The sequence below is a fragment of the Colossoma macropomum genome, unplaced genomic scaffold (genome assembly GCF_904425465.1).
Source record: "Colossoma macropomum unplaced genomic scaffold, Colossoma_macropomum, whole genome shotgun sequence".
Lineage (NCBI taxonomy): Eukaryota > Metazoa > Chordata > Actinopteri > Characiformes > Serrasalmidae > Colossoma > Colossoma macropomum.
The window spans coordinates 37,384,265-37,456,353 of NW_023494787.1; the positions used below are offsets into that span (position 1 = coordinate 37,384,265).

General features: G+C 37.3%; 2 protein-coding genes and 1 long non-coding RNA gene across 6 annotated transcripts; all 3 read left to right on the top strand.

The window, feature by feature from the left end:
• Window positions 1-4,579: 4,579 nt before the first annotated feature.
• Window positions 4,580-26,110, top strand: LOC118805987. Of its 2 annotated transcripts, none has more exons than XM_036567217.1 (18): window positions 4,580-4,696; window positions 4,818-4,880; window positions 5,095-5,242; window positions 5,343-5,447; window positions 8,522-8,614; window positions 8,918-8,974; window positions 9,084-9,167; window positions 10,658-10,750; window positions 10,973-11,068; window positions 13,487-13,579; window positions 15,202-15,288; window positions 18,603-18,701; window positions 20,822-20,971; window positions 22,505-22,603; window positions 22,684-22,776; window positions 24,308-24,394; window positions 24,685-24,774; window positions 25,910-26,110. In XM_036567217.1, exons 2-18 carry the CDS (start codon window positions 4,832-4,834, stop codon window positions 25,989-25,991), a joined length of 1,605 nt encoding a protein of 534 aa, XP_036423110.1. In that variant the 5' UTR covers window positions 4,580-4,696; window positions 4,818-4,831; the 3' UTR covers window positions 25,992-26,110. The 2 variants fall into 2 exon arrangements, with proteins under 2 accessions (XP_036423110.1, XP_036423109.1); XM_036567216.1 differs by having other exon boundaries at window positions 4,656-4,709.
• A 12,881-nt stretch (window positions 26,111-38,991) lies between these two features.
• LOC118805988 lies at window positions 38,992-62,556 on the top strand. 3 transcript variants are annotated; one of them, XM_036567220.1, is made up of 19 exons: window positions 38,992-39,110; window positions 39,217-39,279; window positions 39,497-39,644; window positions 39,745-39,849; window positions 40,746-40,838; window positions 41,246-41,302; window positions 41,412-41,495; window positions 42,451-42,543; window positions 42,795-42,890; window positions 44,843-44,935; window positions 46,705-46,791; window positions 48,104-48,202; window positions 50,280-50,429; window positions 51,415-51,513; window positions 51,592-51,684; window positions 52,466-52,552; window positions 53,071-53,160; window positions 56,089-56,179; window positions 61,331-62,556. In XM_036567220.1, the coding sequence occupies exons 1-18, from the start codon at window positions 39,101-39,103 to the stop codon at window positions 56,141-56,143; spliced, it is 1,602 nt and encodes a 533-aa protein (XP_036423113.1). In that variant the 5' UTR covers window positions 38,992-39,100; the 3' UTR covers window positions 56,144-56,179; window positions 61,331-62,556. The 3 variants fall into 3 exon arrangements, with proteins under 3 accessions (XP_036423113.1, XP_036423112.1, XP_036423111.1); XM_036567219.1 differs by lacking the exon at window positions 61,331-62,556 and having other exon boundaries at window positions 56,089-59,290; XM_036567218.1 differs by lacking the exons at window positions 56,089-56,179; window positions 61,331-62,556 and adding an exon at window positions 55,516-55,728 and having other exon boundaries at window positions 38,993-39,110.
• A 2,231-nt stretch (window positions 62,557-64,787) lies between these two features.
• On the top strand, window positions 64,788-68,705 carry LOC118805106. The gene is made up of 3 exons (XR_005007032.1): window positions 64,788-65,645; window positions 67,727-67,841; window positions 68,405-68,705. It is a non-coding gene; the product is annotated as an uncharacterized LOC118805106 (long non-coding RNA).
• The last annotated feature ends 3,384 nt before the right edge of the window (window positions 68,706-72,089 follow it).

The window sequence follows — 72,089 nt, forward strand, 5'->3', positions numbered from 1 at the left end:
GCAACCTTACAGGTAACTCATTCTCATCTGGCACTAACAGTTACTGTTTTCCGGCTACGTAATTCACAGTCCAAACCGTGGACCTGTCATTCTAGCTCGTTTACAAATACAAAGAAATTAGGAGTTACCTGTTAGTAGCTAACGTTAACTAGTTAGCCAGCTTCTGAAAACTATTATATGCCTAGATGGCTGTCGAGGCTAGCTAACAAATTAACGTTATAAATTAACAAATTTCTTACAGTAACACTAACAAATAAATACATCAGTAAGTAGAAAATATGTTTTTTTACACAATATTTTACAGATTTGAGATGAACATTTATACATCATTTGTGGTCCTGCCATCACCACAGTCGCTGTCGCATCGCCGTCTGCCATTTTTTCAGCATTTTCAAGATGTGAGAAACTCCTCCCTTTCCGTTTCCTGTTGGATTGTGGGACAACAGTGTGCATCATTATCATACTCAAAAATCGACAAGTTCTGAGTGTGCACTGTGGATTTTTGAGTATAGTCAACTTTGACACTTTGTAATTATACTATATATTACATACTCAAACACTGGTTAGTATTAGTATTAAGTGCACAATTGGGACACACCCACATTCTCTGTTTGGGTCCTGAACATGACAGACAGATTGAGGGAGAGCAGCAGGGTTTCCTTCTGTCTCATACAGATCGCCTTGTCTTAATAGTCTAACCTGTAATCTTGCTCTCCCATAGATTTGCACTGTATTGATTCTCAGAAATATGGAACAAAGCCTGCATGTCCCATATCAGTTCACGTCTTTTAGTTTCCAATTATGGGACAATAGTTTGGCTCTTCTAGTTAGCCCTAGAGGACACTGTTATGTTGCAAATTGAAAGGTGGTACTGCTTTGTTCATTAATAAACAACCTATTAATATTTGTCAATGCCCAAAACAACAATTATTTATTTTTAGACAGGTCGCCACAGGACCCATAAATGTGCTACATTAATAATTTAAAAGACTATGACAAACATTGCTCATAATATCAGATATGCCAATACAATGTAGCATTTTGTTTTTCAATGCTGCACTCATAGACAATGTGTTCAGCCATACTGGGGCGGTTCACGCTGAGTGACTATATGTTTCAGAAGACCTGTCACTCCAAATCAGTTGACCAATAGAAAGTGCAGGTGAACGCCCTCTTCTAAGACCCGCCCCCCAAAAGTCAGAGTGATTCCAGAAGCAAATAGAAAGAAATGGAAGCAAAATCTGGCAAAATGAGTAATAAATGTATGCAGCACCCCTCTGGTTCAACTCTGCTATAGGCGCGGGTCATTGTACCAAAGTATGATGACACGTCACAGTACATTAATCAGTCAACCAACATTACCGCCGCCTAATGACACCCTACTCTGCCATGCTCATGAATATGAGAATTATATGAGACAACACAAGAAGCCTACTAGTAGTTTACTAGTCTACAGTTTTGCTAACTGTTGCTAAATGAACTCGAAGGCACACATCTGTACATATAGCTAACAGTGTTTGTAGTTTAATATTATTCAGAGTTAGTGGTTAGTGATGTTGGGTAGAAAGACTGGGTTACAGTCTGAAAAGCATGTGTCCAAAATCTGACTGGATGGTGTTCACACTGGCATTAAAGTGTTGCACAGAGGTGAACCATTTCACAAGCTTTCTGTATGAACTCCATTGATCTGGGCAGATACAAGGACAGATAGATGGCATTATTGATTGGAGCATTTCGTTTTGCTAATTTAAAGGTTTCAATTTGACTTTCATTTCTGTCAGAATAGAATCAGAATATGTCCTGAGAAAATTTGATACCAGAACTGACAAACAAGGATTACTTAAAACAGCCAAGTAAATTAACTGACTTGCCATCAAGACAAAAACAAACAGGTTGTTGTTTGTAATCACATTTTCATGATATTTCATGATACAGGCATTGGTTGAATTCATTTAGAGTGAGGACTGCATTAATTCAGAGAATTCAGAATGGGCACTGGTTGGATTAATTAAGAGCGGCTATTGGGTGGATTCATTCCGAGTGGACATTAGTTGGATTTATTTAGAGCATGCACTGGTTGGATTAATTGAGCATGGGCATTGGTTACATTCATTCAGACCAGGCATTAAATGCAAAGAAACTTTCAATCCGTACCACATTTGTGTGTTTTTTTAGTAATTTGTACAGCAAGGAGATAAAGACTAACTGAAGAGGTTTTTGGGGTTTTGTAATTGACCCAGTCTCGCTTTCATTTATACTCTTGACTCGTTCTTGCTTTTGTTTGGTCTTGGCCCCCTTTAGACTCAATCTCAACTAGTCGTGGTCTTAGACTTGTCTTGGACTTGACAAAGGTCGTCTTGACTATAGCCCTATTTGACAGCCCAGATGTGACAACTTCACAGATTTGTTAAACAATTCGATGGATGATCTGAATATTACAGCACAACATTTTTTACTCCCTGTTTGAGTGAAGCTCTGATGTCTCTGATGGCTCCTTATTGATGTGAGGTGTGATATTTAGTTTGTGTACAGCATACGTGCAACAAATCAACTTCATACTCCACCTACAGTCTAATTAGATAACTGTTTCGGACAGTAAATCTAAAAACACAAAGAAACACAATGTGAACAAATCAGAGCACGACAACATTATTGTCCATAGTTTGTGGTGTATCATGTGGTGTATATTAGACTAGATTTCCCGAATCACAGCCTTATGCTGCCATTTAATTTCAAAACTGCGACAAAACTGTATTTATGGGTAAACCATACATTTAGATTGAAACTTGTGTTGAATAAAGTAGCAAGCTATCAGACACACAGTAAACACAGTACCTGTTCAGCTAGGATTAGCTGGCCAGGCAGTTGCTCCTTCAAGCTAAAGTTGAGTTGTGAAAAGCAGAGATTTCGGCTCAGAGGTTTCGTGTTTGACAACTGATAATGATGCTGTTTTCTTTAAATAATGTTAAAACAAGTGAAGATGACCATTTGGATAAAGTATGTTCATCGTTTCTGCTGGTGAGTTCTCGTTTTTCTTTCTCCTCTAAACTCGCTGCCTCTGGAGTTTTTTGTGGCTGATAGCTGTTCTGTTTGGATTGGTAAATCATTTCAATTTAACCATGCTTTCTTCTAATTGGTTCATGAGATGATTCACTCATAATATATTTTTACTCTGTAACATTATCAAAACATTAAAGTATTGAAGTAAAAGCATTTCATTCAAATTCAACTCAAGTAAAAGTACTACAACTTAATTCTACTCCAATAAGTACCATTACATGGTAAAATGTGCCTAAGTACAGTAACGGGAGTAAATGTAATTTGTTAATTTCCACCTCAGCTCTTAGCTTGAAATATATTTTACTGTAACACTCCAATGCAAAATTCACACAGCCAACACACTTGCACAGGGGGCAGTAGTATCCAAACCAAAATGTATAGAAAACAAAGAGGAAAGTCTAGCTTCACTGTTTTTGTCTTGTTTTTCAAAAGATGGGTCATAAAAATGCATTTCATGATGGTTATCAGTCAGTGCTTTGTTTGTAGTTTGGCCTTTGTTCACCTGATATTTATACCCCAGTGAAACAGGAAGTCATGCCTGACCATGTGAGTGTTCTTAATTGCTCAGGTGAACTTTAAAACATAAAATCTGAAAGGAAATATATTACGATTAGATTTTACTCATAAGAATTTCTAGGAATGTCAACAATTGTGTGACACATATTGAGAAAAAAAATATACTTCATGATCAGTTTTAGGTTTCAATCATTGTACTTCATATGAAGGTTAGATTTTTGTTAATATGGTGAAATAAAGGTCAAAAGTATAAGCTGTAAAGAATTTTTTACAGCCTGTTTTGCTCATGTTTACCAGGGGTAAATATTTGTACAGGGCAGTGATTTTTTGGAACAGATCAAGGCTTCATCTGAGTAAATAGACTCTCTCAGTGAGACTCTGAGACAAATTTTGTCACTAAATGGAACAAACACTATGTTTCAATCAGGTTTTGCACAAATTGCAAACAATAAAATGAGAATGCATTTAAAAAATGTTTGGGATACTTGCTGCCAGCAGCTTCTTTCTATCAGACTGACTTTTTGTGCTATAAATGTTGTGCATAATGGCATTAATTATTTTTTTACAAAAACTTGTCTAAGTTTTGGTTTATCAATAAAAAAATGGTGGTTGACATGTTTCAATTTCTAATGCCATGTATGTCACAACTTACTTGGCTGTATATAAAATATATAAAATATTACCAACAAGTTCCATAGCCTAGTTTTACGTGCCAAACTTTTATAAGCATTAAAATGGTTTTTTATATAAAATACTTTGGTTGGAAATTTAGCTAGAGAGAAATAATATCACCTAATTTGTTCTGGTGTAAGATGTGAGACCTTGTCATAAAACAGCAAAACAAACAAAAACCTAAAAGCAGCCTGCAATTTATTTAAACTGTACTTTTGAACCCAAATGTCATCAAAAATGATCATTATTCGGTTCTATTAAACTGTCATGGTTTGTTGTGTTATTGACAGAACTGTATTTGCTCTTCTGCAGTTCTGCAGCCTTTACTTTTGTCCTCTGTTTGAAGTCCTCTAGTCATGAAAACTGCTGACGGTTTCAGAAAATCTTCTGTAAATTCTTATCAGTGACCTGTTTACATGTCCATACCTGACTATAAGAGCAGACCTCGGTTATGCTGACTAGTATGTGATTGAGATAGGACAGCTGAATCTTAATTAATCTGAAACTGCACTGTGTTAAAAACCAGTTTGTTATACATGTTTTTTTCTGCTCTTGAATCTTTGTTCCAGCAAGATATTTCAGTATGGACAAGCTTTTGGTCATACTGACCCTAACAGGACTGTTGACTTCTGGTAAGCTAATTTAAATGAATCTAAATTTGCTGTTAGCAGTTTTGACCTAAGAGTGTTTCTTCTATGTTCCAGCTGGTATAAACATAAAGAAATAATCTTTTGTTTAAGTGTTTTGATACATACACGAATGTTACAAAGGGATGCTTTAGTTTTAGAATAGTAGGTTGTGTTGCAACTGAGAGAAATGTTTATATTTGAATTTCTCTTTCTCAAGGACCAGAGAGTTTTAAGATATCAGAGAAAGAGTATGAGAACATTGATCGAATGTTGGAATTTGGCGTCCAAATATTTCTGAACTGTTTGCGCAAAGTCAAAGAGGCCACTGAGAAACTAGTGAAGGAAGACATGCTGAGAACAAACAGGTAGAATCAGCAAGACTGAACCAATGTCTGACTGCTTTATGCGGACTATGAGTAAAATCAACACCTGTAAAATGACACCTTTCATTTATTTCTTCTACAGAATTGCAATCCAGGACAACTGGAATTCCTTCAGAGAGACAGCCAACAGAATCAGTGTAGAGGAAAGAGGTAAAGGAGTGCAGGATGATTTAATTGTAGCAGCACGGTGAGTCCAACCTGTTTATAATTAGGTTAATTAAAGTTATAGTTTCATAACACCACTGATATGCCTATTTGGAAGTTATGTTACTTGTTTATGTTGATTATGTGTATTTTTTTAACTGGAACAAGCTTTGAGATGATTTTATAGGGAGTAGAATGGCAGCTAAGGCTGGTACATATAATCTTATAAACGTAATAGTCTAAGAACCAGAATCACTTTATTTCATCATGTAAGTTACACATGCAATGAATTTGTCTTAGTGAGTGCACACATGTATGACATGTAACATACTGAACAGACCAGACATGCACACAGACTGTTAATGAGTATTTAACTAAAGAAAAAAAAAACAATACAAAACAATAAATAGAATAAGAATATAGAATAATGAATAACAAAGTGTTAAAGAGATGTGAATATGCACATAACAGATCTGAGTAGAAATATACTATAAAAACTATTATATACAGAACATTACAAAATAATTTGAACATTTGTAAAAATTTAATATCTGTACAGTTGTTTAAATAAGCATTACATCACAGTGGGGTTACTGTAATACAGTAAGGCAGGTTTTCTGGTTTAGTTTCAATTGAAAGTGTAAGGTTTCATGTGGTTAAGGAGTGCTACAGCTCTGGGGAAAAAGCTGATAGCATGTCTGGTTGTGCTGGTTTTGATGGCCCTTAATTGTCAGAGGAAAGTGGCTAGAAGAAGTGATGTCCAGGATGAGAGGGGTCAGCTGTTATTTTGCCAGCACGCTTCATCACTCTGCTGTTGTGGATGTCCTGAAGCATTGGCAGACTACATCCAATGATCCTCTCTGCTGTCCTGATTATGTGCTGGAGTTTAGCTTGTTCTTGTAAGGTGGAGGAACCAAACCAGATGGTTATAAATGATTGGGGATGATCAGCGTATAGAACTGGATCATCAGGCTCTGCATCAGGTTGAATTTCTGTCTCAGGAAGAACATTCTCTGCTGAGCTCTCTTGGCAATGGAGACCATGTTCCCTGGATATGGTGGTGCCCAGGAGCTTGAGTGACCCCACAGTAGAAACAACAGAGCCGTTGATGTTAGGCGGTTGGGAGGGTGGGTTGCACCTGAAGTCCACCACCATCTCTACAGTCTTTTGCATGTTCAGCAGCAGGTGGTTGCTGCTACACCAGGAGACCAGCTGCTCAACTTCCTTTTTGTAGACAGACCCATCACCGTAGGCTGTGAGGCCCATCATGGTAGTGTTGTATGCAAACTTCAGGATCTTCATAGCTGGTTCCATAGAGACACAGTCATTGGTATAGAGATTGAAGAGAAGTGGGAAGAGCACACAGCCCTGTAGTGCCCAAGTATTGAGAGTCTGAGGGTGTGACGTGTTTTCCTAGCCTCACCTGCTGTTTGTCAGGAAGTCCATAATCCACCGGCAGATGGGATCTGGCACAGACAGCTGAGATAGTTTGACCTGCAGCAGCTCTGGCACTGTGCTGTTGAATGCCGAGCTGAAGTCCACAAACAGAACTCTAGCACAGCTTCTAGGACTTTCGAGATGCTGTAGCATGAAGTGGAGGGCCAAGTTGACCATATCACCCTACTTTTGTTGCTAAGCCTCCTGTTTGCTTAGATTTGTCAACCTTTGGGGAAACCTGTGATACACGTGCTGTGTTAAGCTTTATTAAGCATTGTGAAAACCTTTTATTTTTAAGGCTCTTATCCGATGCCAAATTCATAGCCATGTTTTTAACAGTCCTAAAACAATCTGCAAAGAGCTGGTGGATGGCCAAGAAGACAAATATTTGGACTGAATTTAAGCACTCCTTTTTGTCTGCCTTTTTGCCCACTGATTACTTGTCAGAAGTGGAGAAACAGCTGCGTGTTAGTGTCCAGGCCCCTGATCAAAGCATAAGAGACTTTGCTCATGACTATAAGGCATTGTACTTAAAATGAAAGCCTGATATGATAGACGTTGAATTGGTCAGATGCATCATGAAGAGTTGCAATCCAGCCTTAGTCAGAAGTTTAAGAGGGACTACTTGGCCAGAGTGAATAGCCAGGCTTAAAGTCACAAAATTAAAAAGAAACCGAATAGCAAAAGCTCTAATGATGCCAATCTAGAATACAGGGGAAGTCACCATGTGGCCTTAGCTAAAGCAGAATCTTTTTTTGTCAGACGATGACTGTTTAAAGCATGTTGGAACAACTCCAAGTGTCAGGGAGATGATAATATTTCAACAAATACCATAGCAAGCTGAAAAGCACAGGCTTTGAGGACTCTACTGCTGATTCCGTCTGGTCCCGCTGCCTTCCCGGTATTCACTCTCCTGAAAGCTTTCGTCACGTCTCCCACCATGATGATTATCGGGCACTGTCCTCTAGCAGCATCCATGATTCTGCAGCTTACACTGCCGGCTGCAGCCTCAAAACACATCCATGTTGCCGCTGCTGAGCCCTGTATTATAGGCAGTGGTGAGCGTCACGAATGATTTTCAGAGCGTCACGAATGATTTTATCGATCCACAGTTTCTGGTTGGGAAACATCCTTACAGTGATTTTTGGGACCGTATTATCTAACCCATCCATGCAGTGAAACACCACATGCACACACACTAGGGGGCGGTGAGCACACTTGACTGGAGTGATGGGCAGCCCTATCCATGGGGCCCAGAGAGCAGGTGGCAGTTAAGTGCCTTGCTCAAGGGCACTTCAGTCACATACTGTCAGCTTAAAATGATCATTTTAATATGGCTTTTGGCAGACACTTTTATCCAGAGCGACTTACAATTTGATCATTTTACAAAGGTATGTGAAGGTAACGTTAGGAGTCTTGCTCAAGGACTCTTATTGGTATAGTGTAGTGCTTGCCTAGATGGGAGATTGAACCCCAGTCTACAGCACAGAAGGCAAAGCTGGTTCCCACGACACTATACCAACCATCTTAACACTAAGATGCTTTTGGGAAACTGGGCCCTGATCTACAAGCTCACAGAACTGAATGATTGATTGTGCAAAAGGAAATTAGTTTAAAATTGAACTGTTCAGATCAAACAGAAATGTTTATGTGATTAGTTTTTCATTCTGTATTTCACAGCACTGTTCGAAGACTGGTCCTGCACTACAAGGATGATGTCAAAAAAATATTCCATACAGTAATAATGGAGCAGAATGTTCAGATGTATCTACCGTAAGCTCTGAATTCAATCTTCTTATTATATATCTGCTATTATGAATGCAGACCTCACTGTTTTAGTCTTACGTAATAATTAACTTGTATGGTGGTTTCACATATCAGATTAAATATTGAGGTGCAACATTAGGTAGTTTCATGTGCATGCATTAAACCTGGTCCTGAATTACACTATAATGTCAGAAAATGATTCCCCAGTGCCTTATTCCCTAGTAAGGATTTAGATTTACAGAAATATAGTGTATTTCACAAAATGGATACTAACCTCATGCTAACCATTCTGCTACTGAACTTGTGCAGAGTTGTAAACACGTTCAAAGGGACCATTGAAAGAGCCAAAGCCAACGAGATCTGGGGGTACGCATGATTTTCTTATTATAGTTCACAGTAAAAGGCCAAATGTTTTTATAGTAGGTTGTGGGTGTTTTTCCAGCAACATCACATTGATTTGTTTTGTATTTTATAGCAATTTGGTTTCAAACTACCTTCCTGATGCTCCATCGATTGAAAGTGAACCACTGGAGTTTCTCTGTTACCTGCTGTCCACTAGGTATGAACGCATGTTCTGTCTTTACTGTTTTTACTCTCCTTGAACACTATAAGCATGCTAGTACTGTACTGTTATTTGTGGTATGCACCAATGGGAGGAATATGTATACCTACAGATATACCTAGATATACAATATAGTACATTACAAAAGTCTTAGGTAGCTAAACAAATTGTTTAGTATCATTAACTAAGCAAATTGTTTTGCATGTAAATCCATATATAACATTATAATAAATACAAAAAAAACCATAAATACAATGAAAATATTTGCTTTTAATAAACTACATAAACAGAAGTAGATACCTCTGAAGAACGACTCAATGCTTCCAGCCATTGCATGTGTCTATTAAACTCCATCACCAGCACACCTCAATTAATAAAGAAGTACCAAACCAGGCACTGGAGGATATTTACAAGTAATATTTAACTGCCACGAGGAGACGAGCACAATAAAATATAAAGTTAGAGATTATAGCTAATCTTTGAGCTTTCATGTACAATTTTTGTCAGTCATGTTTTAGCTCTTCTTCAGTGGTCATTTTCTGACCACAGGACCATGTTTGTCTAGGGGTTTGGTTGACAGACTATTCTCAACCCAGCAGTGACATTGAGGTTTAAAAGAACTTCAGCAACACTGCTGTGCCCAAAATACACCAGCACAGCATATAGTGTCATGCCTCTGTCATTAGTATTACTGTGCTGTGAATAGTCCACCCCCAAATATCAAGTCATCAGTGGTCCTTTAGTGTTTCCTTTCTATTGTTGCTCAGGATAGATGGGAGGTAGTAAATTGTACAGCAACAGATGAGCTACAGTCAGTAATTGTAAACTGTACGTAGCAATATAGATACTGGATGAAAAAATGTTTGTGAAGTTCAAAGCATAACATCTTACAAAGTCATTCATTAGTATTTGAAGCACTTCGTAGCTTTTCTTGCCTGTTTGCCGCCGTTTACCAAATTTATTTCACCTCACAAACTAAAACTGAGCAGTTAGCACTCTTTCCTTGCATTGAGAAACATTCCCTTCCTGTCAAATTGGGCAGTTCTTGGCCACATGAAGGCAGAAGTCTTGCCAGTGTAAAGCTATGAACAGATTTAATAACAAGCATTACTATTTACCAACAAGCATTTCAGCCAAATACAGGGCTAAGAAGTGCACTTAACTTTCTATTTGTTTCGACAGAAGCTAATTAGACTATATTTAAATTAAATTAAATAAATATCAGATTCATAATCTTCACAAATTTCACATTACAGCCACACACACACACAAAAAATAGCAGTAAATTGTGAGAAATGCCACTGCATAATCAGGCATTTTAGTCCACAACAGTCATAAAATTTGGCCACAAAAGCCTGGTGTTTCATGTTTAGCAAGTTACAAATAAATCTATTTTATCTATTTAGTTTTTTTGTGTTCCTCATTTACTGTCATAAACAGAAATGAATTCAAAGCTGTCATTCTCTCCTTTTCTTTGCATTTAACAGCACCGTGGAAACATATATTGTGAATGTTCTGAAGTTTGGTGTGGAAGTCATTTCACAAATTAAAAAAATAGATTTTGATGAAATTTCTGAAAGGTAAGAATCTAGCATGAATAATATAGAATAATATTAATATAATTTAATAACAAACTTAAATAAAACAAGGCAATAAAATAGAAAGGTTTAAGTAATAGGCTTTAACTGCCAGGCTCAGATCTGTTCTGATGTTAGAAAATGTAAATGCATTTTTAATATCTGACAGTTTTATTTTATGACATCTATTTTCTTTGTAAGCATTGCTTTCTCTGTGTCTTCAAGGATGAGAACCATCTTGCAGGCAGTCAATGACAAGTATAATGAAATTGAGAGAATTGAGCGCGAGAAAGAAAAAGATGAATTTCTTGTGCTAGCAAGGTAAGCACCTTTATCAGAAGTATCTGTCATTGTAACATGTATCCTTTCTCTGCGAATGAATAGAAGAAATCAATTTTGGGTCTCATTCACCAACCATCCTTAAGCTTATGCTTATGCAGTTTTCAGAGAGATTCTGACATTCACTAGTATTTTCTGATTTGCCATAGGTTCTTAGGTAAGAACAGAATCTATGCACACTCAAGGGCACAAAGGTGTAAATAATTTTAAGATTTCAGAACACTTTGTGGATCTGACAGGATTTTCTTAGAACCTCAAGAACAGATTCCAGAAAAAACTTGTGTGAAAAAAATGTTGGTGACTGAAGCCCAAAGACTTTCTTTGTTTACACCAATTTAAATTAGCCATCTTCAGTTAAGTACAGTCAGGAAAGTGTTTCCAGTGTGTACTACCAGCTAAAAAAATCAAGAAATAAAGAAACAAACTAACATTATTAAAATTATAAAATTATTTCACCCTGACTTCCTGCCAAAAATAATGAGAAAAGAAAAAATAAACAAAATCAGAGCATCTCTATATGTGGAAAAAATTACAGAAACACACTATCATATACTGTTAATTAATAGTCTTTAGCCAATAACATCTAGCCAACAGTAGAAGTGACTGATGGTAGGCAGATAGTAAACAGGTGCAAATCAGAGTAGACACTTGGGCTTTCAGTTGGGTTTAGAAATCAAATTAGAATTTCACCCGTTTGTTTGTCAAATATTCCAATATATTGAAATGTTACTACATCATTTTCAAGCTGCAAACAACATAAATAGGACACAAGACTGCATGACTACATTTTATGTTCTAAGTCCACAAGAACAATTAGCATGAGTAGGCAGCATTTCTGAAAGTTCACAGTGTTATAAACAATAATTATAACTAAAATGTAAAAAAAAGAAGTCCAAAAGCATTTTCTTACCTCTGACCACCAGTAATGAAAACATGCTGGTGGTGATTCTGAAGCAGCGGGAAGGTCAGTAAATGGACAAAGCTGAAGCTTCTAACAGGTGCCAGAATGTTACTGCTGTACTATTTTAGGTGGAATAGAAAATCTGAATAAGAAGCTGGCAAATACAGGAAACCAATGAGGCCTAGTAGTAAAGGTAGCTTTCCTTCCATGCTGGTGTTCTGACAGACCGAACTTCTCCCTGAGGATGTGCAGTTTACACTGTAAGTGATCTGTCAGAATGAGCATTAGTTACTGGAATATTCTAAGCTGTATCAGTTTCTGTTCATCAGAAATATTAACAGCTACTCCAAATGAATATTGATCATTCAGCAGCTCAACCTGTCTCAGCATTAACTAGCTAACTACTGGTTACACTAACTACTGGTTACACACAACTGGTTTATTAGCTAGTTAATTAAAATACAACTTATTTTGTAAACACAGTTTTTGTATGAACAAAAAATGACATCTGTTCATCCTGGAAACCTGTTTATGTGTAGCTTGTTTAATGAACTAGCATGAATAAGTGGGTGGGCCAATTTTGTAAATACAATTTCCAAACGCGCTAAGGTCCCAGAGTGTCAGGCAATTGACTATTCTTGACAGCAGTTCAGTCATCACCCTACCTATTCCAACACTTCTGCCCTATGGTGATACAAAACAATAGCAATCAACCAGAAAGCTGGATTCACATAAACCCAACCAAACCGCAGTACCATTTAGTACAAAGCATACCTCTGCTCACCACAGGCATGTCTGCCTAATGAAAATAACATAACTGAGTTAAAATCAAACAGCTGAGATGTACAAAAATGACGAAAGCAGGCATGAAAAATGATCATGGTCAATTAATGTTTTACCTGTGGTTATTCAATGAATTGAAGTAACATTAGATGTTGGCTTTGACATTTCCACAAAGCCCAATTCAGCCTTCTTGGTAAAACAGCACTATAACTACTAAATTTGCAAAAAACTGATGACAAAAACATTTATAAAATTTGTTTTTGGCTTGGATGGGTAGAAAATAACATACTCTATGCAATGGAGTCTGACTTTTGAACACCCATGTCCTGGACAGAAATACTTAGTATATTACATCCCACCCTTGGTTAATTCATATTTTCAAGCATCTTGGATCTAATTAGAACAGTTTGCTATAATAAAATTACAGTTTGGTGAATATAAAGTTTTGCCTTTCTACAAAGTGCCTGTGTAAGCAGGATCCAGGCCTGTAAGAACACATTCAGATTAGAATTCAGAGGTGTAACAGCCCCAGCTCTGATTCCTCTCTGCTTGTAGATGTGCTTTAAAGACAGATTAGCCATTGTCTGTTCATGTAAATTAAAACTGAGCAGTTAGCACTCTCTCTGTGCGTTGAGCAGCACTGTGATGTGTGTGTACTGAAGAACAACATTAACAAGTCAATGTAACATTGCCATTTCCTCCACTGCATTCCACAGTGTTATTTCCAGAGTGTTTGTTTTTTACTGGGAGAGTTTTCTGAATGCTACAGATACTCCCGAATTGCAGGAAAAGTATAAAGACATTGAGAGGTGAGTTGTGCATTCAAATCACAATTGCATTACAAGTGTGAGCAATGAAAAAAACAAATTGTGATCTTATATATTGCATTGATTTACTGACCTGAAGCAAACCTCAATATTCTAGTAGTATTGGCCCAAAATAAAACAACAACAAAAAAAAAATCATCACACATCATCAAAAATACTTACCAAAAAGTTTGCAGGACAACAAAAACTTGTCAGGTTATAGATTAGCTTAAATGGTTAGTACCCTTTTTCCATAAGTAACAACAGATTTTATAGTGTATTTGATGATTAAGAGCCTCTGGGGAGTTTAGTTAGGATAGTTATGAATACTTATGACAAGGTAGTCTTTACTTTAGACATGTTTTATACAAAATGGTTCTTCTAGGGTTCTGTAGTAAAGGTAATTGTTATTTTCAAGAACCAGGAACACTCAAAGAACCATTCGAATGCATAACTGACTCTTCTTTGCCTGTTGAAGTGGTTCTTCTCTTATAGAAAACCAGCTGTATGTGGTTCTTTAAAAAACCCTTTTAAAAATGGTTCTATATATAGCACTAAAAAGGGTTCCACTATTGTTATGAGTCAAGAACCCTTTTTTAAGTAATATATTTTAACTTGCTATATTTTACTACATTTTTCTAGAACAGTAGGTATAACAGTATACTGTTGTATTTTGTAGTATTTCTGTTTCTGCAGGGCAGTTATTTATAGCCGTGTCCATGACTTCTTTAGGCATTTGAAAATCTGCAGTGTGCACATTTTGCTGTTTGTTTGACAGCAGCATCTTAAAAGGACAGTAAGCAGTTAATAAAAACATGTAATGACTGGTATGGCAGAAAATCAAATTTACACAGTTTTTCACCAGATATAGTCGATCAGCTGAGACGTGTTTAGTGTCCGATTTTTGCTTCTTTAGTTTTAAACTAGAGCTTTGAGGCAAATTCTGCTAACAAACACTAGAAGTCAATAGTCAACCAAATCTTTTCTGTAAATTACATCACCCAAACTTCTCCCAGTCGCCCAAACTGTGTCCACGTCTTCATTACGGTGGTGCACGCATGTCAATATGCTTAGCCCACTATATGACTTACTGTGAACTATAAAGAAACAACAGTTTTTCACTGTGTAGTTAAATGCAGTTTGCCAGTTTAGGCAGTAATGCCTGCTGCCTTACACAACCTTTTGTGCAACCTTAATGAAGACCTGGTCACAGTTTGAGCAGGGTGAAAGACGTTTTGGGGGTGTATTTACAGAAAGGATTTGAGTGACCTCTAGTGTTTGTCAGCAATTTTAGCCTCTTTCCAGTTTAAAATGAAAGAAGGAAAATCTCAACAGCAATGCCTTTGTTTTAGCTGATTGACTACATCAAGGGTAAGTGGGAAAATGTGCTAATTTCATTCTTTACTGAACCTTTCCTTTAATGGAGGGGACTCCTGCACAGTATTGTGATTTTCCTGCTTATGCACACCTGATTCAACTTATCAGTTAATTGCCAGATTTAGGCGATGTGCTAGAGCAAGGAAATCTCCCAATTGTGTTCCCCACCTCTGCTTTAATGCATAATATTCCAGAACAGTGCAGAACATGTTTGTTGTACTTGAATACGCTGTATTTTACTTTCACAGAAAACTGAAGGAGCAAAATTTTGAGGAAGAACTAAAAGAAGCACTAAAACCTATAACGGAATCAGAAACAGTGAATGATGTTTTAAGGTATGTAATTCCTCAGTATTTTGATGGGCTTCCAGACTTTTCTCCCGAGTTTTCCCCTCCAGCTACAGATGAATGAATCCACTGATTCCCAGTCCTGATCGATAGAGAGTCCAAAGGCTGAACTTTGTGTTTACCCTGCACTTACATAACTGACTCAGCATACGAGCTATTACTGTTTACCTGATGAGTTTAATCAGGTGTTAATGCATTTGTAATTTCAAACTGAAAAACAAAAAACAAAAAGTTTCATACAAAATTTATCATCACAAGAAATAATGTAATTTATAGGTAGAGCAAAGAATACACTAGTGTTCAAAAGTTTGGAGTCACTTGTTAAGTTAACTGTATTGTAAATGTTAGATTTTAGATATATTAGCTGATTTAGAAACATTTAGGCATTTAAGATGTTTTAGATGAATTTAGAGAACAATAAACTTTTAATACATTATTTTTCTTCCTCAGAACTTGATCATCACATCTGAAATATAAGACATTTTGGATATTAATTTCATTAAGGATGTTATGCAGATTTCTCAGTCATTGCAGAATCATCTACAGCTTAGTTCATCATTTTGAATTTAGCTTTGGTTACATTTTTTTTCTTGTTTTAATGGTTGTTTGAAATCTGTTAAGTTACACAGGATTAGCCTGATAGGAACATATATACATGTATCTACAACCAAACAGGTTTAATACGATTAATAATTCTGAACAGTGATTCAAAACTTTTGAACAGTAGTGTATCTGTACGCTTTCTGGTTGATTTTTATTTTGAGCTCATTTTCATCGCTTTGAAGTTTACCCCACTGTTAGCCCACTCCTGACTAATGGGGACAGTCGAAGACTCCCTGTAGTGGTGGATGTTTTATAGAAATCAAATCTGATGACTGGTGAAAGCTATTTATTGGTATATGATATGAGCTATTTCTATTGATTATATCAGTAGCAAGCCAGGATTATTTTGAAATTAATTAAATCATCAGGCGAAACAATAACAATAACCATGTAGTATACCCTTTATACTCCACAAAACTTATTAATGAATTCATTAATACACACACATATACACACATATATTTATATATATATATATATATATATATACATATATATATATATATATATATATATATATATATAGGAGTGGTCCTTTGTAGATGATTAATAAACTCTTGTGGACGGATCATCGATTTAGTGTTGTTAGTATTGCTTAAACCTCAGACAAGAAGTATTTATTTAAAGTCTACAGACCAGGGCAAGAGAGACAAAATGCTCACACTAAGGATGCTTCAATAAAAAGGGAATTTATTGGCTAAATATCCAACTACATTCAAATTACTTTCAATGATAACAAAAAAACAAAATAAAAGTAAAAAGAAACAAACAGCTCAAGTAACATGATTTACTGCTAATATAGTACAAGACAGTGTGATTTAGGGCACTTCCTGGGAAGGCAGCTCAAAACGTAGGTGTAAAAGAGCCTCTAGACACTTAACCTAAGTATGGACGTGTAAGGCTATATGGGTAGGTATCTATGAAAGATTTTCTTATTAATCATTGGCATTAGAACCTTGACTGCCTAAATGAAAGGGAACACAGCCTCACAATGGAGACAAGGGAGCTGGCTTCAAACCCTCCAGGAGGGGTTGTCTCGGGACCAAGCTACGGGCTCATGCGCTGAGTCTTGCCTCTCTGGCGAATCCGCTGTAGTGGCAGTACGGGCAAATGCAGCCTTAGTCAGCGACGAGGTAGGAGGCATCTCGAGGATGGAGCTTGGGCAGCCCACAAGGTCAGTCTGCTCGCAGATTGAGGCTTGGCTCTGGGTGCAGTCCCACGGTCTTCATATCGACAGAACTGCTCTGACTCCTTGCTTAGCTGGCTCGGGTTGCAGTCAGGGTTTCGGGGCTGGTGGCACTACCTTTACTAACTACTTCTTTTTGGCCAAGACAAAACTTGAAGAAATCCTTCACTTGGCTAGGTAAAAGATCTCCTCACTTTCCTTCTCTAAGGGTGGTTTAAACTAACAGTGTACACAAGACGAACAAAGGTTTCAGATCTGATATTTAAGCGTTCTAATATTTTCTGTTCTATACTTTCTGACCAAGGTCAGCGCAAACTTAAGAATTTGCTAGCTTCTCCTTCGAACGCAGAACTGCTGAAGAATGCAGGTGTTGTCTGGCTGTATGCCCTCCCCTGTGGAGGTAGAATCCAGAGTGCTCCTAGGTTCTTCTCACCTAACGGTTAAAAAGCTATTCATTGTTACCAACTTTGATTGGTGGTGCATAATCTGTGAGTGCCTCCCCAAGAATCACTCCCTCCTTTGTTTTAGTTAGATCTTAAGGGAAAAAGAAAATAATTCTAAAATAAAATATGTTTAGGTAATTCCTTTAAACTTTCAAAACCAAGGAAAGAACTGCTAGGACATTCATGTATGTTTCAAAAGAGACCGTTCTAACCCATGTTACTTGAAAATCAACACACGTTAAAAGACACAAGGAACATTGCATATAATCTCTGGGTATTGCTGGTTATGAATACATTCAAACAGGGTCATTACCCAAAATTGGTTTTCCGTTGCTTAGAGAGTTTTCAGTCAAGTTGTTCTGTGGTCTCCAGCAAGAGCTTTTTACTGTCCCTTTGTGTAAATATAGGGGCAAAAGGTTGATAACCCCCATTGTCAGGGCCTGTTACCAGGACGGTTGTTCCTTAGAGCTATAAAACTGACATTCTAATCCCTGTTTATGGCTTCTAGCTCACTTTGTGGAGCCAAAGCAGTTAAGTTTTGGAGTTGTGGGGAGTTCTTGTGATCAAGAGGGGCTTTGGCTCAACCAGATCGTGTTACTATGCTCTTAACAGATTATCAGTAACACAAGAACAACATATCAGTGAAGTAGCAGTAGTGAAACATACTGCTAAACCTCAACCCAAAACCTAATCCTAACCCTCATATGTGTTTGACATGTTACCGAGAGTCTGTTGAGTGTCTGTTTCATCTAAAAGGACCATTCAGAATAAAGTGTCACCCAATATATCTATGCATATTTTATGCATTATCATAGACATTGCCAACTAATAGCTAACAGATTTTCATCTGATCACCATGAGCTGATTGTAACATTGCATTTTATTAAGATGTGCTATTAATTTAGACACTTTTGAAATATATGTGTATTTTCTCAATTTCTGTTTTACTGCCCGACCGCAAACTGAACAGATGATTTATCAGTTATGAATGCCTGAAAGTTTATGGTTTTGCTGACATCTGCTACATGATTCTGTAAATGTAATATCATGTTTGTTTATTTGTATTCTAGACTTCACTTTGACTTTGCCATTGAGTTTTATTGGATCGGCCTTAGTCCACTGATTACGTTATATGTTACTGGTCCACAGAGATTTGGAAGGACTGTAAGGTAAAAATCTGGTATTATGTTTATATAATATATATACACATAGGAAGCACTTATATATAAAGGATTTTTAAGTTGTGTAAGTTTTAAGTACTTATTACAACCATGAGTCTCTTCAATGGGCCTCAGTGCCTTGTGAAAAGGAAAATGCTAATATGCTGATATTTGCTAATATGAGTTATGATTTTTTGTGTGTGTGTATGTTAAATTTGATTCTTAAGTATACAGACACATAAGCTCCCCTGAAAAAAATCTGAAATGTCTGTTTTTTTAAAAATAGTTTTAACAATAACAACAATAATAGTAATAATAATTAGTTTTAAAATAAATATTTCAGGTCATAAAATGTCTGAAAATGTCTTATTTTTACTTTTAAAGGTAGTCAGTTTAGGGATGTCCAATCTTGGGATATATTAGTGGATCAGGTTTCTGCTAAAACAAGCTTAATTCAGTTTTTGCGCTGTATACTTCACTGTGGTAGAGGAGCGGTAAGCAGATGTTATTTCACAACCTGAGGCAGTGATGTGTGTTTTCAGGTAACAAAGGTGTTTAAGTGTCTGTAGTGTTGAAGTGTTTTAAACAGGAAGCCTAAAATTTATAATAACTGCAGCTGCGGTGTTTCTATTGTATTTAAAATTACCATCTTTCTTCTAAACATGGGCAAGTAAAATGTGAGCGACATGCTCCCAGATTCATGTACTAAATCCACTCCTGCAGTGATTTTCACCTTTAAGTTTTAACCTTTAAGTGACCGGCTGAACATGAAACTGTCACGGAGGCGATCTGCTTTACCGGCCCCATAGCCGATAGGTTTGAATTAATACATGCCATATTTGAGTGGCCATTGCTGTGCAGTGGAAATGGAATTATTTTTGCTGTACTAAATGTGATAAAATGTAAATAATTAAAAGGTAATAAAAAGCACTGAATTTTGTTTTTAAAAATTATGCAGCAACCTGATAAAAGTCCAAAGCTCTTGGACTCCTCCATGCCTTTCTGTTCTTGCTCTCCTACAACAAAAGGAGTTGGTTCTTAATAAACAAGCAAGACAGGAAAAATAATAATGCCTTTGGCTGTAAACTTTGGTGTTGATGAAGAATGCTGAGAGAAACTTGAAGGGCAAAGAAAACAAATGAAAACATCCCTGAACAAATCTAGCCTCACCTCTCACTCGAAGCCTAGATAACCAAACTAAATCTTATGTTGGACATATTATGAGAATTCCGATTCATTGGAAAAAAACATGATACTTGGAAGAGTTGAAGGAAAAAGAGGAAGAGGATGACCGGCAAAAGATGGATGGATACAATCAAAGGAATCATGAACCAGCCACTGAGAAACCTGAAGACCCAAAGAGAGGACATATTCTGGAGAAACACTATCCATACGGTTGTCAGGAGTCAGAAACATGATGGCACTAATAATAGCTCTTCTTACAGTCACTGATCTTACTCGTACTAATATTTTACTGTCTAGCTAGCAACACGCTAATATGTCACAATAGTGTAGGCATCATCAGATTAACACGTTATTGGACTTTATGAAATGGTGATGGCGACAGTAACCTGGTCCAACAAATCAGCTTTGAGATGGAAATTTTAATCTCTCCTCCTTTCAGGTTTTTACTGATATCATTTTTATACACAGTTTGGGTCCTTTAGTTATATAATTGATGGAGAAATGGCATGTGTTATACTCACCTATCCAAACACAGTACAGTGTGAATACACACATGCTGAACTGTACAGTAGGATTTATTCGTATTATAATTATTAGTTTCAGTGCAACAGCAAACTAAACAAAGTAGATACTTTTTCATATCATTAGAAATGTCAGAGCTAAAACTTATACATTACTGTGTGATGAAGTATTGTGCAGAATAATTGCAGTAATTGTTTATGTGCTCTGAAAAGCACTAACATTACAATAAGTAGATATAATTTGTGCATTAATTTGTGTTTTTATTTGTCTGTCAATATGACATATTTAAAACACATTTAATGTGTTTTTGCCTGTTTTGCCTGTAAAAGCAATAGCAGAGAGAAATACATCCTTTAAAGTATATTATTTATTAAAGACTGAAGTACACAACCATTAACGTTTTACCTCTTATCCTGTCATAGGACTGTGGGCATGTGTGCTGCTATTCATGCATACACCATTTATGAACAGCTGTCTGAAAGAGGGCTGTTTTCTGAGATGAAAAGGCTGTACTTCAGAGCTGTGGACATAGGAACTGCCCTGGCAGGCAATGAAGAAATTCAGCATTTTAGGTAAGCACTCATTGTACTAATACAGAATCATAGAGGACTGTGTTCAAGGCTACTGTTACGACTAATATAAAGTTGTCTGTTATGTAAAGTATATTTTTTCTCTTGTAACTTTTACTATATAGTTGCACTCTATTGATATTTTATCATGTATACTTTACACTGATCAGCCACTTCATTAAGCAGAAGCACCTTGTGTCTACGCTCATTGTCCATTTTATCAGGTCAGTATACCCTACAGGTGCACGCTGTAGTTCTACGATTACAGATCTTTTTCTGTGAAAAATTTGTTATTATTTCCAGGCTTTCAACCATAAGCATTTCAGGCTTAGCTCTTGCTTGGTTCCTCACCTCACCCTCAAAAACGCCCCAGTTTGTCCTTTCAAAGCAGTCCCTGAGTTGTGCAGAGGCTCCTTCTGGCCATATTTTGACAGTTTTGATAGTGGATGAAGCTTTCTTTTTTAATGTCATGTTGATAAGTGGTCTGACTGTCCCATGTGAGGTACTGTTGTTGTCCTATGGCCATTTTTGATGTTTGCATAGGCCTTGTCCAGAGTATTTCCCCCCCTAGTTGCACATTTATTTTGTTGGTGAACTTCGGACTACTTTTAAGTCTGTATGGTTGAAATTGTTCCGAGTTAATAGTGGTTTGCAGGAAGCTATATGCTGTGTTAGCATTAGTGTCCGGTGGGATGTTAATGGTGGCAATAATAACAGCAGTAAACTCACGAAGTACGTAAAACGGTCTGCATTTGATCATCAGATACTCCAGATCAGGAGAGCAATGGCTGCCTATGATGTTGGTGTTGATGCACCAAGTGTTACTTACGTATATGCAAACCACCCTTGGTCTTACCTGAGTCTTTGTTTCTGTCCCAGGAGGTTCAACTTAAAACCTTCCTCTTCACTGCTCACTACTCTTCTTCTTCACAGTGTTAGGTCCCCCTCCCCATTAGTAGAGCGTCCTAGGTGCCATTATAAATTGATCTTATTATTATTATTCTCAGCACTGCACTGACACTGACATGGTTGTGGGGTGTTAGTGTGTTGCACAGGTACAAGTGGATCAGACACTTGTTTCTGGAGTTTTTAAACACCGTGTCCACTCACTGTCCACTCTATTAGACAGATTTACATTGTTGGTCCACCTTGTTTATGTAAAGTCAAAGACAGTAGCTCATCTGTTGCTGCACAGTTTGAGTTGGTCACCCCTGGTCCTTCATCAGTGGTCGCAGGATGCTGCCCACAGGATGCTGTTGGCTGGATATTTTTGGTTGGTGGACTATTCTCGGTTACCATTCCTGACCATTGACGAACAGTTTAAAATGGGGCTAACAAAGTATGCAGAGAAACAGATGGACTACAGTCTATAATTATAGAACTACAAAGTGCACCTATATGGTTAGTGGAGCTAATAAAATGGACACTGTGGACACTTGTTTCTACACTGTGAGTGTAGAAACAAGGAGGTGAACTTAATGAAGTTGATGAGTGTATATACTGATGTTATGTTTCTGTTTCCTGTTGACTTCACAGAGAGATGTACTTTGAGAAATGGAAGTCTTTCAGAGAAGAACTCAACACACTTGTAAATGAAGAGAGACGCAAATCACATATCCTACTTCCACAAGTGCGGTAAGCTCTACATGCTAAAAGTTTTGTAGTTATTATAAAAATAAATATTGTTTATTCACTCCACTTTTTCTTCTCCTCAGGGCTGTTGCAAGAATGTTAATTGCCAAATTTGAGGAGCTCGTCGACAAAGTCAATGCAGATATTGATGATGACACAGTACAACAGATGTCAACGTAAGAGATTTACTAAAACTAAACACTACAATATGAAGTTTTATAACTGCATGATGGGACACTTACAGATTTACAAAGAAATCATTGGCACACTAGAAAACTAGAGCCTATTTGGGCTAAGGAGCACAACTGAACAATTTCAGCAACCATTTTTGATAGTTTCATCAGAGTACTGTTAATATTGTCAAAACTCCTTATTAAAACCTAAATGCACAGGATCTGTCAGCATGGTTATATTTATTGTGTCCATTCCTAGTCTTAGTTGTGTTTTTCTGTTTAGCTTCTTATTTGGTCTTTTGAACTCACTGTTAAATGTTCTAATGTGACTGTATGATCTTGCACCTAAAGTAGGAGTTACATTTGTGAAAGGTGGACTGTTGCTCATCTTTGTGATGTACATACAATCACATACACTAACATTAATAATTTTAACTTTAATTAATAATTGACATTAGACATAATTAAATAGCTTATACAGTGTAGATTTAAATGTTATAAACTAGATCCTAAAATGTAAACTGATGGTTTATTGACAATTTTAAGTGTTTTGGAAACATCAAGGATTTGTGATAATAAACTTCTTGGTAATAATAAACTTCTTGAATAGCAGTTTGATTGAGATTTGCTCACTGCTTTTTGAATATGCAGCATTCTGGATATTCATTTTATTGTAATCTCTTCAGTGCTGTAAAGCTTTTTAATTTATTATAGAATCACTTACAGTTCTGTTCAGCATTTAAAATTCCTTAAATGCTTCAGCTTCCTATAGACTACTAGCATTGTATTTCAAACATTTTACACCTGTGCAGTGAAACTGGATTAATTTTGGCACAATCTACTAAGGACCTGTGTTAAATTTGTTGATTTTTGTTCTCACTGTCAATATTAATGATGGCAGAGATAAAGGATAATGGCAATGCATTGTCTTGTAAGTTTTTTCTGTGATGCTAATACTGGTTCAGAAATGTAGCTGTGCTTCTTAACCCCTTAAATGACCAGGGCTCACCGGCAGGCCCAAAGTTTTATACACACTTCTATAATCTGAGAATATCTCAGCCAGTTTGCAATGAAGTCCCTGTAGTTACTGAATAGTGAGCTGTAGAATGTAATAAGCCTGGGATTTAAAGTTAAGTTAGAAGAGATAGGAATGTTTGCTGGTGTCTGTTTTGCACAAACTGTGTCAGATTTTCAGTTCACAACATTTAAATTTAGCTTGTTCTGCATCTCTCAGTAAAAGCCACACTGATTTGAAATGTATTACTTTTATTGAAACTGTCATGTATCATTGCTGATGGAACAAACTTTTGAAGCTGCCCTTTACATTGTATGAAAATTCTAGGATGAATGGACCAGTAGAAATGCTGCAAAAATGTCAATACGTCTCTTTACATTAACTTTCATTAACTTTCTCCTCAAAACTTATTTGGGAGATACAAGGTTTTGTTTCAACATTGATGACGTATTTGCACAAATTTATTTGTAACACGTCTTACAAAGCAAAGATTAACTTGTTGGAATTTTGTTTATCTAGAAAGTGGAGTAATATAAAAGAGAAATGCATTAAAAAACTACTGACCAGTGGAGAACTTACTCAGGATCAACTGGATGAAGCTCAGAGGTCAGTGATCACCAATCTGATGAAATAAACTGTTCTAAAAAAAATTTGCCACTGAAAAAAATCTTTGTATTAAAAATTACATTGTTACAATTGTTACATTCCATTTCATTGCACCTAAAATAGTTGTTTAAATCCTTTCACTTATTATTTACTTGTGTTCTGTAATTTTTCATCTAAAAATCATGTGGGCTGTTTTTGGAGATTCTAGATGTTAAGATTAGAAAAACAAAAAATTGTTTGTGTAAAAAAAGTATGCGAATATTTATGTAATTATTTTTTGTGTTTTGCAGAATCTTTCAGGAAAATGCAATGGGGTTTTATGATAAATATCTGGAGTTTACAAAAATGATGGATCCACAGAGAGTTGAGGATACATTTAAGTAAGATATGCTTTTTTTTCTTCTTATGTGAGAACTAAGAAACTAAGAAATCCACTAGCCAGGGCTGTGGGCAACAGTTAACTAGTCAAGGAAAGTGCCTGAAATGCATTGAGATGCATTAAAAACTGCAGTGAAAAGTCACAACAAGAGGACAGTAATACGTTTTTTGCTAAACACAAAGTACTTTTATTAGTATAAAAATGCTCCATAAGATTAAACCAATGTGAAGACTGCTAAAATCTCATAAACCAGACTGGGTGGGTTTCGAGATCCACCATCTCAAGTAAAGGGCCATTTGACTGACATGCAAAAAGACCACCCAGACCGTTAACTGTGACATGTCTCTAACAAAATCAAACTTTGTAAAGTGGGACAGTGTAAATGTTTTCTGGTTTAGTGACTAGGTCTTATTGGTGTGTAGAGATGCTTGCTGCTAGCTTTTAACTTGATGAACAACTCTTTGTTTCCTGTTAGGCTGATAAAACCAGTATAAGACCACATCTCACAACTGCAGCTACTAGCAAGCTACTAACTTTTCACAGATGTCTGGAGCACTTACGTTTTTTGTTTGTTTGTTTGTTTTAATATGATAATGACTAGTCAACTAGGCAACTACTTTTCTGAATGAGTTGCAAATTAGTTCCAATTAAGTCATGCCACTTATAGGAGCTAGTAACTGTTTTAAAAACATCTATAACTTCAGCTAGTCCAGCTTTTCAAGTGTCCTAAGCTCAGAAACCCAGAGATGTGCTGGTTATGTCCATAGCAATATATGGTCTTAACTTTGTCACAAATAGTTGGGCCTGTAAATTCCTTTCCAACTCACAAGTCCCTATCCTTTTAAATAGCAAGCACCAACTAATTACATGGTTTACCTGAGTTGAGTTTATCAGACCGTTTGTAGTGCCTAAGCAGAATGAATAGGGTTTAGTATACTTTTTCAATGCTTAAGCCCTTAAATGCCCCAGACCTGTCAGTAGGCCTGTTTCAATTCCTTTGCTCCTATAACAATAACTCCAGTTTCCATGTAGTTGAATATGACTTAATGATAAGACTTAGGAAGTGATAAGCGTTGGGATTCAAGACGTAGCATGAAATAAACGGACCATTAATGACTTTGATGTGTTTGTTTCAGGGCTCTGGTCAAAATGATGGTGGTCGGACTTAACTTCATATATTCTCCATTCGCTCAAGCTTGGGACTTCTTACTCACCTGATCACTTCAGAAACAATGAGGCCTTTTTCATTAAATAACAATCTGGCACGTTGTAATCTCACTGACATATTGGTATTCTTAATACTTAACTGAATAAAAGACAGTATGTTGAAAAACTAACTGAACTATGCTAGACTCATTTTGTTTCACCGAAGAAGTTTTAAGTAATTTAACCTGTAGTTAACAATTTTATAACATAACCTGAATCCCCTGGAGGCTACACTCTAAAAAAAAAAGATGGTCTTTCAAGGGTTCTTTCGTGAAGACAATTGTGCTATATGGAACCATGGACACTCAAAGAACCATTTATATGCTTAAAGTGTTCTCTGCATCATGAAATGATTCTTCGGATTGATGGAGAATGTGTTGTATATGGTTCTATATAGTGTTTTCGAAAAGGGTTCCATATAGCACCAAAAATGGCTCATTCTCCATCAATCTGAATAACTATTCCACAATGCCAAGAACAGTATGAATCATATACATGTTTCTTTGAGTGACCATGGTTCTATACAGACCCTTGAAGAACCATATTTTTCAAGTGTGTATAATGCAGATATATCTGACAGTAAATAATGCTCTGGTCACTGCAGGAGCTAGTTTGGCATGAAAATCCTGTTGACAACAGCACGGTTGTTCAGTTAGGACACTGAATGAGAATCACTTGCTTGCAATTTAAGCCCCCAAAAGGCCAGCAATGGCAAAAGGACATGGCTCCCAGGGACTGAGAGCTGAATGGGATAAGAGAGTGAAGGCAACAGCATGAGGATGGAGCTGATCAAAGGTGGAGCCGAGTCAAGACAGCGATGAGCTGATTGTGTTGGATCTGATCCGAGATGGAGCTGATCTGGCACAGCTGCCAAGCTGAATCAGAAAGGAGTTGCAGAGTTGAGGTGCATTGGAGCTAAATCTGAGATGGAGCTGATCCGGGATGGAGCAAAGTTTAGTCAGAAATGAAACCCTGAGCAGGGTTGCGCTGGAGCCAATCAGAATCACTGGAGTCAGAATTTAATTGCAGAACTGATTGTACTGGAGCTGATCTGATATGGAGCCGAGTGGAGTCAGAAAAGAGTTGCAGAGCTGATACACAGTGAAGCTGAACCAAGAAGGAGTGGATCCGAGTTAGAAAAGAGTTGCAGAGCTGGGTTGTAGGAGCAGATCTAAGATAGAGCTGGGTTGAGATGGAGCTCAGACAGGATGGATGTCTGAGGTAGAGGGAAAAGGGAGGGGTGTAGGAGGTGGGATGAAGAGTGAGAGAGAGAGGGAAAGAAAAAGATGAGGGATGAAGAGATGAAGAAGGGACAGAGCTTGAATGAGTAGGTCGAGCAAATGCGAGGTCACTAAATAACATAATATAATGCTAGCTGCCTAGCTAGTATATTAAAGAGCAATAATAGTAATTTAATTCCTGTACCACAAATACAGCTTGGTTTGATCTTATTTCTAGCTAAGAAAGGGCAAAAGGTTACCCAAAGTCAGGGATCATTCAGGGTTGGTAAATAGCCCACAAACCATATTGTTTACAAATAACTAGCTTGTGTATTAACTGGTATAAAATAACAAGATAAATAGAGCATGTAGTGATCAGTGTAATCAGCAGGTTGGCATATATAGGATCTAATACAGGAAATGAAGCCCAGAATACACAAAGTTATTTAGGGCTTAATGGTAGATGGGCCTCTGGTAAGAACTGAGACAGATCGTTAAACTTAGTTTAAACTTAAATATGCTGATATTAATTTACTCTAGCTTCAGAGAAAGGCCAGCAGAGGCTACCAGGGCCTGGTTGGTGTTGTTTTGCTCACGAGGGATGTCGTCTGGTCACTTGGTCTCAGAAGGTGACTTCTTGTAGAGCTTCTGTGAGCGCAAGACTGGGCCGTTAGACCTAGATCTGGAGCTTCGCCGTCGGCAAGACATGTTTCCTTGGCTGGAGACAGCAGGCTGTGTTGGCAGGTTTAGAAAGGATGCTGGCATCACTCTGGCCACTTTGCTCAGCCAACCTCCTCCAAAACTCTGTCTGGGCTCCGGGATCAACTCTGCTACACTTTCTCTAAGCTTTTATAGCCTGGCTTAAGGCGTGAAAACTTTCTGTCTTCCACACAGCAGTGTTTCTAGATCCTAACAAGCGTGTTGAGTAAATTTACTACTAATAAAAAAACAAACAAAACAAATACATAAATAAACAGAAGCTTAAACAACAGATGTGAAATGTGCTCAAACTTTTGAAGCCTAAGCTGGCTCTCTTATTTCTGTTTCTTTGACTAAGACTGTGAGTCTCTGTGGGACTAGGTTCAAGCCACGCCTCCTGGGTGGGGATTTAACATACATAACTAACATTTCAGAAATCATAACACTTTAAGGACAGAAAGAAGAAGCCAGATGTGCCTTAATAAAGGATGTATATAAACTTTGACTACACGTTAATAACTTAAGACATTAGTTTTGGGTGGTCAGAAACATAAAACAACTAACAAGGCAGCAGAATGATGACAACATACCACAGCATGTGATAGAAAGGTTAAGTTTGATGTGGTAGTGGCAAAAGTATCGTAATGTTGGACAAATAGATTTCATTTAAATTTCAGATCACAAACTTGTGCAGAGAGTGCCTGAAATTCCTGTTTATGATAAAAAAAGAAGAAGAGGTCTATCATGAATTATTACAGAGGGACCCAGAGTTAATCCTTTAGTAAACAAACGTCCATTACCTCTAGGTTCCAGAGTTGGTATCACTCTTTGGACTCTTTGTAACTAAACCAGGGCTGGCTTTGGAGAAAAATCAGATAGCTACAGCCACTACATACTGCCTCACTTGGGTCAATGATTGTTTTCATGCGATCTTCGAACCACAGATGTGATGATGACTGTAGGAAGCAAGGATAGGTGAAACAACTAATCATACATTCAGCCCATGGCTTGGTTAGATTATGAGAAATAAGTGGGCCTATACCATTAGTCTGACATATAAGTAGGTTATGTTAAGGGCTACATTATATCCTAAATCTACAGTGGACAGAATGGCATCTCATGTCAGGGTATCAGATGAGAAGGGACCCTACTTATGGCTAAATTGTCCAAGGTGGACAAGATCGCTAATAGCCTGTAATAGCCAGTTGAATGTGAGCATGGTCAACTTGGATTACCACAATAAGAAAATTTACCATGTGCATAGCTTTGTTTATGTCTTTACTGTGAGTATTTTTTGTTAGAACTGCATTGTGCACTGTCTGCCCAGTGTTTTGCAACTTTGACGTTCTGAGATATTTATGAAAAGTTAAAAAAAGTTATTAGCCCAGTCAACTTAGTGTGAGAAGTGCACATGATTAAGGTATCAGTAAGTTTATCAGATAATCTCTATTATAAATGCTTTGTTAAGCTAAAAAGGCATTCAAAATAGGTATTTTAAGCCTGGTGTGGAGTTGAGGTCATGCACGGAGACATTATTAGCTGAGAGGATTGTAGAGAAAAAGAATACACAAGTACTGAGGGGGCAGGAGAATATGGAAATATAGCAGGGTTAAACATCCAAGGAGTGCCCGACCATGCACCCTGTTTAGCCAGGCTGTCAGCTTGATCATTGAGCATTTTTCTTCAACAAGGCCATGATGTTGTTCATTTTCCAATGGCGTAAGTAGCAAGTGACACTGAGGTATGCATACTTGGAGTCGGTACTGTTACCAACATTTTAATGCTTTTCTGTACATGCATGAACTTTCTGCTGTTTGCGGAATTATTTGCACATAGAGATAAGGCCACACAGACAATGGGGGTGTCTTCGAGTCTGATACCATTCATGACCTGTGTGCAGTATTTGTGTGCCATGGCAGGTGGGGTCAGCACACCCAGGGAGGCATTTCGCTGCTCCGGAAGTAAACCTGGGGGACCTGAAGCTGTTGGCAGGTTGCTGATAGCCATTTCTGGTTCTTTGCTCGTTTTGATTATGGTTTGTGGGTTGGGGGACCCATCACTTGGGGGACCCATTTATAGTGATACCTGTGTGAGAGTAGGGCAAGAAATAAAGAGCAGCTTTGTAGTTTACAATTAGACTGTCGTACTGTGGCTCTCACTTGGTAGAAAAGTGTTGATGACATTAGTAATGTCTGATGCTGTATCAGAAGTTCTTCATGCACAAATTATTTTTTTCAGGGTTGTAGGCACATGGAATTTGCATGCCCTTTTTCATATAAATGACTCAGAAATTGTTGATGTTGGTTCACCATGAATGACTGACGGATCTTCCTTAGTGGGTCTCTGAGTCCAGCTGGACAACCAAGATGGACTTAGGGGAAAATTATTCAATCCCCTCTGAGGTGGTGGTTTAGAAGAGACTGCAGGATTCTGGTGCTGAGACAGCATGAGCTCAGTTCTACAGGCACCCACAAATTTCCCTTACCACCTTGGATAGGTTGGGCAAGGTCCACAGTGCAAGTTCAGGCTCAACCTAAGTGATTGAAAATATATCAGCGGACAAGCTGCTATCCCTAGATAATGACTTGTCTTGAGGTGGAGATTTTGACCAACAGCGATTTGAAGTTTAAGTCCTCCTCCATCCCTAGTTTATTTTAGAACCAAAATAAGCTTACAGAAGGTGACTACAATACTGTCAGTGTGATTCTTGCCTTTGTTGTTTAACTATTAGAGCTGCAACTAAACCTATCTGTGGTTAGAGAATTCTTCTTCCAGGGCTTGGCAGAGCATATCATAGTGAGCTCTGACCCAGTTAGGTTGGCAGTTAATGTGATCTACAATAGCATTTGGGAACCTATGCAAGTAATAGTCAAAGTTACTTAAGTAGCTATAGACATCATTAGAACCATCAGGAGTTAGTTCAAAATGGGTTATGTTGCATGCAATTTTGTCTAGATCCTTACTGGAGGGACCCTGAGAGTGAAGGTGGCTGAAAGGCTGCTGGAGTGGCTGAGGAAACATGGGCTTAACTGGGTTAGGAGGAATCCAGCTGACCGGGTAGGTAAGCAGGTTCTGGCCTTGCAAGCAGTGAGAAGGGTGGCATAGTGACACTTCTTTGCACATCCCTAGGGCCTAATTCCGTGGGTTGGCCATGGTTTATCTCATGAAAGTACTGTAGTTCTTCCTGAACATCAGGGAAAGTTTTTTCATGATGTAGCTTTTGTAGTTGAGCCCTCTCATGAATTTGATCTCTATCAACTCGCTTTCGATCTTGAACTGCTGTTCTTGGGACACCGTTAATTCATATTTAGCTGTGGCTAATTCTTCAGTACCTTTATGCTGCAAACGCAGTTATACTATCTTTGTCTGAGCTTGGCTAAGGAATTCACTGGCTTCACCAACCTTATGCTCTAGTTCTAGACTCTAGCATTAGAATCATCTAGCTCCTGCTCACACATGGAGAGGATGTGTGCTAGTCCTTTAGCTGATCCTTTACATTTTAAATGATTTTCTATTTTCTCTTCTGATAAGCACTTTAAATGACAGCAATCTATGAAAAGTGCTATATAAATAAACCTGCCTTACCTTGCCTTGAGCCTTGTATGCTAATGTTGCGTTCTCTTCCTCATGTTTTTGGTTCGCCCAAGAGGCAGCTGCAGCCTGCTCAGGGGCTTGTTCTGTCTCTTCGCAAGTAGGTCTGAGTTGAGCTAACATTATGATCTTCATTATCATTATGATCATTATCGTCTTGCCTTATGTTTTGAGGCTGTCCTGACCTTTAGGCTCACCAGCTATATGACAGGCTATATAGTCCGACATTAGTAACTCTAAGTTGGAGGCACGAATGTTGTGGACAATGTTTGTACAGTTCTGTGTCAGGTCTTCAGTCATGTCTGCCAATGCTTTCTCCCTGTCTGGATCTCTTCCACTGTGAGGACTGACTGGAATTCACCTGTCATGTTTTCTAGTGATTAGTTAACCAAAGCCAGTTGGGTTAAAGAGCTTGCTCTTACAGTGGACACTGGGGTTACTGGCTTGCTATGAAACACAAAGTATTTACGTAAGTGTGAGGAAAGGGAGAAAAAAGAAACAGAATAGGGAAAACAACTTGTAATATTAGCAATGAGGCTAAATAAACAACTGTAACTCCACTTTAGGTAGGAGGGACTTGGATAATATAATATAAAAAGGCTGGATAAATGATAGAGAACACAAGTTTTTGTCTCCCTCCGACCCATACCTGGCTTCTTTCTACATGCTCCCAAAGATACACAAGGATCCTCTTAATCTCCCTGGCCGGAAGTGGTATCAGGGCTATTGCAGATCCTTTATCCAAATCTGTTGATTATTTTAGAAAACCATTTGCTTCAGAGTAACAATCATTTTTACAGGACAGAACACGTGTATTGAACAAGACTGAGAGACACAAGAAGATTTTTCTTGTCACAATAGATAGTAGAGGCACTTTACACTAATATAGATAATAGCGAGGGCACTGAAGCCCTGAGACACTGTTTTCAATATAGGGAGGAAAGACTGATGCACCCTAGTAATTAAAACAGTGGAGTTTGCATAATAATGTGTTCTTATTTCAGGATCAACACTTCCAGCAGATTAAGGGTACAGCTATGGGTGCCTGGGTTCCTCTCAAGGTTTCATCCTCTTGCTTTTAGGGAGTTTTTCCTTGTCACTATCGCCATTGGCTTGCTAATGGGGACTTGGACCCAGATTTTTTGCAAAGCTGCTTTGTGACAATACCTGTTGTAAAAAGCACTATATAAATAAACTTTGACTTGACTGCCTAGAGAATCTTTACACTTCAATTTGAACTGATCGCAACATTATACTTAGAGCAGGCAGTTTTCATCGCCCAGGCCTAATTAATAATTTTTCCTTTTGGACAGTTCTTACAGCTAAAGAAGATCTGTGACATGGAGAGTGATTTTGATAAATAATTTCTTATCATGTATTTCAGATTTTGGGCTAGAAGGGCTATAAATCAGACATTTTGAATAAGTTGTATCAAAAACCTAAATAAGTGGATAGGAGTGGACTATTTCAGATAGTGGCACAGTCTCAGAGACACTCATTTTGTGACTCAGTACAGTAGACAGGCTGGCCGTATGAAACACATTATATTAAGAAATTGGAATATAGTGACCCTCTTCTACGTACAGTGTTCCCTGACCCTCCATCTGTTTCAGAAGGGCCACTATCCTCAAAGATAAGTTGGTGCACAGTCGGCATGAAAATACAAGGAAGGTCACATGGCTACAGAGACCCAAAGGCAGTTTTAAATGTGGTGGGTGCAATCGTTGCTCCAATATGATTAGAGGTGACAAACTTGTGGATTTTTTTTCTGGTAAATCATTCAAACTTAATTCATTTGCTAATTGTAACACTACTTTTGTAGTATACAGACTTGAATGTGAATGTCGCTATTGCCATGCATTATAAGGCAGCTAAACATCCGAGACCCAGCTTGCTATGAGCAATGGCCATTATTCCAAGTCCATTAAAGGAGGTGACAGATTAAGGCAATTACTTCAGAGAGGCACATTTTGGATTTATTCCTTTAAAGCGACAGAGTATCCTGGCTTGAATGAAGATACTGATTTCTCTCCTTTTCTTTATTTTTCCCCTTCCCCCTTTTCCTTTCCTCCTGACCAACAGGTGGCAGAAGCTTGAGCAGATATATTTAAATTTTCAGGTGGTTTCTATTGATATGCCATTTCTGTGCCCTGACGAAGGCTGGAACACAAGCTTTTTTATCAAGTTGCCACCAATGGTGGAGAGGAAAACCATTGCAATCCAATAATTTTACCACAGAGGGCTAGAAACAATTTCTGTGTAATTTGTAAGTCAAATACTAGGGGGCACCAGAGATAAATTTTACTTGCAATGCACTAAGTCGAACATCAGGGAGTTAAACAGAGATTAGTTTTATGTCCAATGAACTAAGTCAAACATCAGGAAGAGTCCTATTTAAATTTAAGACTGCACTTCCCTACTTGACCCCATGATGCCTCCAATTACTTTTTTCATCAAAAGGAGGCGAAACGTCATGTCAGCTGTAAAGCTTACTTATCCACATCCACAGGGGGTCATTCGGTGCAAGCCTTTGACACAGTCAGTTTAAATAAGGCCTCCACTGAAGGCCCTCCAGCTGAATCTAATCACAAACGCTGAGAAACACGACACTCACTTTCCATCTCAGTTGCAACTAACTGACCCTTTAAGCAACAGGACAGTTTCAAAATAAGTACAGCAAAAATACAGATGGCTTCCCGCTTTCAACAAACTGACAATGACGATGCACTGCAAAGTTCACTGCATTAAATTTATATTGTTTCCAATAAACAGAACCTCATGAATGCTGCTTAATCGGTTTCAATGCCGCCTATCACAGGATAATGGCGGCTTCAATCACGAAGTATGAAGCATTCCGAAATACTTTTAACAGCCCAGAATCTTATGAGAAGTTAAGGGAGTATTCGGGACGCTTTCTGCTCGACGCCAAAGAACTTACTCTCATTTGGGAATACATTAAAGGCCTAATTAAGCATGTAGAATATGGATCAGCGCCCCAGATATTTACTCTTACACATACAGCACTGTAAAAGGAGCAGACTCATGCTGTTGTCCAAATCTCAATTCAACACTAAACATCACAGATGCGTAGTTCACTAGAAGAGAAAAGGTTTAGCACGTAAAGCTACATTGGAAATGCTAGCATACTAAGCTGGCTAGAAGGGTTATGTTGTGCCCTGGAAGTGTTACAGGAAGGCTAATGGCTAGGCTAACATACTAGCTATAGAGAAAGCTATCTGGTAGGCTAGTGTGCTAAGCTAACTGGGACTAATGCTAAGCTAGGTTAGCATGCTACATCATGGGAGCAAGAGGCACTAGCAGGCAGTGACCTAAGTAAATAAGAAGTAATGTTAGGCTCACAAAAGGATAGTATTAATAGAAAATGCTATAGGCTACACAAGAACCATCAGAGAGCATTATGATAACTGATTTGAATCCTCAGGTCCCTGTTCAGTTGCCAATAAAAATGCAGCACAATATGAGCAGTTAAAAGCGCAATAATAGTAATTTAACCTGTTTTAACATCTTTACCACTGAGACACCTTGGTTTGATCTCATTTCTCGCTAAGTATAGGGGGAAGGGCTACCCGAGGGATCATTCAGCCAGAGATGATACATCACCTGAAAACCACAGTGTTTACTAATAACTAGCTTGTCTATTAATTGGTAGAAATGAAAAAGATACAAGAAGAACATGGAATAATAAGTGTAATCAGCAGGTTGGCATATATGGATCTAATACAGGAAATTAAGCCCAGAATACGTTATTTAGGGATTAATGCTAGATGGGTCTGGTAAGATTGATCCAGACAGATTGTTAAACTTAAAGGGGACAAATATGCCGATATTGAATTATTCTAGCTTCGGAGGAAGGGCAGCAGGGGCTATTCGGGCATCAGACCTGGGTGTACGAAGGAGATTCAGCCTCACTGCACTGGCAGTTGATAGGTAGGCGTCGTTCCACTTATAAGGGATGTGGGTCTGGTCACTTGTTCTCAGCAGATGGCTCCTTGTTAAGCTTCTGCGAGCACAAGATTGGGCAGTTAGACCTAGTCTGGGGCTTCACTGTCGGCAAGACACGTTTCCTCAGCTATGGTGCTTTGGCAAGCTCCTCCAAAGCTCTGTCTGGGCTCCGGAATCAAATCTTTTACACTTTCTCTAAGTTTTTATATATAGGCTTAGAATGTTGAAACTTTCAGTTGGCCACACAGTGGTGTTTCAAGATCCTAACTAGGGTGTTGAGTGAATTTACGATTAACACAAACAAAACAATACATAAACTGTAGCAATGGCAGCTGGAAAATGGTCAGCTGGAGAGCTAATGATTCTTGAAGATTTATTATTGCTTTAGGTTCCATGAATTCACTGAAAGAGCTAGATTAAAACAACAAAAATAAAGAGGGGTTTGTAACCATTAGTTATTAGTATTAGTAATAAAGGAGATATCTTGACAAAGCATGTCTCATTTCTTGAGATCATAATGCACATCCATTTCGCTGCTGTCAGAACAAAATCTCGTATCTCCATTTTTGTCATTTTTCAGTTTTTTAAATACTTAGGAAATGCCTGTTGGCTTTTACATCGTGTGTAAATATCATGAAGAATGGACCAAAAGAAACGGCCCAAAATGACGTGGAAAAAATGTCTGGTTCCATTGACTTACAATTAAAGTAAAGTAGGTTTTTTTCCTTCTCCTGTAAAGGTACTACTTTGGAGATTTATAAAATGTTATTAGACAGTTCACTGTCTCCTAAATAAGATAATACCACCGAGCGCTACATAATGCCATAAAACACAATATATCTAACAATCCATACACTAAGCAAAGGAAACAGAAACCAACCCAACTGTGGGACTTTGAGTATTTAAATAATTAACACAATGAAAACAATCCCCAGGGTGATCCCTGGCTGGAAATCCCCAGGAGAGAGTAGGTTTACCTTGCATAGATCACATAAGCACAGTATACGCAGCCATGGAAACACTTTGCGAGTACTCTACAAATACTATGAATTACCAAAATAAATTTTTAGTTCACATAGTCAAATTACCTTGTTCACTTTCCTGCTAGATGCTAAGTTTGCAAAGTTTTCAGTGAGAACCTTTCAGTGAACCCATCTCCATGAACCACATTTTCTCTCCGTTATGTTTCACATGCGCAGCAACATGAGCCAGTAAAACAGCAGCCCTTGCCAAAATAAAAGTCTTTGCATTCGTACATGTATATCCAAAAGAAAGGCTGAGAACTAATGAATAATTAAAATGAGTAGTCCAAAAATGCTTTTTAGGGTCCTTTGCATAAACAAAAAGAAACTTAAATGTCTGATCTGAAATTACTTCAGACTTTTCAAGCTGAAACTGAAGCTAGGCTGAACTTTTTAACTTTAAATTAAATTAAATGCTGCACTAAGATTACGCAGAACCAGCAAAAATATGTTTCCTTGGTCAGACTAAGAGATTGTTTACAATTTTGACTAGTACCGTCTCTGTACTATGATCAGCCCTAAATCCAGGCTGAAAATGTTCATGTATGTGATACCTATGCAAGTAGGAAATTAGTTGTTGTACCATAGCTTTTTCTAAAATATTTGATATAAAGGGAAGATTTAAAGATAATTCACAGGAATCAAAATCAGGTTTCTTAATCAGAGCTGGTTTAAGAGTTTTTTTGTATATAGCCAAGGCTAAGAGAAGAGTTTATTACTGACAGAAGAGGTTTGGTTATTTCTGGCTAAATTTCTTTGAGTAAACATGTAGGAATTGGATCTAATATGCAAGTAGATGTTTTTGAGGAGGACATTATTTTAATCAGCTCTTTTTGCTGAAGTAAGGTAAAGGAGTCCAGCCTCTCTGCTTTGTAGGGCAGCAGGTTTGTAGCAGTTCTGGTTAATTGTTAACTGTACTAAATAATAATCTAGGATCATTCTTGTTATTTTCAATTTGCAAGGAGCAATAGGTTGAGCATTGTCCAGTAAGTGCCCATCTATAGTCTACAAGGCTATCCTTCCAGATATACTGGGATACTTCTAGTCTAGTCAGGTACCATTTTTGCTTTAATTGTCTGATTGTCTGTTTTAAAGCTCGAGTGTGATCATTGCATCATAGGACAAGCTTTTTCTGCATCTTCTTTCACTTTATAGCGGAGCCACATTATCTAGAGTACAACAAAAAGTATCTTCTCAGCATTCAGTCATAATATCTAATTCGATGGGTTCAGACAGACAGCTGATAGAAGCTGATAGATCTGGATGGTTGTGGAGGATGTTACAGTTTACTTGATGTGGCAATGAACAGACATTACCTCTAAAGCAAATTTCATATGAGGTTAGGTAATGATCTGAGACTGCTGTGCTCTGGGGAAAATGGTTACATGATCTATGTCTACACCAAAGGTCAAAATTAAGTAGAGTGTGGCTGCAATGATGAGTGGGCCCCATTATATGTTGAGTGGAAACCACACAGTCTAAGAAAGATACAACTGCCTTACTTAGTGGATCCTGTGGTTTGGATATTAAAATCTCTGGCAATCATTAATTTATTTGAGACCGTTATTAAACTTGATAGAAAGTCAGTCAAATTCCGCTAAGAACTCAGAATACGGTCCTGGCAGCCTGTAGATTGTGATTAGTAAAACTGAATTTGTATTTGTTCCTCAATCTCTTATATTAAGAAAGAGACTTTAAAAAAAAAGGGGATTTGTAGCCTTTCTAATCCACATTTCTGTGAGGCATAGAGCATCAAAATCATGATCAATTTAGACTTTTTAATATCGATCTTAAAATTCTGCATGAGGTTCTTACTCATCCACGTTTTACCCAATATTATTCACACTGGCCAAACTCATTTTATTAAGCGCAGACTGTCCTTATTCATTATCCAGAGAGTTATTAATAACATGTATTCTTCATCTCTGTTGGTTTGTGGGAAGATGGGTGTTAATCTGTACATTTGTTAAAAATACTGAGTGTACTCTTTTAGCTGCCAGCAGCTTCTTTCTATCAGACTGACTTTTTGTGCTATAAATCTTGTACATAATGATATTATTTCCTACAAAAATTGTTGTTGCATAAGTTTTGGTTTATCAATAAAAAAAGGTTGTTGACGTTTCAATTTCTAACCTCATGTATGTCACAACTTACTTGGCGGTATATAAAATATAGAAAATATTACCAACTGCAAGTTCCATAGCCTAGTTTTACACTTTTAGAAGCATTAAAATATTTTTTCATATAAAATTGGAAATGTAGCTAGAGAGAAATAATATCACCTAATTTGTTCTGGTGTACGATGTGAGACCTTGTCATAAAACAGCAAAACAAACAAAAAAGGAAACGAACACTTTCATTTATATTAAAATTTGCAGACTGCAGTTTGTTTAAACTGTACTTTTGAACCTAAATGTCATCAAAAATGATCATTATTCAGTTCTATTAAACTGTGTTGTGTTATTGACAGAACTGTATTTGCTCTTCTGCAGCTCTTTTACTTTTGTCCTCTGTTTCAAGTCCTCTAGTCATGAAATCTGCTGACGCTTTCAGGAAAGCTTATTTTGTAAATTCTTATCAGTGACCTGTTTACATGTCCAGACCTGACTATAAGAGCTGACCACTTATGCTGACCAGTATGTGCCTGAGATAGGACAGCTGAATCTTACTTAATCCCAAACTGCACTGTGTTAAAAACTAGTTTGTTATATATGTTTTTCTGTTCTTGAATCTTTGTTCTAGCCAGATATTTCAGTATGGACAAGCTTTTGGTCATACTGACCCTAACAGGACTGTTGACTTCTGGTAAGTTAATCTAAATGAATTTAAATTTGCTGTTAGTAGTTTTGACCTAAGAGAGTTTATTCTATGTTCCAACTGGTATAAAAGTAACTGGAGAAATAATCTTTTGTTCAGGCTTTTGATACAAATAGTAATATTACAAAGGGATGCTTTACTGTTAGAACAGAAGTTTGAGTTGCAACTGAGAGAAATGTTTATATTTGAATTTGTCTTTCTCAAGGAGTGGAGAGTTTTACGATATCAGAGAAAGAGTATGAGAACATTGATCGAATGCTGGAATTTGGGGTCCAAGTATTTCTGAACTGTTTGGACAAAGTCAAAGAGGCCACTGAGAAACTGGTGGAAGAGGACATGCTGAGAACAAACAGGTAGAATCAGCAAGACTGAACCAACGTCTGACTGCTTTAAGTGGACTATGAGTAATATCAACACCTGTAAAATGACACCTTTCATTCTTTTCTTCTACAGAATTGCAATCCAGGACAACTGGAATTCCTTCAGAGAGACAGCCAACAGAATCAGTGTAGAGGAAAGAGGTAAAGGAGTGCAGGATGATTTAATTGTAGCAGCACGGTGAGTCCAACCTGTTTATAATTAGGTTAATTAAAGTTATAGTTTCATAACACCACTGATATGCCTATTTGGAAGTTATGTTACTTGTTTATGTTGATTATGTATATTTTTTAAAAAAGCTGTGTTGTCAGCAGCTCTGTGGCTTTTCAGCTTTTCTGAGTATTTATTCTTTGCTGCTTTAATCCAGCTTGCTCTTTCTCCAGCTTGTATTTTGCCTCCTTATAGCGAATTCTGCCCCACTACTGAATGCTGCCTCCTTTTCCCTCCAAAGCTGAGTTCAGCTGAAAACCATACTTTATCATTGCTTTATCATATTTTACATGCAGCTCTCCTCTCAGAAACTGGTGTGACGTCACTGTGTCTGTATATCCATCTAAGCTGTCTGTCGCCTCTTCAAAAACAGTCCTGTCTGTGGATTCAAAGCAGCCCTTTAGCTTTTCAATGTCTCCACTGGTCCACCTGTTCACTGTTGTAATGACAGCCTTGTTGATTTTGAGTTTCAGCCTGTTAGTTGGGATGACGTGAACAGGACTGTGGTCAGAGTGACTGAGAGCTGCGAACATGACGGCATGATAGGCATTTTTAACAGTGGTGTAACAACGATCCAAAGTGTTTCCTTTTCTTGTGGCACAAGAACGAACTAAGTTAATCACATCCAGACGGGGTTTCCAAAAACCATCTTAGCACAAAGATGATTAAATGATAAAGCGAGCATCGACCTGAATACTCTCTCTACCAGTTAAGTGATCTTAACACTAAGATGCTTTTGGAAAACTGGGCCCTGATCTACAAACTCACAGAAATGAGTGATCTGTGCAAAAGGAAACCAGTTTAAAATTGAACTGTTCAGATGAAGAAATGTTTATTTGATTAGTTTTTCATTCTGTATCTCACAGCACTGTTCGAAGACTGGTCCTGCACTACAAGGATGATGTCAAAAAAATATTCCATACAGTAATAATGGAGCAGAATGTTCAGATGTATCTACCGTAAGATCTGAATTCAATCTTCTTATCATGTATCTGCTAGTATGAATGTTACGGACCTCACTTTTTAAGTCTTATGTAATAATTAACTTGTATGGTGGCTTCATGTATCAGATTAAATACTGAGGTGCAACATTAGTTAGCTTCTGGTCCTAAATTACACTATAATGTCAGAAAATGATTCCCCAGTGCAAAACATTTTAAATTGAAGTTCATGATTAATCTTGGTCCATCTATCAGTATCATTTTCAGTCTACCAAATCAGACATACCCATATTAATCAATACAACTTTGAGCCATACACTGTTTAAAATAAGGATTTAGATTTACAGAAATATACTGTATTTTAACTAATAGATCATAATGTAATTATATCTCATGCTAACAGTTCTGCTATTGAACTTCTGCAGAGCTGTAAACACGTTCAAAGGGACCATTGAAAGAGCCAAAGCCAACGAGATCTGGGGGTACACATGATTTTCTTATTATAGTTCACAGTAAAAGGCCAAATGTTTTTATAGTAGGTTGTGGGTGTTTTTCCAGCAACATCACATTGACTTGTTTTGTATTTTATAGCAATTTGGTTTCAAACTACCTTCCTGATGCTCCATCAATTGAAAGTGAACCACTGGAGTTTCTCTGTTACCTGCTGTCCACTAGGTATGAACGCATGTTCTGTCTTTACTGTTTTTTCTCTCCTTGAACACTATAAGCATGCTAGTACTGTACTGTTATTTGTGGTATGCACCATTTATTGCTTGTAAAAACACTATATAACATTATAGTAAATACAAAAGAACATAAATAAATTAAACAATAATATTTGCTTTTAATAAACTACATAAAAGGTAATAGATACCTCTAAAGAATTTCTCCTCAGTGCTCCCAGACGTTGCTGTATTTATTAAACTCCATCACCAGCACACCTGATTTAAAAAAGAAGTACGAAACCAGGCATTGGAGGATAATTACAAATAATGCTTAGCTGCCACGAGGAGACGAGCACAATAAAATATAAAGTTAGAGATTATAGCTAATCTTTGAGCTTTCAGGTACAATTTATGGCAGTCATGTTTTAGCTCTTCATCAGTGGTCATTTTCTGGTTGTCTAGGGGTTTGGTTGACAGACTATTCTCAACCCAACGGTAACATTAAGGTTTAAAATAACTTTAACACTGCTGTGCCCAAAATACACCAGCACAGCTTACAGTGTCATGCCACTGTCAGAAGTCTGATGGGACAGATTTTTATTAGTCCATTTATTAAGAAATTTTGATCAAATTTAAAGAGCAGCACAAAATATAAATTATAGAAATTTTTAGCCCAGCGGTGACAAAAAAGTACTGTAAATGAATAATACACACTGGGTTTACTATTTTTGCTAGCAAATTGGAAAACATACTAAAAACATACCATTTGTTTTACCATTATTTCAAATGCAAAGCAAACTGAAGGCTGATGAGTGCCTGGCTGTTTTGTGCAGCTTGTGGAAAGTTTCATTTTTAGAAAGTTACAAATTAATCTATTTTATCTATTTAGTTTTTGTGTTCCTCATTTACTGTCATAAATAGAAATGAATTCAAAGCTGACATCTCTTTTTCTTTGCATTTAACAGCACCGTGGAAACTTATATTGTGAATGTTCTGAAATGTGGAGTGGAAGTCATTTCACAAATTAAAAAAATAGATTTTGATGAAGTAACTGAAAGGTAAGAAACTAGCATGACAATTGTTTAATTTTATAATAATATTAATATTATTTAGTAAGAAAGTTATATAAAATGAGGTAATCAAATAGAAAGGTTTAAGTAATAGGCTTCGCCAACCAAGCTCAGATCTGTACTCGTGTTAGAAAATATCAGTGGTGATATTTTAGCTGTAAACGCATTTTTAATAGCTGACAGGTGTATTTTATGAAATCTATTTTCTTTGTAAGCATTGCTGTCTCTGTGTGTTCAAGGGTGAGAACCAAATTTGAGGCAGTCTTTGAAAAGTTAAATGAAATTCGCAAAACTGAGCGTGAGAAAGAAGAGGATGATTTTCTTTTGCTAGTAAGGTAAGCTTCTTCATCAGAGGAATCCGTCATTGTAACATGTATCCTTTCTCTGTGAATAAACAGAAGAAATAAATTCTAGAAACACTTTGGGTCTCATTCACCAACCATCCTTAAGCTTATGCTTATACAGTTTTGACAAAGATTCTGACATTCACTAGTATTCTCTTATTTGGCATTTGTTCTTAGGTAAGAACAGAAATTATGCACACTCAAGAGCACGAAGATGTGAACAATTTTGCAATTTCAGAACATGTCATGAATCTGACAGACGTTTTGTTCAGACCTTTCTCAAATACAAATTTAAGAGAAAGGTTAGGAAGCTGTTGGCGACTAAGGCCCATTGTCTTTCTTTGGTTTCACCGAGTTAAACTAGCCATCTTCAGTTTATTACAGTCAGGAAAGAGCTTCCAGTGTGGACTGCCAGCTAAAAAATCAAGAAGCAAACTAACATTATTAAAATAAAATTACTTCACCTGACTTCCTGCCATAAAGAATGAGAAAAGAAAGAATAAACAAAATCAGAGCACTCTCTACATCTGGGAAAATTACAAGTATACACTATTATATACTGTTAATCAATGGTCTTTAGCCAACAATCAAGCAACAGCCATGAGCCGTCTAGCCAACAGAAGAATTGATGTAATTGATGGTAGGCAGATAGTAAACAGGTGCAAATCAGAGTAGACACTTGGGCTTTCAGTTGGGCTTAGAAGTCAAATTAGACTTTCACCCGTTTGTTTGTCAAATATTCCAATATATTGAAATGTTAATACATCATTTTCAAGCTGCAAACAACATAAATAGGACACAAGACTGCATGACTACATTTTATGTTCTAAGTCCACAAGACCAATTAGCATGAGTAGGCAGCATCCCTGATAGTTCACAGTGTTATAAACAATAATTATAACTAAAATGTTAAAAAAGAAGTCCAAAAGCATTTTCTTACCTCTCACCACCAGTAATGAAAACATGCTGGTGGTGATTCTGAAGCAGCAGGAAGGTCAGTACATGGACAAAGCTGAAGCTTCTTACAGGTGCCAGAATGTTACTGCTGCACTATTTTAGGTGGAATAGAAAATCTGAATAAGAAGCTGGCGAATACAGGAAACCAATGAGGCCTAGTAGTAAAGGTATCTTTCCTTCCATGCTGGTGTTCTGACAGACCGAACTTCTCCCTGAGGATGTGCAGTTCACACTGTAAGTGATCTGTCAGAATGAGCTATCATGACCCTTACAAACATCACTAAAGCTCATTATGTTACCTTTCTAACATTAGTTACTGGAATATTCTAAGCTGTATCAGTTTCTGTTCATCAGAAATATTAACAGCTACTCCAAATGAATATTGATCATTCAGCAGCTCAACCTGTCTCAGTATTGGCTAGCTAACTACACACAACTGGTTTATTAGCTAGTTAATTAAAATACAACTTATTTTGTAAACAGTTTTTACATGACACAAATGCCATCTACTCATCTTGGAAACTTATTTACATGTAGATTCATTAATGAACTAACATGTTAAAATGTTGCCTCAAGACCTATAAAATTATTCCAAATAAACCCAACTAAACTGCAGTACCCTTCACTATAAGGCATCCACTCACCATGGGCATGTTTGCCTAATGAAGACGACATAACTGACTTAAAATCAAACAGATGAGATGTATGTAGATGAGGAAAAAACACAGCAAACTTAAAGATCTAAACCTATTCATCCTAGGCTAAAGCATACTGCCACAGCAGGCAGACCCAAAGAAGACAATATGACATAAAAAATATGACATAAAAAGAAAAACAAAACCTATACCTAATCATCCTAAGCTAAAGCATACTGTTTGTGGTCCATTTATGTTTTACGTGTGTTACACCACTGTGATGTGTGTATACTGAAGAACAGAATTAACAAGTGAAGCTAACAGTGTCATTTCCTCCTCTGCATTGCACAGTGTTGTCTCCAGAGCGTTCGTTTTTTACTGGGAGAGTTTTCTGAACGCTACAGATACTCCTGAATTACAGGAAAAGTATGAAGTCATTGAGAGGTGAGTTGAGCCTTAAAAGCACTTAAAAGCATGAGCAACAAAAAAATAATTTTGTGTTTTTGTAAATTGCATTGGTTTTCTGGCATTGTCTGAAGCAAACTGGATATTCTAGTAGTATTGGCGCACAATAAAACAACAAAAAAAATTGAATAGGCACATTACAAAATATTATAATGTCTTTAAAAACATTCACCAAAAAGTTTGCAGGATGGGAAAAACGTGTCAGGTTATAGCTTAGCTGTCTAATGTTTTGGCTAATGTCATAAATGTAAAAGGTTGGTGAATAATAACATAAACCTATATATACTTAAAATAGTAACATATACCTACATATACCTTTCAAGGCTCCCTGAAAATAAACTTATTTTGAAGTTAGGCTGTTCCTTGGGGAAAAAAAAATGCTCACATACAAATTCAGGGAAAGGGCATTGTTTAGTCTTCTTCACCTAATATCGACGAGCTTCTGTACTAACTAAAAATACAGCACTGGTCTGCCTCAGGGTGGAGCTGTAGCAAATCCATTCACCCTGATGGCCTAGCAACTGTAATTATGCCTGGAAAACCTCAAAATGCTGCAGCATACTTGCCCAGTTTCACAAGAGATTGGTGTGAAGAGTGAATTGTTACTCATTTCTTAAACCAAAGACAAAATAGGAGATGTGTAAGGTCTCAGTCAATGTGTGGAAGACCATATTACCAAATTAACAAAGAGCATTGCCAAAAAGTAGCTTTTGTTAAACCAAACATTTTCTTGCTATTGAAGCTTGCATTAGCACCACTACAGTGAATAAGTTAGCAACTAGCCAACCAAAAGGGGGCCCCAAATACAAGTGGATAGTTCACAAACTGAGAAAAATCAATGGTTTATAGAACCATGAACACTTAAAGAACCATTTGAACGCATAAATAATTTCTTACATGGTTAAGTCGTTCCTTTTTATGGATGTACATTTACCAGATGTAGTCCATCAGCTGAGACAGGTTTGGTGTTGGTGTCTTTAGTTTTAAACTGGAGCTTTGAGGCAAATTCTGCTAAAAACACTAGAATAGTCACCCAAATCTTTTCTGTAAATTACATCACCCGAACTTGTCTCAATTGCCCAACCTGTGTCCACGTCTTCATTACGATGGTGCAGACTTGTCAATATGCTTAGCCTGCTGTATAACTTAATGTGAACTATAAAGTATAATATTGACTCTTAGTGTTTGTTAGCAATGTTAACTTCTTTCCAGTTTAAAACTAAGGAAGCAAAATTTGAGAACTAAACATGTAGTTGATCAACTACATCAAGGGTGAGTGGAAAAATGTGCAAGTTTAATTTTTAACCAAACCTTTCCTTTAATGGAGGGGTGAGGAATTCTAGTCCTGAAGGGCCAGACTCCTGCACAGTTTTGTGATTTTCTGCTCATGCACATATGATACAACTGATCAGTTAAAAGCCAGGTTTAGGTGATGTGCCAGAGCAGAGAAATCACCAAATTGTGCCATATTCCGGCCCTCAGTTCCCCACCTCTGCTTTAACCCCGTAATATCCCAGGCTTATTACATGCTAAAGTTTAATATTCAGTAACTACAGGGACTTTAATGCAAATTAGTTGAACTGTTAGGTTACAGAAGCATGTAATAAAACTGTGGGCCTGCTGGTGGGCCCATGGCCATGTAAGACGTTAATACCTAATATTCCAGAAGTAGTTACTGTGGTTAAACTACAACAATTGCATACAGTGCATGTTTGTTGTACTTGAATAGCTGTATTTTACATTCACAGAAAACTGAAGGAGCAGAATTTTGAGGAAGAACTAAAAGAAGTACTAAAACCTATAATGGAATCAGAAACAGTGAATGATGTTTTAAGGTATGTAATTCATCAGTATTTTGATGGGCTTCCAGACTTTTCTCCCAGGTTTTCCCTTCTAGCTACAGATGAATGAATCCACTGATTCCCAGTCCTGATTGATAGAGAGTCCAAAGGCTGAACTTTTTTGTGTTTAACCTGAACTTACATAACTGCCTCAGCATATGAAGCTTTTACTGTTTACCTGAGTTCAATCAGGTGTTAATGCATTTTTAAATTCTTATCTAAAGAAATCAAAAAAATCACAAAAAATAATTTAGGGCTAGAGCAAACGAAAACACTACTGTTCAAAAGTTTGGAATCCCTTGTTAAATTAACCATATTTTAAATATGTTAGATTTTAGATATATTAGATGTTTAAAAATATTTATGCATTTTAGATGAATTTAGAGAACATATTCTCAATTAATTTTTTGTCAAGATATCTTTCTCTCATTTGATCATCGTATCTGAAATATGAGACATTTTGAATATGAATTTCATTATGGATGTTATGCAGATTTCTCAGTCATCGCCGAATCATCTACAGCTCAGTTCGTCATTTTGGATTTAGCGTTGAATACATATTTTTTCTAGTTCTAATAGTTGTTTGAAATCTGTTTACACAGATTAGCCTGTCAGAAATATATATACATGTATCTACAACTGAACATGTTTAATACAATTAATATCAATGATTTAAAATTTCTGAACAGTGATTCAAAACCTTTGAACGGTAATGCATCTGTCAGCTTTCTGGTTTATTTTTATTCTGAGCTCATTTTCATGGCTTTAAAATTGACCACATGAAGAATGACCCCACTGTTAGCCCACTAGTGAGTAATGGGAACAGTGGAAGACTCCCTCTAGTGGCACGTTTTATAGTAATCAAACTTCAAGACTGGTGAAAGACTTGGTATATGATGACAGCTGTCTCAATTGATTTTATCAGTATCAAACCATCTACAGATTATTTTGACAAGAAATAGCTTTTACCGAACAATAAAAATGGAACTTAACTAAACAATAACAATAACCATGTAGTACACCCTTTACACCAAAAACCCCACAATACTTCATTGGAATGGACAAGGATGTTTTAATGTGTGTGTGTGTATGTTTCATACATCAACTAATGATTGATAATTCACAAATGTGCTATTAATTTAGACACTTTTCAAATATATGTGTATTTTCCCAGTTTCTGCTTTACTGTCTGGCCGCTGTCTGAACTGATGATTTATCAGTTATAAATGTCTGAAAGTTCATGCTTTTTGCTGACATCTGCTAATTATTTAAATGTAATATCATGTTTGTTTATTTGTATTTCTAGTCTTCACTTTGACTTTACCCGTGAGTTTTATGAAATCGGCATTAGTCCACTGATTGCGTTGTACTTCACTGGTCCACAGAGGTTCGAGAGGACTGTAAGGTAAAACCTGGTTATTTTATTGTATTGCTCTTACTAATATATCACAATAGTGTTGCGGAGAAGTGAACACATCATCAGATTAACACATTATTTGCTTTCAATAAATAGTGAATGGCGACAGTAACCTGTTACAACAAAGATTGAGATCAAGATTCTAATCTCTCTTCCTTTAAGTTTAATTTAAAGTAAGTAAAATTTAGTAAAATTTATATTTTTTACACAGTTTAGGTCCTTTAGTTATAGAGTTGATAGAGAAGTGACAAGTGTTCACAGTGTGTGGACAGTATCATAAGTAGAGCTGGGTATTGTTTGAAAATGTTCAATACCGATAAGATACTTTCAAACAAAAAAATACAAAAAAGGAATAATTATTATTATGATTTTCTTTTTCTGCTGCATACCAGGCAGGTATTAGTGTGTTTGACAGCATATCTCTGGATGGTGGCTGATACTTGGGATTTAATGCTTTTGTCATCTCTCTGAATAAATGAAAACACAAAGAAAAACGTATCCACAAAGCACAAACACGTTATTGTAACCACTGTTATAGTATTGTCTAGGGCTGGGTACCGAAATTCAATACCAAAAAGGCACCGACCAAAGCATCTCGGTACTATCGAGTACAGAAAAGTCTAAAATCAGTGCCTGTTTTCGATACTTTGCATGAAACGCAAATCATGAGGGATTATTGGAGTTAATCTCTGCTACCGAGAAAAGAAAGGAAAAAAGAGCACATAGCTAGCTAAATTCTTCCCTCCTCTTAACTGATATCCTTAGCTTTTCCGCTTAAAGTGAAAGGGGTTGTTTCTCCGTGGGCAACCGCGTTAGCGCGAGTAGAGCTGGTCCAACTGGCCCTAGCACTGTCAAAGCCCTCACCAACAACATGCAGGTAGTTAACAGGGCTCATTTATGAAACCTACGGAACATGAATTATAAAAAACATTACAGATATTTTCATACGGCAGCTGATTTGTAGCCAGCTAGCTAGCTAATACGTTCTAGTTTTATGCTAACGTTTGCTGAATCCTAACTGGCTTTCAGGGCTGACAAACAGCACAGTAACGAGTGTTAGTCTTCTCTGGCTAAGCGAGAAAGGCACAGTAAACTGATACCGTACCTGATGCTATTTTATCACTGGAAACACTGGGGTCTATATATTTAGGATATATTTAGCCCAGATTCTCCTGTCCCCCGCGCCGACGTAGTGCTGTTCTTCATGCGGTCGAAAATTCTGCAGTTTTCTTGATGGAGATTAATGCCATGTGTAATCAAGTATTTCATCAGAATTGACGTATCACCCATTTTGGAAGCCATTATCTTAAGGCACTTGTTGCACCTGGATCTGTTCTCAGCAGCGTTTTCGAAGTACAGCCAAACTTTCGACATCTTCCACATGTTTAGCTAACTGTGTACTCTTTGCGTTTCTGCGCGTCACGTTTTTTTCTTTTCTTTTTGTTTTTTTTGCATTAGTGGTAAGGGTGAGGGGAATCCCTCGTGATTTGCGTTTCATGCAAAGTGTCAAAAATAGGCACTGATTTTTTTTTTTAGACTTTTCGGTACTCTGTAGTATCGAGATGCTTCGGTCGGTGCCTTTTTGGTATCGAATTTCAGTACCCAATCCTAGTCATAAGAAGCCACAGTATACTCACCCATCTAGACACAGTACACTGTGAATACACGCACACTGAACTCCACAGTAGGATATGTTAGTAATATAATAAATATCAGTTTCAGTGCAGCAGCAAACTAAGCAAAATATCGGTAGATACTTATTCATGTCATGAGTAATGTCAGGGCTAAAAAGTACGCTTACAACACAAAATGCCACATTATTATGTGATGAAGTGTTGTGCAGAAGTTTTAGAAAATCTGATTTAAAAGGCTATTTATTTATTTTATTGTGTTTTTATTTGTATGTCAATATTATGTGATATTCAAAACAATTTATCTTTTTAGTAAATGTGTTTTTGTCTGTTTTGCCTGTAAAAGCAAGAGCAGAGAGAAAACACATTCTTTAAAGTATTATTTTTTAAAGTCTGAAGTACATATTAATTTTTTTCCTCTTGTCATGTGACAGGACTGTGGGCATGAGTGCTGTTGTTCATTCGTACACCATTTATGAACAGCTGTCAGAAAGAGGGCTGTTTTCTGAGATGAAAAGACTGTATTTCAGAGGTGTGGACATAGGAACTGCCCTGGCAGGCAATGAAGAAATTCAGTATTTTAGGTAAGCCCTCATTGTCCTAATACAGAATCATAGAGGACTGTGTTCAAGGCTACTGTTACGACTTATATGCAGTTGTCTGTTATGTAAAATAAATCTTTCCCTTTTGTCATTTTTACTCTATATAGTTGCACTTTATTGATATTCTATCATGTATAGTTTACACCGATTGGCCACTTCATTAAGCAGACGCTCCTTGTGTCTACGCTCAGTGTTCATTGTTTCAGCTCTATGTACGCTATAGGTGCCCTCTGTAGATCTATGATTCCAGATCTTTTTCTCTGCAACATTTGTTAGCCCCCTTTTACCTTGACCTACACTGGTCAGGACCCCGACAGGACCAGGAGCAGGTATTATTTGGGTGGTGGAACATTCTCAGCACTGCAGTGACAATGACATGGTGGTGGTGTGTTAGAGTGTGTTGCGCTGGTACGAGTGGATCAGACACAGCAGTGCTGGAGTTTTTGAATACCCTGTCCACTCACTGTCCACTCTTTTAGAAACATCTACCTTGTTGGTCCATCACATAGATGTGAAATCAGAGACAGTAGCTCATCTGTTGCTGCACAGTTTGTGTAAGTCATCATCAGTGGTCACAGGATGCTCTTGGCTGGATATTTTTGGTTGATGGACTATTCTTAGTCCAGCAGTGACACTGAGGTGTTTAAAAACTCCAGCAGCAATGCTGTGTCTGATCCACTCAGACCAGCACAACACACACTAACACCACCACCACATCAGTGTTACTGCAGTGCTGAGAATGATCCACCACCCAAATAGTACCTGCTCTGTGGTGGTCCAGTTTAAAATGGGGCGAACAAAGTATGCAGAGAAACAGATGGACTTGGAGTCTGTAATTGTAGAACTACAAAGCGCACCTATATGGTAAGTGATGGACAACAAGTGTAAATACAAGGAGGTGAACTTAATGAAGTGGCCAATGAGTGTATATATTGATGTTATGTTTCTGTTTCCTGTTGACTTACAGAGAGACGTACTTTGAGAAATGGAAGTCTTTCAGAGAAGAACTCAACACTCTTGTAAATGAAGAGAGAGGCAAATCACATATCCTACTTCCACAAGTGCGGTAAGCTCTACTTGCTAAAAGTTTTGTAGTTACTATAAAAATAAATGTTGTTTATTCACTCCACTTTTTTCTCCTCAGGGCTGTTGCAAGAATGTTAATTGCCAAATTTGAGGAGCTCGTCGACAAAGTCAATGCAGATATTGATGATGACACAGTACAACAGATGTCAACGTAAGAGATTTACTAAAACATAAGTGCACATAAAGAAAACCAGGGCCCATTTGGGCTAAAGAGCACAACTGAACAATTTCAGCAACCATTTTTCATAGTTTCACCATGAAACTGTTAATATTGTCAAAACTACTTATTAAAACCTAAGTGGACTACACTGTTGTAAAGAAATACCCTGTCATCTTACATCTATTTACTAGAGGTACTATAGGAACTATAATAATATTATAAGAAGCTATGAAGCTTTTATAATACTGTGTTATACTTTTAATAATAATCTATATTTTCACCGCATATGATATGATATCTTAGTCATCTATAATACCTGAGTAGTGTACTGCAGTAATCTACAGTAATTGGTTGCTGGTGTATGTTTTGCACAAACTGTGTCAGATTCTCAGTTCACAACATCTGTTGAAATTTTTCATGTTCTGCATCTCTCAGTCAAAAGCCACAACGGTTTGAAATGTATTACTTTTATTGAAATTGAAATCATATATCATTGCTGATGGAACAAACTTCGAAGCTGCTCTTTACATTGTGTGAAAATTATAGGATTAATAGACCAGTAAAAATGCTGCGAAATTAAATGGCAATAAATCTCATTAAATTAACTTTCTTTAAAAGTTGTGAATGTTTTGTCTTTCTCCTGAAAACTTACCATTTTGGAGATAGGAGATTTTGTTCCAACAGTGACAATGTGTTTGCACAAACGTATTTGTAGCACGTCTTGCAAAGCAAAGATTAATTCGATTAACTTGTTGGAATTTTGTTTGTGTAGGAAGTGGAGTAATATAAAAGAAAAATGCATTAAAAAACTACTGACCAGTGGAGCACTTACTCAGGATCAACTGGATGAAGCTCAGAGGTCAGTGATATATAGTGCTGCTCGCTCACCAATCTGATGAATTAAACTGTTCTGAAACAAATTTGCCACTAAAAAAATCTTTTGTGTAGTAAAAATAAACTATGCTAACACAATATGATTTACTTGTTTGGTTTAATTCTACACATTCAATATAATAACATTTAAACTGCATCTTCATTTGTATCTTTTTAATTTATTATAAACTGCAACTGTTCACTCATTCTATATTATTATGATAACGGCTTTCCAATGACACTAATAATTTGTGACTACTTTCTCTTGTAACCTATATTCCACTTCATTGCACCAAAAATAGTTGCTTAAATCCTTTCACTTATTAAATAAATAATGTACCGAACTTATGTTCTGTAAATTTGCATCTAAAAATCATGCAGGCTATTTGTGGGTCTTTTAAACTAGGTTTTAGATGTTAAAATTAGAAAAACAAAAAATGTCTTGACAAAGGGATTTGAAGTATGTGAATATTTATGTAATTATTTCTTTATTGTGTTTTGCAGCATCTTTCTGAATGATATAATTGGGTTTTATGATAAATATCTGGAGTTTACAAAAACGATGGATCCACAGAGAGTTGAAGATACGTCTAAGTAAGATGTGCTTTTTTTTCTTCTTATGTGAGAATGTAGTAGGGGGTGCACAGCATTAGTCAACTAAGAAATCCACTAGTCGGGCTGTGGGCAGCAGTTAACTAGTCAAGGAACATGCCTGAAGTACAGTCGCATTAAAAACTGCAGTGAAAAGTCAGAAGAAGAGAACAGAAGTAAGTTTTTGCTAAACACAAAGTACTTTTTTTGTATAGAAATAATGTACAACCCCATTTCCAAAAAAGTTGGGACGCTATGCAAAATGTAAATAAAAACAAAATGCAATGATATGCAAATCATGTGAACCATATTTTTTAAAGGAAAATACTACAAAGACAACATATCAAATGTTGAAACTGAGAAATGTTATTGTTTTTTGAAAAATATATGCCCATTTGGAATTTGATGCCAGCAACACAGCAAAAGTTGGGACGGGGGCATGTTTACCACAGTGTTTAATCACCTCTTCTTTTAACAACACTCTTTAACAACAAGCATTTGGGAACTGATTAGACCAATTGCTGTAGTTTTGAAAGTGAAATGTTTTCCTGTTTTTGTTTGATACAGGATTTCAGCTGCTCAACAGTTCAGGGTCTCCTTTGTTGTATTTTTCATTTCATAATGTGGCAAATGTTATCAGTGGTGACAGGTCTGGACTGCAGGCAGGCCAGTTTAGCACCCGGACTCTTTTAATACAGAGCAATGCTGTAATAATACATGCAGACTGTCGTTTGGCCTGCAGTGCCGCCTGAGGGCCCAAAGATCACGGCCACCATATATTGTTTTTTGGCCTTGTCCCTTACATACAGAGATTTCTCCAGATTCTCTGAATCTTTTAATGTTATTATGTACCGTAGATGATGAAAAGAAAGAGTTTTTTTGCTATTTTACATTGAGAAACATTATTCTTGAATTGTTGCACTATTTGCTCGTGCAGTCTTTCACAGAGTGGTGAACCCCTCCTCATCTTTACTTCTGAAAGCCTTTCTGAGATTCTTTTTTATACCCAATCATGTTACTGACCTGTTGCCAATCAACCACCAGGTATTTTTTTAGCATAACACAACTTTACCAGCCTTTTGTTGCCCCCCTCCCAACTTTTTTGGGACATGTTGTTGGCATCAAATTCAAAATGGGCACATATTTTCATAAAACAATAAAATTTCTCAGTTTCAACATTTGATATGTTGTCTTTGTACTATTTTCAATTAAATATAGGGTTTAAATGATTTGCACATCATTGCATTTTGTGTTTATTTACATTTTGCACAGCGTCCCAACTTTTTTGGAAATGGGGTTGTACTCCATGAGATTAAACCGATATGAGGGCTGCTAAAGTCTCACAAACCAGACTGGGCAGGTTTTAAGATCCACCATCTCTAAGGAAATGCCATTTGACTGACATGCAAAATGACCACACAGACCACACGGTTTACTGCGACATGTTTCTAAAAAATAAACAGACTTAAATAAAGCGGAGCAGTGTTGGAAATTGTTTGAGGATATTTCATTTATTTGCAACTTTTGTTTTTAATGACTAATCGACTAGTCGACTACTTTTCTGAATGAGTTCCAATTAAGTCGTGCCACTGATAGGACGCAGTGACTGTTTTAAAAACATCTATGATTTTTGTTGTGCTAAGCCATTCCAAGCCAATTAATGACATTATGTGTTTTTAGAACTTTTTGTGGAACTTGCTTACTAAATACTAAATGAATCCAGGCAGGCACAGTACTGTGCAAAAATTAGAGACTACTCGTCTTTTATTTAATTTCCTGGTTCCGTTCCAAATTTCTCCTCATCACCCCAAGTCATCTTGTTGATTTCCAGTTCATTTTACCACCAGCACCCCTGATTTCATTTAATGCAGGATTAATTAGCCAAACCAGGTACTGGATGATATCTACAAATAGTACTAGGCTGCCAGGAGGAGAGAATAAATGAACACACTGACATATATAAACTCACTACTAACTGTTTTAATGTTATTTGACTTTATTGTAGTAAAATTTTAAGCTCAAAAGCTCAGTATGCTGTTTATGTCCATAGGACAATTTAGATAGCAAACACCAACTAATTACGTGGTTTACTTAACAGTGAGTTTAACAGACTGTTTATAGTGCCTAAGCAGAACCAATAGGGTTTAATATAGTTTTTAATGCTAAAGCCTTTAAATGCCCCAGTCCTGCCAGTAGGTTTATGTTTCCATTCCTCACTCCTATAACAATAACTCCAGTTTCCAGTTTCTAGATAATAAGACTTAAGAAGTAATAAGCTTAGAGATGTTAAAGGTTTTAAAGAAGATAACAAAGCATGAAAGAAACACATTGTTCATTATTTTGATGTGTTCGTTTCAGGGCTCTGGTCAAAATGCTGGTGGTGGGACTTAATTTCATATATTCTCCACTGGCTCAAGCTCTGGACTTCTTACTCGCCTGACCACTTCAGACACAATGAGGCCGTTTTCATTAAATAACAATCTGAAACATTGTAACCTCACTGTAATCTGACATATCACTATTCTCAATACTTTACTTTATTGAAATAAAAGGTTTATATAGCATCAAAAATGGTTCATTCTCCATCATTCTGAAGAACCATTCCACAATGCAAAGAACAGTATGAAGCAATAAATGGTTCTTTGAGTCTCCATGGTTCTATATAGAACCACTGTCTTTACTAAAGAACTTTTGAAGAACCATCTTTTTGAGAGTGTTTAATGCAGGTATATGAGGCAGTCGGTAAGTTTTAAACATGTCTGTTGCGAAGGTACAAGGTACATAAGACGCATTCTCTAGGTAAAATAAATGACAATGTGTTATTAGAACTTTTTTGTGGAACTTGCTTATTAAATATTTAATAGGTTCAGTTCAGCACAGTACTGACTACTCAGAGACTCAGAGACTACTTGTCTTTTATTTAATTTCCAGGTTTGGTTCCAAATTTCTCCTCATCGCCCCGAGCCATCCTGATGATTTCCAATGAATTCTACCACCAGCTCCCCTCATTTCATTTATGCTTGTGGGTGTACGTGATAGTTTCTTGAAAAAAGAAAACTGATAAGTAGCTCTGTGTTGTTTTACCTTGCATTTAAAAAAATAATAATAATAATGCATTTTGACACATTTTATTTATTTATATAGTTATCTGTGAGTTCTCTAATAAAGACATATTGATCTGTATTAAGGCTGTAGTCAATACCACCTTTGTAGAGCCCAAGACAAGACCAAGACCATGACTAGTCAAGACTGAGTCAAGAACGATTCTAACTGAGTCTGAGTCCAGGTCAAAACTAACTCTACATAAAAGCAACATCAAGTCCAAAAGAAAGCAAAACAAGGTCAAGACCAGAAAGTACCCATCTTCACTGTCCGATGGTGCTGGTGGTGTCTTTCAGTGGGCTTGGGCTCTTGCTCTTGGTCTGGAAGTTCCACTTGGTCCAGGCTCTTGGGAGTCATCATCCTTGTGGATGTATTCTTCTTGTTGTACTGGTGGTTGTTCACTCACTGGTCTCAGTGCAGGCGTTGCTCTGGAACAATGGTTTAGATGGACCCAGACCTTTTGTCCTTCCACTTTAACTGCAGTTGGAGTTGCTAGGACCACCTTGGAAGGACCCTCACGTCTTGGTTCAGTCCAGCCTCTTTTGAAGACCCTTATGTAGACATAGTCTCCAGGCAGCACTTGTTTGAGCTGATCTCTAATATCTAACTTTCTTCCCTCAGTGGCACCTTTCACATCATTGAAGATTTCTCTATGGATTTTAGTCAAACATTTTACATATTCATGTAATTATTTGAGCTGAGGGCCTTTAGTAGGCCGTGAGAGATATGTTACAGGCATGTGGCACCTTGTGAGCATTTCATAAGGGGTCAAATGAGTGATTTTACGATTGGTAATCACTCTCAAACTCATTAAAGCTAATGGTAGAGCAATTAGCAAATTAATTTTCAGTTCGCTTGCTGCACATGTCTTAGTAATTTTAGCTTTAAGAATTCCATTTTGACATTCAACTATGCCCTGCGATTATGGATCTACATTTAATCATTAATTAATAATTAATGTCTGTGTAATTATGTCAATAACTTTATTAACAAAGTGTTGGCCATTGTCAGAACTAATTTTATGCCATATGCAAATCTAAACATGATCCATCCACAAACAAAATTAACTCACTATTTGATAGTGGTTCACTATATAAATCTTCTCCAGATTTTAAGAAGGTTGTGGTTAACTATTCACAATGATGTGGTATACCTTCTTCAGGCGTAGCTAACCTCTCTGCTGGATTCACTCTGGAGCATCTTTGTATTGTCAAATCAGGGCCGAAAGAATGACGTCATATCCTGTTTGTCTAACATTAGTCAACACAAAAGAGTAAGATGTTAATAAGATGTGTATCACATTGTTATGGATGTTGCTTTCTCATATGTGAATGATGCCGCTTCTAAGCCTTGATACAATACCTTTAGCTAACAAACTCAAAGTTGTTACTTTTTTTCTTTTGTTATAACTTGGGTAGTGTGTTTCCCATAATATATCTACTTTCCTTTAATTAGTAAAATAATCTGTACTGTAGCCTCTCTGTGCAGACTGGGAGCAGTCTGTGTGTGTGTGGTGCTCCAACTGTACTAGATTAATTGCTGTCCTTGAAGTGCTTGTGTGTATGTAATCTCATGGTCCGCTGCTAAGAGCCCCCCCTTTCTTGCTTCTCTCTCTCTCTCTCTGCTGCTTTTTACCTGCCAAGACGACAGGTTAATACCCATACATTGATAATTTCCCTTATTTTCCAAAAAAATCCTCCTTTTTCATTTTTTTTCTTTTACTTTTACGTCACTCACTATCTTAGAGTCGAATTCATCAGCTATGCTTCACACACATCAATCTTTTTTTTCGAAAGGGAAATCTTCAAAGTAATCTCCTTTAAACAGCTCATCTCTTGAACTTCTAAATACATGTTGCACTCGCGTTGAGTTAGGCCATAAACTCTTATGCAAGGGGTCAGTTTCTTGTAATTTAATCTAGTGTCAAGGAGCGTACCATCCTAAAGTAGCTGCCTTTTCTCTCTCCCACAATTTTGGTGTATCTCAAGCTCTCTGCACCGCTCAAATTTAATTTCAGCCACTAAAGGGGTTTGACTATTTAATATTGTATTTAACAATGGAGCTAGATGTTTTTTGTTCCAAATCAGTTTAATTCTCCCTTTCAACCTATGGTGAGGAACATGGTTTGCACTTCATCCCAGTTGAGCCATTTGGGTGAGCTGCCATAATTTTTCACTAATCAACACTGATGATTTCCAACTCTCTCTGCCTTCTGCATCATTGTAAGTTTTACAACTTTTTGTAAGTTTTACAACTTTTTGTATGGCCACACTTTCAGACAAAACACACAGACAAACATTTAACATTTATCTCTTAGCGCTTTTTTCTCTATAGCATGCTTTTTTTCTCTCTCTTTACATGGTATCATTTATCGCATTGTGTCAAAGCGCCAAGGGAAGAGGCGCCACGTTTACAGAGTCGAGATGTTGAAGGCTCAAGTGGGCCAGAAGAAAGTGAAGAAGAAGGCAGGAAGAAGCTGAAACAGGAAGGAAAAAAGAAAGGAAGATAGTGAGAGCAAGACTAAAGGAGGGAAGGACGAGGACTAGGGTTGAAGTGAGGGAATTCTACTCTTTTAGCATTGAAGGTTACTGAAGGTATGAATGTGTCACATTTAATTATGTTGGCGCCTCAGATGATTTCGACGACATCAACTCCTTTGAAGATGGTCATCAGAGCTAAGTTAGGAAGAGCGGTTCATCTCCCCTGTCGATGTGGAAGGTTTAATGTTGGTGGTAATAATCCTCCTAAGTCGTGGTGAAGATGTGTTGTTAACAGGACCTGAAGTTGATACTGTGCCTCGTGATCAGAGGAAGAATCTTTTGTTTAATGACTGGAGGTGGTTGAAAGTTGGGGACGATTGTTCACTTGTGCATAATGTTACATGGGAAGACCAAGGGGAATACATATGTACTTATTTAGAGCCAGAGTTTAAATTTGTTCCATTTCAAAGTGTGTGGAGAGAGGGTTATATAACTCGGAAGGTAGTAGTTATGATAGAAGATTTGAGTTCTACTGGAGTTTTCATGGTTGCTAAAAGGGTTCAGGAACAATTCACCACAGCAACCACTCCCAGGGTGAATATTGCATCGATGAAGCTTACTACTTTAGCTCCAGAAACAACTAAGAGCGTTTATACATCAATGAGGCTATTACTTTAGCTACGACTTTGAAGGGGATGCAGGCTACTACAGGGATGGTGACAATTTCTACCTTTGTCACTTCTGGAAATATTACAAGTGAGGCTGGGCCAAGGGCAACCTTTGCCAATAAAACAGTGACGACATTTTTGTCACCTACGAAATTTGTAAATGTGACACAGACACCTGATATGACATCTTTGAACTTTAAAGAAGTAGTAAATATAACCCAGAAACCTATGTTAAAGATAGAGCTTAGTGTGAATAGTAGTAATGAGATTTTTGAACCTAGAGAACAGATGGTGGAAGAGAATGATGCAGATTCATCTGTGACAGCTCAGAGGACTATTTTAGATGTGGAAGATGAGTTTTTTGACTTTGACTGGACACCAGAAGACATGACTGACCATTATCATGTATTACAGAAGAGAGAAACTAAGTGGAAGGCATATGGATTTGATTCCTCGGTGTTACAAATCGCAGACCCATGGGCAGGTAGGAACTTATGGTTCCAGCAGTTAACTCATTCTGTAAGATCGGTTAGGAAACTGAATTGTCCATGTGTGGTGAAAGTTCCAACACCAGGCACATGGCCTTCAATTTTAGAGATGGTACCAGAACCATTAAGTGCTAAATGTCAGTCTTATGCATTATGTTACCTCATGCTGTTATATCAGCAGCAATCGGCGAAAGATAAGGTGATGGCTCTGTCAGTGCATCTATTTAGACCTAAACATAATTGTTCTTGGTTGAGGGAGTTACCATATGTGAATTTACTTGATCAGCATGAAAATATGATAACAGCGATCCCTGATGCGTTGGAAGTGAAATCTGTGGGGGCAAAGACGTTTTGCGATGAGAAATGGGCTGACTATAGGGAATTCTTTAAGGATATTTAGGCTGGTTTGTGGTGATAAGGCATATATATTTCTACCGTATGGGTGGATAGGGATGCTGTTATATGGCAACATTGAAGCTTCCATATGAGGTTTTTACTGTCCAGAAGGGAAAAGTATCTGATGAGGTTCAATCTGATGCTATTTCTGGAAGTAGGAAGAAAAGGGAACTGGCACAATTTCATAATCTGGAGTCCTATCATTGGAGGATAAGTCTAGGAGAGAAGTAGGGTATAGGATTATTTCCATGGTATGGTGTGACATTTTTGGCAGATCACATTGATAATATTACCTACACCCTACAGGGTTTTGCAAATGAGACTATAAGAGGTTTTGAATACTTGTCAAATACTCAAGAGTCATAGACTGACGTTGCTGAAACATGACATGGCTCTTGATTATCTTTTAGCCAAACAAGGCGGCCTATGTGTAGCTTTGAACTTAACTGGTGATGCCTGTTATACTTTGATTCCTGATAGTTCTGACAATATGACTAGTGTCATAGATGCATTGAAGCATATAAGGGATGCGTTTGGCCCATCGGAAGGAGCTGGATGGTCTGTGAATGCTTGGTTGCAGGAGAAATTAGGACCGTTGGGAGCAGTGTTGGTTCAGATTATGGTAGCAGTTCTTATATCATTGAGTGTGATGTTTGTTTCTGTACGTTGTTGTTAACCTTTGCGAAGGCTATGATATTGAGATGGGTTGGAGTTGTGATGCCTGGAGATCAAGTTCAGATGCCATTACTACATAGGACTGACACAGACGATGACGAGGAAGTGGTGATAGAAGGCGAACTGATGGAGAAATATCCATTTTGAATATCTACTCTTATTATAGTCTTAACATTTATTTCTGTTACTATTTTGGTATTTAGTGGTCTCTTACTATAGAGTGGGATGATTGCAGGGGGAAATGGAAAAATGTGACTTATAACTTGGAATAATGTGAAAGTATGATACTGTGAGTTTCACATTTACTTATAAGGTGTTCATTCATATTTGATGTTTCAATTTGCATCTGTTGTTTTTGCAAAAGATACTGGTTGGTGGTTTTCTTTTCTTTCCTTCAAGAACGATGTTGGTGGAAGACCACTGTAAGGGTTGTTGGATCTTCGGGGACCCCGATGTGCATGGACAATAAGAATGGACTGGAGGACTTTGAATAAGGACACTGTGATACAATGCCCAGAGTCAACACATCATCGACACTACACTGAGAGTCGACGCTGCTGAGGAGCTGCAGTGTGATACATTTTTATGTCTTCTCATATATATATTTGCATAGTATTGGATTTTGTTCTATTATATTGTAATGTGTGATATTGATAGAGGACATTTATAAGGTAGCGATAATCTTAGCAAGACATAATAGTTGGATTGAGTGTTTGAGTTGTTTACTGCATGAGTAGTACTTAAATTTATAACACTTTCTTTGTTTTAGTTGCTTGAAGATTGATGTTTTCTGTTATTGGGTACGTACATTGGGACCTCAGATGTTTTTTTTCTTTTTTCGGTGCTAGGGATATTGGTGCTAGGCAGGGAAAGGTCCATTGGAAGGTCCGATGGGTCGACCAGCCTGAAGGTGGACATTGTTTTGATTTTATTTTCTGAGGTTTCGGTATGTATTTGCTTAAGTCATATCCCTACATGACTTGTCAAAATTCCTTCTTTTTTAAATTGGTCTGGAGTATGTGGTTGCCTAAGGTAGAGGGATCATGAGATAATTTTTCCTGTCTAGATTGTTTGATGGACATTTCAGGAATGATAGCTGCCTGACAGGTTTTTTCGCTCTCACACTCCATAAAGTTGTTGTATTGCTAAGGTTACGCTGTAGGAAGCATGTGTAGGAGGAACTGTTATTTTGTTACAACTGCACACATGTATGTGTTACTTTTTTGTTTTTCGAGACTCTGTGTAAGTCTCGAAGGGGGGAATATGTGGTATCTAGAGTTCCATGTGTTATCTGTTTTTGCAGGTTTGGAATGTTTAAGTTAGGGGGCCCCTGGTGTAAAGGTCTAAGGGTCAAGGCCCCATAGGGAATGGGCCCCTTTCTCTTCCTTTCCCTTCCTCTCTTAGTTCCAGATAGATGAGATCATTTTAAAAAGGACCATATGTTCTGTTTCCTTTTACGAAAACAACCACCCTATATAAGCAGTTGGGTATACTGTTCTGCAGGGGACACTTCAGAATTGGCACGGATCCCCTCTCAGGTACTTTATGGTGCTTGATACGATACTGTTTTACTTTGTAATAAACATCTTATAGCAAGACGGTGTCAGCAGAGACTTCTTCATCATCTTCACATCATCACTATTTAATAAACAACAGCAGCACTGCCATATCTGTGCTAGAGGTGGACCAGATCTGTTTTGGAACATGTGGGTCATATGAATTTTTTTGTATGTGAGCTACGTTTGGCTCACATGCTGTTTGCCGGTAGGCAGTACTGCCATATCTGTGCCAGAAGTGGACAAGATTTGTTTTAGGACATGTGGGTCCATTCGAATTTTCTTATATGTGGTCCACTTCTGGCTCACATGCTGTTTGCCAATGGGCAGCACTGCCATATCTGTGCCAGAAGCAGACCAGATCTGTTTTGAGGCATGTGGGCCAAATCTTCATTTTTGTGCTTCATTAGGTGCTCTAATACAACTGCCTGATTAAAAAAAATACTTGAATAAATAGAGAGATAAAAGAAATAAAGAGCCTGTTTTGAAAACGTAGCGAGTGAAAAGTACAGATTTTTCTTTTGAAATGTAGTAAAAGTAAAAAGTATTAAGTGACAGAAATACTCAAGTAAGGTACAGATACCTAAAGAAATGACTTAAGTACAATAATGAAGTAGTTGTATGTCATTACTTACCACCTCTGGTTCTTGGATTATCTGCCTCTTATTTTAGGAGAGTAAAATACAGTTTATCTGTGTAACGGGTTTTGCAATTTTAATATTATTATTGCTAGAACCTTAGATAAGGGTGTGGAGTAACCCGAATTTATTTGAAGTCTACAGACTAGGGCAAGAGAGAGAAACGCTCGCACCAAGGATGCTTCAGTAAAAGGGAATTTATTGGCTGAATATCAAACTACTTTTGGACTACATTCAATAATAAACAATAGAAAATAAAAAACAAAAATGATAATAATGAAAGTCAAAAGGACAAAATAGCTCGAGTAAAGTGATTCGCAGCTAAATGGTATGAGGCAGTGTGGTTCTTGGGAAGTCGCTTGAAAGAGCCTCTAGAGAATTAACCTAAGTATGGACAGGAATAACAATATGGCTGGATGTACCTATTAAAAGTTCTCTTATTAAATAAATTGGCGAAAGTTATGGATATATTCTCCCTGGCCAGACAAGAAATATCCACCTTCCTTCTCTGAGGGTGGTTTAAACTTAAGGTGTGTAGACGAACAGGCAAGTTACAAAACAAACAAAGGTTTCAGATCTGAAAATTTAGCGTTCTAATACTTCTGACCTGTCTTTCTGACCAAGGCCGGCACAAACTTATTTAGCTATCTTCTTGTTGAGAATGCAGAACTCCGAACTGTCGAAATTTGCGGTGCACTCTGGTTTTGCTCGGCTGGAGGCCCTACCCTTTGGACGTGGAGCCAGAGTGCTGATAGGTTCTCCTCATCTAAGGTTAACTAGCTACTCATTGTTTCCAACTCTGATTGGTTGTGCATAATTTTAGGAATGCCTTCCCCAGAATCACTGCCTTCTTTGTTTCAGCTAGTTTTAAACAAAGAAAAAGAAACATTCCTATATCATCAAATCGATTTAACTTTCAAAAGGAATGAACAACTAGGATATTCAGGTACACAGGTAATATTTGCCTGTAATATCTGAATATGACCCAATGCATGAAGAAATAAAATTGACAACAAAAGAAAAGGAACAAGGGAAGAAAAGAAAAGAAAACCACATTCAGAATACATATTGGTCAATGGTCTAAACTCATAGCAATTAAATGGTTGGGTCTGTCTGTTATCAAAGTTATACACTATGTATTTCTAGTGCTTAATAGTAGAAAAAGGTACAAGTAATATTTAGGTAATACACAACAATAAGATTAATAAAACAAGTAGTATTGCTTACAGATTATATAAATATTGATAATCAAGCAGACAAAGCAAGAAGTTTCTTGGGTTCTTTATAAGCACATGTCCTTACGGTGGTGATGTGGTAATTCTCGTTTCCACCCCTTGGGTGTGCTGTGGGTCCATGCTTGAGATCCTCAGGGACTTTAGCAAGTTTAAATTCGCAGTCCAGATTGTCATATCAGTTCCGTTCTTGGTATGTCTAGTTTAGTTAAAAAGAGGTCTAACGAATGGTTGCAGTTTGGAGTGGACATATACCTTAGAAATGTACTTTCTGTTACTTAAAGATAAAGTTGTCCACAGGACGTTGGAGAGCCATGTGGCCAAATTCCAGGGAGGTGTTCTGTTGCCCCCTGGGTCGAGGGAGAGGGGTGCTGGTTCTTGATTCAGCCGTAAGTCGACAGATTTACATTTTCAACTCCATACTCGCCGGAGCCAAAAGGCCCTTAACTTTTGAGTTGTTGATAAATTAGGTGAACGCTTGAAGTAAAGTTTCAGCCAGTGTTCGCTACATCTGTAAACTCTATACCTGTATTACAGGTAAATACATGTCCCAAAACATATGTGGGCCACTTCTGGCAATAACATGGCACCACCCTCCAGCACTTGCAAACTGTAAGTGAGCTAAAAGTGGCCCTCATATTAAAAATGATAATAGCTCACATTCTAAAGTCTTCAAGAATGTATTAATGTGCAAATAAATAAAATAAAAATGTCTAAATAATTTGCAATAAAAATTAATAATACTAGTGTAACTAAATATAACATTATCCAGATAATAATAATATTAATATAGTAACAATAGTAATAATAATAATAGAAATAATAATAACAATAATGATAATAATAATAATAATACGCAAATATGTGTGATATTTTGTCATTGAAATATATTTTTAAAATTATCTCAATGTAATAATAGCAACATCAGATTGCCATATTATCCATTCAATTCCTGAGTTTAGAATTTTAGAATAGTCTGTATGAGGCAATAGTTTATGGAACATTTGTTGTCCTGTTTATCATTTTATTTGCACTGCAGTTCCACCTTACTGCCTGAAATATAATTAAAAAGGAGCTACACTTTCACTGGACGTACAGCGCAGATAGGCTAAAATTTCTTTACAACCGCGCTGATTGGCTGAGAGGACTTTCACTCATCAGTGAGGCTCCGCCTACACACTGTTTATATAAGGTTAACTAATGACCAACGCTGAAGAAAGACTGTCAGGAACACTTCAGAACACACACTTGTGGTAAGTAAAGATAAATTTTAAAACATTGGGAAGGAATGTGACCTCTGACATTAGAGATTGTTAGCTAACAAAATCTGTTGCGATTGGCTGACAGTAGGCAGAAGTAACTTGGCTGTGTAACGTCAGCTACTTTGGCTATCCAAAGCTAGCTAATGGTTATAAAATAACTGATTAATTGATAAGGCATGCGATGAATTAAAATACAAACGTTTATTTAATCAATTCCAGAAATTAATAAATGAATTCTCATTTTCCTTTCAATGTAACGATGTCATGACGTTTCCCTGCACAAGAGCTGACATTAGTTAGCTGGCTGTTAGCTGGCTGTCAGTTAACGTTAGCTAGCTAGCTTCCACATGCGGAAGAAATTAAATGGGTAGCCTGGCTAGTTCACTTACTTAGTTGGCTAGGTTACTTTAACCACAATAAAAGAACATAATACGATTTATCTGGTGAGCATTAATTAAACCTGGTACATTTTAAGCCACGGTAGGTTAAAACTGTGCTTTTATGTCGGATGAGGAGATGAGAGACGGAGGGCATAAGCTAACGCTAACACTAGAACTACCATGAACTGGCTACTGCAGAGATGGACGGTGACGCGGAAGCAGCCACATGTGTTGAGGGGGGACTTGACGTGTTTAATTAAGTCTGTGAGCAAAACTCACTGATAGTGGGAAAAGCTGCGATTCAATCGTGTGGCTACGTCTGTTCGCACGTACTTGCATTGCCTTAATAAAACGTTAACAAATGTTGATTTAATGTCCGTTTGTAAGTTTGTAAGCGTCCCTGTAAAAGTTACATTTCCTCAACCAAGTCTGTATGTTGTGATACATGTTGCCGTCAGCAGGCATCTTGCTTACGTCATGTACCATAGTTATTACAGGAGCTGTATTTTGCTTACTCATAATTGACTGATATGAAAATAGGAAATTTGCTGTCGTTTTATTTAGCTAAAGTAACTTTTGACTGCAACATGTCTGGGAGTCGGGCCAGCAAGGGTTCGACTCTTGACCAGTGACTCTGAGAGTCGAAATGCTCAGAACTCTGTTTTTTCATGCTCGAGGGACATGCAATGCAGGAAAGAGTCTGAGTTTGTGAGTTTATTTAATTACCAGCTTTAATCAGAGCTAACGCTGCTCACTAGCTGCCGTTTCTATTTGTCCTGCACAGCAGCTCTTGATGTTCTTTAGACTTTGGGTCGTAATAAACAATGATTAGAAACGGTACACAAAACGGAAACAAAAAAACAATATTTTTCAGTGTTGTGGAAAAGAGGATTTGTTCCTTATTTGCCAGCTTCTTATTCAAATTTTCTGCTCCACCTTAAATGGCGCTGCAGTGACAACCTGGCGGCGGCGCACCATTAAGGTAAATGCCAAACATTTAAGGTGGAACGGAAAAGTCAAATAAGAAGCTGGCGAATCCGAAGCCAAGATCAGCCTCATAAAAAGAAGATAACATCAGGCTGGTTCCTTTCAACTTTTTCAAGCATAATTACGTTTTCCACTGATTTGGTTCTATTTTTGCTCAGGTAAGTCGGTCTGTAAGCAGTTAAACTGTGTATTTAAGCTTTAGAACCTAACAGGGAAACTGCAAAAAATCATAAATAAAACCAAATGAGTACAGCTTTCAAATTTAGCTGAAATTTGTTGCATGAGTTAAGTTTTTTGCTTCAATTTTAATTCATGGAAATCCATAGACAATGAGTTAATGACTCCAGTGTGCTCTCACTGGCCCAGTTTAATGAACAAAAAGCCAGTAATCAGCTGGTTAGTCATAAAGTTGTACATATTTTACACATAAAAGTAAACTAAAGGAACTGCTAACCATATTACAATCCAAATGAATTGTTGCTTTCTTATCTCAGAAGTGCCTTTTCCATCTTGGAGAGGTTTGTGTGCATGTACAATAGTGATATCACTTATGTAGCCTATTTTGTGATTAAAACAGGGGGTGTGCTATACCAGACATAGGGGTGGATATGTACGGTTTGTAATAGAACAAGGAAGATCTGTGTGTTTTTGAAGATGATTCTTTCATTTGGTTTAATGAGAACTACTTTCTGTTTGTATTCACAGATCACAACTTTAGGACTCCTGGGCGGTTTTGATGTGAAAGACACAGTTTGGAGAGTCATGAGATGCACAATGACCAACTCATTAGCAAAACAACTTAACTGGAGGGGCACAAGTGGTAAGGCAGAGTTTCAAAACCTGCTTCTAAAAGAAGTAACCATGGGTATATTGCTTTTTTATCTCATTATGTGGCTCATATGCATATTTGATTGAAAATATACATATTACTTTCTTTGCAGCAGTTATAAGCACAAAGTGAAAATGTTCAGTTCTGTTATCTAATATTTTTTTCCTGTAGCCAATTGCTTGACATTTCAATCCATAATCTAATGTTATCTGAAAATTAAAGGCCTTAGTAATGCATGGTAATAGCCCAGTCGTTTTACATGTAGTCAAGTTGTGCATTATTTCTGGCAGTGGAGGTTTAAAGCTGGCTGAGATGCGGCTCTCATGACTATACACTGGCAGAGTACTGGCAGCTGTGTCTGGCCCTCTTCTGTGCCATCATTCTATGCAGTGTAAATCCCAGATGTCACATCTACACCACTTTACCAGCACTCATATATGTTAATTAGGCTATGCCAGTTACAACAGTTTCTACATGAATGTTCCAGTTGTAAAGCTGTCGAAGAACTAGGGTAGTGTATTTGAGATGTGTAACAGTTGGATTGTTATTTTTAGGTGCTGTAAGCCACAGCTCAAGAAATTGAGATGTGGATAGAGAATTGGCTACACCTGTCCATGGACTGTGAGGGAGGAATGCGAGAAAGACAGGAGCGAAGAAGAGCTACTGAAGAACCACTGCTTCATCATTTGGACAATTTTTAGTTGTTCCCCACTAAAAGCCTTTACACATTGGACACGTTAGGCTGACACTGCAGTTTGTACAGTTTTTGTTTGGACAAACTAGTTCTTGTTTTCATAATGACAGAATGCACGAAAAGGGTGATTTTAATTTGACTGATTCATTCATGTTCACATGTTAAAGGGAAATTCCACCAATATTTAAAAGTTTTTGGAAATAAAAAAAACATCTCCTTAAGGACGGTAGATGAGACTGTAGAGCTGCGGCTGTGTCTGCACCACAGCACTGAGTGCCTGCCTGCTCTTTATCAGCATTATTACCTAACACTTACATCACCAGTAATGTTAATCTGAGTTTCAGAGATTAAATATCATCAATAATATAAATGTGTTTTGCCTGATGATAATTCATTATATGTAACACCAACAATAAAAGATTCATGCAAACTGCAATTTTTTTGTGATGAATGTTATTTTGCTCAAAAATAAGATGTTTAAAAAATGCTTTTTGGTTGGTTGGCTTTCATAGTAAAGTGCCACAAAACATGCTGTATAAACTGACTTTAAAGGAGAGGGATGCAGACAATGTATATACACATCCTAGACATGTTCTTTTTGTCTTTTACATGCAAATGAGTGCTCTCTTTTCATTAATGCCTGCCTTATTTCAGCTCAGTATTTCAAGTTTTAAGTGCATCTCAGTGTTTTTCAGTGGAGCCTGTTTACCTTTTTCCACTGGTGCATTTTCACTGCAATCCTGACAGCTGTGTTCAAACTGACACACTACGTTTATGTATATGCTGCTGTCATCACAGAAACCATCTTGTCTTATTGAAGAAATTTCAGATGAATCAGTGACAATCTAAGTAGCATCAGTCATAAACATTAGTGTCCTCCTACAAGGAAGAAGCTGAAACATGCTTTAAAAGATAAAGCCTAAGCCAAGAATTACAAGAATAAGGTGAAGCTGTACTGTACTTTCTAGTTTAAATATTGGAAAAGTAGATATCAGAAAATCAAGACATACACCAGAACTTTACATCTACACAAAAATGAAACTTTTCAAGTTTTCTCTCGTAATAAAGACAGATGTAATAAAGACAGCGGACTTTGCAATTGTTTCATTTAACTGTTCATTTTTTTTTAACAAGCGTGTCTAAAAGGTGAAGAAACATCTCTCTGTGCCTCCAGTTCTCCTCTCTCTCACCTCCTGTTCATTTCTCTTTTTGCCTATCTTGCCTTTCCTCTTCTTTCCTCCCTCTCCTCCCTCTCCTCCCACTGACTCCCATGAAATAATTTCATTCCTGTGATTAATAATCGTCACTGAGTCATGTTTTAAATCAACAAAGAAGCATTTAAAGGTCTTAACAATTAACCATTTCAAACAACAAGTGAAACAAACAGACTGTTTTCCATAAATAAACGTATAAAATCTAAAGGTATGAAGTTTTGGTTTGAACACAAACCAGTCCACTGTTCATTATGCACAGTACAATATAAAGTATACACAACTAACCTAAAGGGGTACCCCACCAACTTTTCAACATGTCAGCATGATTAAATGGTTGTGATGTAAACAAAGTCATTCAGAGTGGTTTGGCGTAAAATGCTTTGTTCTAGAGAACATTCTTTCTCACAGAAAGTTATTACATTAAATGGTTCAGAATATGATGAATGATTTCTGATACATTGTTTCAAGGTAGTTTGGTGATAAAGATTTTGGTCTAAAACGTGTTTTAATCTATTTATTTTAATCAGTTCATGGTGGAAAGATACAAGAAGAGTATTCTTATTGCCTTAGAGTTCTAAGGCAAAATATTCACCAAAGCATTATTTTATAACTTATTTTTCAGATTTATACTACTATACTACTATTTTACCATCATCAGCATTACATATAAAACTCAGAAGACACATGTAGGTTCACAGATGGTTTTGGATAGTAAATGAAATGGCTGTATTTGTGTTGTAGACATTGTGACCCTGGTTCCTATCACCACCACTGTAAAGTGATCTGAGTCAGTAATTTTCTCTGTAGTTAAATATTTCACATCAAACCACTGATCTTCTTCCTATTCATTCCTCTCTCATTTCATTCTTTTATATATACATATACATACATTATATATATATATACCGATCACCTTTAAAAACTCCAGCAGTACTGCTGTGTCTGATCCACTCATACCAGCACAACACACACGAGCACACCACCACCACATCAGTGTTACTGCAGTGCTGAGAATGATCCACCACCCAAATAGTACCTGCTCTGTGAGGGTCCATGGGGGACCTGACCACTGACGAACAGGGTAAAAGGGGGCTAAAAAAGTATGCAGAGAAACAGATGGACTACAGTCTGTAATTGTAGAACTACAAAGTGCACCTATATGGTAAGTGGAGCTGATAAAACGGACAATGAGCATAGAAACAAGGAGGTGTGTATATATATATATATATATATATATATATATATATATATATATATATATATATATATATATATATACACAAATATATGTAAGTGTAGGGTGTGAAAGGTGTGTAAGCTCGGCCAATCAAAAGACGGTGACATCACAATGCACCGAAAAAGAAAGACACTGACATCACTTATGATGTCACAATGGCCGAAGCCCATTAAAATCTTAAACCTGCAGCGCATTGTTTCATTTCAAGTTTGACACTTGAGCTGTGCACGTGTGCTTCACGAACTTCAACTGATCAAAAAACATGAATGAACAGAGGAAGAAGGAGAAGAAACAGAAGAAGAAGGGCAAAGTGGTGGTCAGCCTGCTGCGCATGGTTCTCCTCTTGAGCTGCTTCAGAGGTGGCGCTTCGGAACATAAGGAGGACCACAATAGAACCCTGCACAACCAGAAATGGACTTCACAAATGCTAAAACAGAAAAAGGAATCAAAGAAATCTTTCTTCAGGGGAGCCCTTGGACTGTTCAGCAAATCAGAAGCTGGAAAAAATGGACAAAATGAGAAAGGAGAGGACGTTACTGGACAAAATTATGACACAGGTGTGCAAACTTTGGCTACTGAATCCAGTTCTTTCTCATGCAGCCAGACGTCCACTAATGGCCACAAGAGGGTGGCCATAAGCTCTGTTAAAAAGGGGACAAAATGCAGGAAAGAAACTGTCACAGCTGACCTGTACCCATTTCCCACACCATCCAACCTCAGTGACCTTTATGGCATGGTCAGTTTGTTGGAATCATCTAGAAGCCTTGAGGAGAAACTGGACAGGACACCGATACTCCCCTTCAGTGGTGGAGGAGAACACAGCTGGAACAAAGGCAGGAACCCAGCCATCACTCCTGACCTGCAGGAACCGAGACCTGGACCGTCCCACCTAGAGATCTGCATGCCAACAGCATCACAGATACATATACTAAGACAGAAGCCTCTGGCAGTGAGAAGCAGACTAAAGAGTGTGAGGACCCCAGCGCTGACAGGAGGAAGACCACCAACCTTCTGCCAACTCCATCAAACTGGCATCATCAGTTCCTCAGGCTTTTTATTTTATTCTTTCTCTCAGGTTTTGTTTATCTTCTTCA

What these genes read in the sequence shown, in the direction of transcription:
- LOC118805988 (XM_036567218.1), top strand. An exon ending in AGGTTCGAGAGGACTGTAAG is followed by an intron (nt 48,203 to 50,279) that starts GTAAAACCTGGT and finishes GTCATGTGACAG; the next exon opens with GACTGTGGGCATGAGTGCTG. An exon ending in AGAGTTGAAGATACGTCTAA is followed by an intron (nt 53,161 to 55,515) that starts GTAAGATGTGCT and finishes TGTTCGTTTCAG; the next exon opens with GGCTCTGGTCAAAATGCTGG.
- LOC118805987 (XM_036567216.1), top strand. An exon ending in AATGTTCAGATGTATCTACC is followed by an intron (nt 8,615 to 8,917) that starts GTAAGCTCTGAA and finishes GAACTTGTGCAG; the next exon opens with AGTTGTAAACACGTTCAAAG. An exon ending in GAAGAAATTCAGCATTTTAG is followed by an intron (nt 20,972 to 22,504) that starts GTAAGCACTCAT and finishes TTGACTTCACAG; the next exon opens with AGAGATGTACTTTGAGAAAT.